The sequence below is a fragment of the Oryx dammah genome, unplaced genomic scaffold (assembly GCF_014754425.2).
Source record: "Oryx dammah isolate SB20612 unplaced genomic scaffold, SCBI_Odam_1.1 HiC_scaffold_2, whole genome shotgun sequence".
In the NCBI taxonomy this organism is placed as follows: Eukaryota; Metazoa; Chordata; class Mammalia; order Artiodactyla; family Bovidae; genus Oryx; species Oryx dammah.
Genome location: NW_024070186.1, coordinates 183,169,305 through 183,229,070, shown reverse-complemented (window position 1 = coordinate 183,229,070; position 59,766 = coordinate 183,169,305). Strand labels below are relative to the sequence as shown.

The following is a 59,766-nucleotide window of genomic DNA, read 5'->3' as shown; positions in this document are numbered from 1 at the left end:
AAGTATTCTATGCTATGCTAAGTCACTTTAGTCAAGGAAGTCCCAAAGATGAGTGTTTCTTGAAGAGATGAATGCGATTGCTGTTGCTGCTAAGTTGCTTCAGTCGTGTCCGACTGTGCGACCCTGTAGATGGCAGCCCACCAGGCTCCCCCATCCCTGGGATTCTCCAGGCAAGAACTCTGGAGTGGGTTGCCATTTCCTTCTCCAATGCATGAAAGTGAAAAGTGGAAGGGAAGTCACTCAGTCGTATCTGACTCTTAGTGACCCCATGGACTGTAGCCTACCAGGCTCCTCGGTCCATGGGATTTTCCAGACGAGTACTGGAGTGGGGTGCCATTGCCTTCTCCGAAGTATTCTATAGGAGTATGCTATTATTACCAATTCGTCCTTAGGACATCTTGCTGGGAAATTTATTGATTGAAACAAGATTATGAATGAATATCTTAATACTGTTGAGCTCATCAGTCTTCCCATCTTTAAAAGGAGAAGGGCTGACTTCTGAGCTGTGGAACCCCTTGAAGAACCTGGGATCCTAACACCCACATTAACAACACAGACACACAAATGTGTACCAACAGAACTGTGGCGCTGTTCCAGGTTAAGAATTGAAGCTCTGTGGCTTCTGCATTCAATGCAGCCAGAATGAGGGTCCTGCACTTACCCTATGTCATGCCTGGACCCCTTCCCCATTCACCCAGGCTGTGGGGTATACTAACGACACCAGATCTTTTCAGGTATTAAAGATTCTAGTCATAGCCAGGGACTGCATTAGTCCTGCACTGCCCAAATTTCTTGATGTAAACTCTTTCCTGTCTGAGCGCCACTCTAGAGGAAGAAAAAAAATTTTTCATCTTTCTGATCTCTGCACCTTCTGAAGTCCTACAGTCACCTGCATAGAAACCTAGCACCTCCTGGGAGTTGTTTGTCCTTTCCCTTTCTCTGCACATTTGCATCTGTTGCCTACATCCAAAACCGAACTGTATCTAGTGTCCCTTCAAATCAGCCAGCCTCACTACTGTACCTAGCCTCACTCAGCTCTCTGTGAAACAGTCTGAAGTAAAGCAGATAAAAATTGAGGGTCCATAGAAGATAGCAAAATGGACATTCCAAAAGGCCTCTGGCACCAAGAAATTTGTTTAAAGACCAGTCACTTCCTCTGCCTGCAGCAAGAAACTAGGGAAGCAGAGGACTTCAAATGCCAGTTTAGGGTGTTTTTATAAAGTTTATAACAACAACGTGAACACCAGAAAGAGTAAGTGGCAGAAGGAGAAGAAATTAGAACTCAGGACACAGCTTCCTGGGTTCAAAATCAACTTTGATTCAAATCCAAAGTTTTTAGCTATGCAACTGTGAACAAGTTACTTAACCTCTTTTAGCCAGTTTCCCTCTCAGAAAACCAACACAACTGTAGACAATAAGCAGCTGAGTTCCAGGGACCATTCTGGAATCAGGGAGGTCATGTTGATTGAGGTATACGCTTGGTGTGGGGAAGGTGGAGTCCTTTTGGCTTCTAATTTCAGAGGTCCCCAGGGCAGATTCCTCTGGGGCCCTGGAAAGAGACTAGAATTCCTTCACCCACTGAACAAACACTTCTGTATGCCAACTGGGTCCATCCTTGTTCAAAGTAAGCACTGGGCTGCCAAGTGTGAACAGGACCAAGTTCCATCTCTCACGGATTGTAATGGGGGAAAGTGAAAGTGTTAGTAGCTCAGTCGTGTCCAACTCTGCGACCCCATGCACTATAGCCCACCAGGCTCCTCCATAAGATTTCCCAGGCAAGAATACTGCAGTGGGGTTGCCATTCCCTTCCCCAGGGGCTCTTGCCAACCCAGGGATCCAACCAAGGTCTCCTGCATTGCAAGCAGATTCTTTATCACTTAGTCACTAGGGATCAGTACTGGGGGAGGTCCATTAAAACAGGTAAACAAAAACTTGTAACCTAAAGCTACAAGGCGGTGCCCCGGCTTACTGAGTTTGAGGTCCCTATCAGCCTTCCCGGTGCCAATCAGCTTAGCCTACCACCACTTCCGCCCGCTCGTTGCCGACATCCGGTTCCTCGGGCTTATTGCCCTTCTTAGGCTTGAGGGGGTGGGGTAAGGGCGCGGCGCGGGAGTGGGAGTGCGTGTATGACGCCACATCCGGCTCGGGGCGGAACTGGTCTCCCGTTGCTTCCGCGGCGGGGCCGGAAGTAGAAGCGGTGGTGGCGGCGGCCCAAAGCGAAGGGAAGGAGGAAGAGAGGGAGCCCGAGAGCCAGAGCCGGAGTCGCCGCGGCGGTAATCGTCGGAGAACCCTCTAGGCCACCGTCCCCAGCGCGGGCCCGCGGAGTTCGACGGGAGTTAGCGGGGGGCGGCCCGGGCTGCGGGACGCTGGGGGCCCCGGGGCCGATGTGAGGGGAGGCGGGAGTTGGGGGGGGTGCCGGGCCAGCTCCAGAATCGAGTTGCCCCCGCTGACCCGGCGCCCCCTAGGGACACTCTGATCCGCGGGTTCATCTTCGCCTTTACCAGGAGACCCCTGTGCGGTGCGGAGGGGGCGGCGGCCCCGGCTCTGACCCGCGCCGGGGGGTGGGCCATGGCGGAGATCAGCGACCTGGACCGGCAGATCGAGCAGCTACGGCGCTGCGAGCTCATCAAGGAGAGTGAAGTCAAAGCCCTGTGCGCTAAAGCCAGGTGAGCCCGGTGGCTCCGGGGAAGAAAGGTTTGGGGTTTCGGCCTGGGGTAAACCCAGCTGAAAACTTCGGGCCTGGCTCATCCTGGAAGCTTTCCAAAGAGGAGCAGAATAAGGCCTCTTCCCTCGAGGAGCTACCAGCCTGTTGGGTGAAGACAGGCCTGGATAAAGATAACTTGAAGTATTAAATGATGTACTTTCAGTGGAGTTAAGTATAGAAAATACTTAGGAACAACCCTGTCTACGGGGCAATAGAGAATGTCTCTTGGAGGAACTCAACTTTGGGATAGACCTCGAAGAATAAGATGATAAAAGGAGGTGTCAGCAAGAACAGGAGTTCAAGGCAGGAAAGCTAAAGCCTCTGTGGTTTATAGTATTCTTTTAATTCCAGTAACAGCCTTAAAAGGTGGGTGGAATTGATCCCATCTTACCAGTGAGGACTCTCATATTCAACAGTTGAAGGATGGGTCCTAAAACCAGTTTTCCCCGTCCTGTCCCTTTTCGGGCCATAATGCAAGAAAGTGGAATTGGATTACTCACATTGATTGTGGGAGCCTAAGAAATAGTAGTAAATAAGCCAGAGGAGAAATAAGCAAGGTGTGAAGGGAGGCCCAGCTAAGGGTTCTGTGGGAAGTAGGATGAGGTAGTGGTTAAGAGCCAGGCTTTGGAATGTGACGGCACTGGGATGGAATCAGCTTTACCACCTCCTAGCCATGTTGGTGATCTTGAGGTCTCTGAGACTCTTTCTTCTTCTGGAGATAATAAAGCAAGATAATAGTACTTACTAAGATGATTGTGAAGAGTAAGTTGGTGCTTGGAATGTGCTTAGGCTTTGGTTAAATGTCTGTGTTAGACAAACATTAGGTGTTATTGTTCCTACTTTGTGGGAAGAGGGCAGTGCTGATAAGGACAGAACTTACTAGAAAAGGTGTCCTTGAAAGCTGAAAATAATTTGGAGGGCTGATGGGGGCCGGCCCACTGAGGAAGGGCATTCACAGCAGGAGAAGAACAGGGATAGAAGTCTAAAGGATGTGGGCAGCTGTGTGGAGACCAGTTACCTGCCTCCTGAGGAACTGTCTGTGGCTTCTACACACTAGAGAACTGTGGGGAAAGGGTCAGCAGAATTACCTCACGTTTTTTTTTGAACAACAGACCCGCTGTTCACCTCGCCTTATACTGGCAAAGACCTTATGTCCGTCTCTTTCCCATAGCAGTCCTACAAAGTTGGAATAATTTTCCCCATTTACAGAATAGGAAGCTGTGATTCCTTGAAGCCTAGTGACTTGACCGAGGCCACCGATAAAGTGGCCATTGGGCTCTTTGTTTGGTTTTGCCTCACAAAGACCTGTCATGGCCAGGCAGGGCCTGTGTGGGTTTTGGTGAACACACAGAGCCCCCTTTTAAATGCCCTCTGTGATCCTTCATGTTTTGCCAGCTCAAGATTTCCCTAACCAGAGTAGCCCCAAGATGTTTTCAGATATCCCTGCTCCCTCAGTCTTCATTGGCATTCTTTTAGGAACTTAAACCCATTGCTGCCTGGCACTATTCTTCTTCCTGTAAGTTTCATGCCCCTCACAAGGCCTGGATCAGTGTGACAATGATGATAGCTAATGCTTGGATAGTGTGGGATTTTCAGAACAACAGAAGTTATGTATTCAGTTTTCATTGTTCTTTGCAGCCCTGTGCAGTGGGCAGGGCAGAGGTGAGTATTTCACAAAAGAGGAAACTGAGCCTCTTACCCCTGGTCTCACAGCCGATTGGAGGAGAAGGTGGTTTTGGATCCAGGTCTTTGACTATCCTCCACGCTCACTGACAGCCCGGCAGACATTTAGGCTCTGTGAATGGCAGCAGGGTGCTACTGAGGAGTGGGAGGGCCCTGTCCAGCTCATGAGATGGAGCTGGGAGGAACTCGGCTTGGGCCTGCAGTGGCCACTGTTATCCCAGGCCCAGTCTGGAAGAGGCCCATCTCAAGCATCTGGCCGTGGCCTCCTGGGGACCCACTAGGGCCCCAGGCTGAGACTGGTGGTGTCAAGAACTTTCCACTCGAGATCTTGAAACTGCAAAGGCCTGGGAGCTGCATTTGCTCCTGTGAAAAACATCAGCAGTTGAGAACAGCAGAGGGTTTTGAATGAGGTGGTCTTCAGGATGAAGTATAGCTTTGTCACCTGTAAATGGTATGACCCTGGTCCAGTCACTCTTATGTCTCCAAGTCTTTGAAATTCTTGCAGAGCTCAGATGAGATTCTGCATATCCAGAGATAGCATCTCATTCTTTGGTCAGTGGTCAGCAGTGAAAGTGAGCAAGTGTGAGCCCTGAGAGGGCTGATGCCGGGGCCTGGTTCCCACATTGCGCTGAGGCCTTGCTGGCACGGAGGCAGGTTTTGACCGAGGGAAAGGGCTGGTGTAAAGTCTCAGGAGATCTGTTCTCTGAGTTCCAGCCACCCTCCAGCTTTGTGACTTGGATCCTGCCCCTTTTCTCTCTTAACCTCAGTTTCTTTGTCTCATGAGGATGGAAAGAACCTCCCAAGTCAGTTGGAAAAGTATTGTAAGCAGTGGTGTGAGGATGTTTGGTACAAGATGAAGGACAGGCGGGAGAGCCTGGTTGTTCTCTGGCCCCTTGTATCACCACCAGTGGCTCTTCCCATTCCTGGAAACCAGGGCACACCTCCCTGGAGCTGCCTTAGTTACGCAGTGCACCCTGAGCCCAGGGAGCTCTTGGTCTGGTGGGAAGGGACTGGCTGAGAGAGTGATGGCTGAGCAGGTGCCTCCCACATCAGACTCGCTTAATAAGAGCCAGACCCCAGAGTAGGCCGCCTTGGTTCAGTTCCTGTCTGTGTGGCCACAGCCGCTTTCTTCATCTGAGCCGTGGGAATCATCATAGCACCTACCTTTGAGGGTGGTGGTTTGAGTGCGTGCATCATCCATGCAGAACTCTTTAACGACTGACCTGGCACGTGGTGCGAACTGCTGCTCCTCTGATCATCAAGGACAAAATCTGGAAGCACAGCGCTACTTAACGTTGTGTGTCCGTAATGGACAGTGATTTCCATGTCAAGCTCGTTCAGGTAGAAGTAGATCACACTGCAAGGAAAGAGGGAGCATAGAGTCCTCGCTTCCTCTGAATGATAGAAGAGTGGCAACAGCATATCGCCTTGAAGGTGGATCTGGTGGCTGGCCTGCCCAGGGCACCACCCTTGTGCCCAAGAACACTCCAGGGGAAGAAGGCCCCTGGGGTGGGGAGAGAGGGGGTGTAAGAGCCCAGCCAAGGCACTGTGTGGACAGGAGGAGGAGCTCTGTCTTCTGGGAGTCGTTGCCAGATGTGTGAAATGGAGCAGCCAGGAGGGTCAAGGCCAGGAAAGTCCCAGACTCCTTGGGAAGGCCTTGGATGCTGAATAAGAGCTGGGGCTTTGGCCTGTCGACTGAGGGGAACCACATAAGGGTCTCGAACTTGGGGGCTGTGATTAGCCTTGCCTGGGGGAATTGTACACCTCCAACCTGCCCCATGGAGGTTCATGCCTCATCCTCTCTTCCCCTGCAGAAAAGGTCAGAAATTGGGTTGGGCTGGCCCGGCCCTGGTAACTTTGGTCTTCTGTCTCCAGAGAGATCTTGGTGGAGGAGAGCAACGTGCAGAGGGTGGACTCTCCAGTCACAGTGAGTTCCCGCCGTCCCCCCACAGCCTAGCTCGGTCTGTTAGGCCTGTGGGCATCCTCCTTAGTCTTGTGGGCTCCAGGGTCTACCCCTCATCCCTGGGAGCCCCATCTTCAAGAGAGCCTTGCTAGAAGAAATGGTGGTTGTGGGCATGGTCTTTGGAGTCACTGGAGGGATGCTCTTGGCCTGGGCAGAAGGACTCTCAATTTGGTGAGTGAGTGAACTCCACGTGTTCCTGTGTGTTACTAGTGACTTTATTCTGGGTGTCTGGAGGGGAGTAGGGAGAGGAGGAGGCCAGGTTCTCTGGGAGCTGCAAGTCTAGCTGGAAAGAATTTGCTCTAGCTCTTGCCCACAGAATAGTTGGCACTCAGAGTGGGATGGGGGGATGGGGGTGGGAGAGTAGATTTTCGACTCTGGGAAGTAGAGGCTTTCAATCCAGGGAAGATCCCCTGGAAGAGGAAATGGCAACCAGCTCCATATTCTTACCTGGAAAATTCCACAGACAGAGGAGCCTGGTGGGCTACAGTCCATGGGGTTGCAAAGAGTTGGGCATGCCTGAGCACGTGTGCACACATGCACGCACGTACACACACACCCTCTTGACTTAGCCGAGACTGATAAGGATCTTCTAAAGCAGGGACTTCCAGGCGGCTCTTGCCCTCTGAGATGGCCCACATTCTGTCTGTGGAGTGTGTTTCTCTAAATAAATCCATTTCTTACCCATAAATAAATGAAGCCAGGACTTGCCTGGTGGTCCAGCAGTTAAGACTCTGTGCTTCCACTGCAGGAGTTGTGGGCTTGTGGGTTTAATCCCTGGTGGGAACTAAGATCCCATGTGCCGTGCAATGAGGCCAAAATGTTTAAAAAAGTAAAGCAGTAGGGTGTTTTTGAAGGACAGCTCCTGGCAGCAAGGCTTTAAGACTCTGAGTTCTGACCTGCCTCCTCACTTCCAGGTATGTGGTGACATCCATGGACAATTCTATGACCTCAAGGAGCTGTTCAGAGTGAGTGTGGGGAATGCCAGGAAAGGTGACCCAGGGGATGACTGCAAAACCCCTTTAGTTGAGAGTGGAGACTTTGGTGATGGGGTTGGGGGTCAGAGGCCTCTAGTTAGGTAGGCCCGTTGTGGAAGAAAGGCCTCTACTTGACTGGAAATGGGCCGCTGCAGTGGGTTGGGGCGAGTTTAGGACCAAGCTGAACCTTCTTCCTCCCTCCCCAGGTGGGTGGCGACGTCCCTGAGACTAACTACCTCTTCATGGGGGACTTTGTGGATCGTGGTTTCTACAGTGTCGAAACCTTTCTCCTGCTGCTGGCACTTAAGGTGGGAACCCCCTGGCTTCTGGAGCCAAGACCTGGGTCACCTCTGATCTGACCTGCCTGCATCCTTTCTGCCCTCATTTCCTGCCTCATCTGCCCCCAACTCTTGAGCTGTGCTGCTGGTGATGGACCGTTGCTGCTTGGGTGGTCAGGCAGCTTTCCTTGACTTGGGGGCATCTGATGAGGTCGAGGTGGGGACAGCATCATAGCGGGAGGGAAGAGAGGCTCACCCTGTTCAGAAAGTGGCCCAGAGTGGAGTTCAGCTAGATATAGTATCCATTGGTAGGAGAGATTGTAAGAGGCCAGATAACAAAGTGCTCTAAATGTCTTGCTAAGGGCTTGGTCCGTACCTGGTGGATGAAGGAGGGACGGTTAGGTTTGTAGTTGAAGTCGGGGGTGGGAGGGAGTGTGAGAGGATTCGGCTTTGCATCCTCTGGAGGCGGGTCGGGGTGCCTGTAAGGTCAGTGTGGCACGATCCGGGCAGAGATGACCGGAATCTGGACCGGGGTGGTGGTGGCGAGGGTGGAGCGGGGCTGGCAGACATGAGGACGTCGAGGAGGGAGGGACAGGCCCTGCATGGTGACTGCCTGCAGGTTCGCTATCCTGACCGCATCACCCTGATCCGGGGCAACCACGAGAGCCGTCAGATCACCCAGGTCTACGGCTTCTACGACGAGTGTCTGCGCAAGTACGGCTCGGTGACCGTGTGGCGCTACTGCACTGAGATCTTTGACTACCTCAGCCTGTCGGCCATCATCGATGGCAAGGTAGGTCCACCACGCAGCTCCCTGGGGACGGGAGGGGCCAGCAGGGCTGCAAGAGACGCCGGGCCTCAGCCGGTCTTGCTATCCCTGTAGATCTTTTGTGTGCACGGGGGGCTCTCCCCCTCCATCCAGACGCTGGACCAGATCCGGACAATTGACCGAAAGCAAGAGGTGCCCCATGATGGGCCCATGTGTGACCTGCTCTGGTCCGACCCTGAAGGTGAGGGCAAGAGCTCTGCTCTTAGTTTGGTGAGTGACCGAGGGGGTCCTGTGGTTAGAGCAGGTGCCTGGAAGGGGTGGCCTCGGGCAGGTGAGTTTGGGGCAGAGTGGGGCTGGTCTTCACTGGCATTGGTGCTTGATGGCCAATGGGCTGGCATCCTCTATGAGGAGCAGGGATGAGGGTAGCTGGGTGCTTTGAGCTAGGGGGTGGGGGGGCATGTATGTCATACCTCAGGGGCTTGTTGAATGTGAATCATCAGCTTCCTGAATGTGAAGGGGCTGCTGCAAGGATCAGCCTCCCAGAATGATTGCCCCCAGAACTCGCCTGCCAGTGCAGGAGACGTAAGAGATGCGGGTTCAATCCCTGGGTTGGGAAGATCCCGGGGAGGAGGGCATGGCAACCCTTGCCTGGAGAATCCCAAGGACAGGAGTCTGGTGGGCTACAGTCCATAGGGTCACAAAGTCAGACATAACTGAAGTCACTTAACACGTACACACAAGGCGTCCTCATGTTGTGGGCGTTAGCTAGTATGGAGCATCGCCGAGATGAGAATTAAACCTCCCAGTACCAGTCTGGGCCTCTTGTGCTATGACACCAACCTCCGCTCCCTCTCTGCCCTGTCCCTCCCTCCCTGCCAGCTGGGCTGCCCTGAGTCACGGGTGCTGTCCCAGGTGCTTACTGTCAGCACCTCCTTTCACTCTTGCTCACTCTTGCGTGTACCTGTTTGGACAGTAAATTAGATGGTCGCTCTGATAATCAGGCGGCTCCAACCATCAGGAAATTCTTTCTTCTTTGGAGCGTGTCCGCTTCAGCATTTGCTGTCCTGTCCCGAGGCTCCCTCAGGATACCTCTGGGCCCTGTGCTCTTGCCGCACAGGCCTCACTGGGGAGGGAGGCAGGCTATTCTGCGAAGGGCAGCGGGCAGCCCTGAGGACGTGCTCTCACCATCCTGTCCCTCGCTTGCCTCAGACACAACAGGCTGGGGTGTGAGCCCCCGTGGGGCTGGCTACCTGTTTGGCAGCGACGTGGTGGCCCAATTCAATGCAGCCAACGACATTGACATGATCTGCCGTGCCCACCAACTGGTGATGGAAGGTTACAAGTGGCACTTCAACGAGACTGTACTCACTGTGTGGTCGGCACCCAACTACTGCTACCGGTGAGCTGCCTGGGCTGGGGAGGTTGAGGTAGGGATCCAGGCTGAGCCACGCTGTTAACACTGCTGCCCCCGACTTCCAGCTGTGGGAATGTGGCAGCCATCTTGGAGCTGGATGAGCATCTCCAGAAAGATTTCATCATCTTCGAGGCCGCTCCCCAAGAGACACGGGGCATCCCCTCCAAAAAGCCTGTGGCCGACTACTTCCTGTGACCCCTTCGGCCCTGCCCCCCTCCGGCCCCCGGACCACTGTGACTCTGCCCTCTTCAGACGGAGGCTGGGCATGGGGGTGCTGTCCCCGGCTTTCCCCTCCCTGCAAAAGAGGGCACTTCGAGGGTGAGGACTTTTCTGGAGAGGCTGGGAGCCTCAGTTCCATGCTCCTCCTCCCATCTCCCCACTTGAACCATGAAGTTTCCAATAACTTTGGTTTTCTTTTTTTCCTTCTTTTTTTTTTTTTTGGTTTGTTTTTAGACAAAAATTTTGAGAAAAACAAAAAAAAAGAAAAAAATTCTAATAAAAGAAGAAAAATGGTCTTTCGGTGGTGTTGACTGGGTATGAGCAATGGTACTGGCCTGGGACCTGGGATTCATGTCAGGACTTTGATGCCCCAGAACCCTAATCCTGCCAGCAAGGTGAGACTCAGGCCAGTCAGCTTGCCCAGAGCCTCCTGGTCCCCATCCAGTGACAGTGATCACTGCTGGGGGTTTCCTGAGTGCCAGGGAGAGGGCTGGGTCTTCGGGCAGCCCCGTTTAATTCTCAGAATGTCATGTCAAGACAGATTCCTCCATCTTCCTGAAGAGGAAGCAGACCCCGAGCATTGACTTAGATTCACAAGGACAAGCAGCTGGAAATGACAAGTCTTGATTGGGGCCTGCGTCTCCTCACAAAACCTCTGCTCAATCAGCCTCACTCAGGGCCAAAGACCATTAGCCCAGTGTTTCCAGAGCACTGATGTCTTTCGAGTTTTATTAACAAAAATACTCTGGACCTGAGAACAGACCCGTGTGGCTCGCCCTGGGGAGCTGGGGTAGGACTTGTAGAGCCCAAGGGTGAGGCTGGGGGTGGGAGTGCTGGTCCCAGGCCCCATTTGGCCAGGCAGAGCCCCCTCCATTCACACCGAGGTGAGAGCCTGGAAGGGGAAGCTGGCCCCAGCTGGACTCCCAGCGGCTTAGCCAGAGCTTTGAAGCCAGAGGGGGTGGGAGTGAAATCAAAGTGTGAAGTGGGGTGGGGGAGGCCCAAGGCAGCCATTTGGTGTGGGGGAGGGGGTAGTGGAAGTGAGGGGGCAACAGGCCTGGGGGAAGGGAACTGGAAGATGGGGAGGGAGGCAGGGGGCTTAGCAAAGGCTCAGTACATTGGTTTGGAGCCCACATCCAGGTAAGCCCCAGGCCCAGGGTAGGGCAGTGGGAAGGGGCCCCCTTGGAGGAAGTGCGAGGCAAAGGATGCTGAGGGTGCTGCTGCTGGGTATCCTGAGCCTGCTGGCCCAGGCTGCAGCTCCAGGAAGGCGGCTGAGTAGGGGGCTGGGCGCCCAGAGTCTGGAGCCTCCGGGAAGCTGGGATTCCTGAAGAGCGGAGAGGTATCAGGACAGGAGAGAGGGGACCACACCCCCGTCTCAGCCCGGAACAGCCCAGCCCTGTGCCCACGACCCACTCACCTGGTTGGAAGGTGACTGGGGGCCCCGTGGAAAGCGGCAGGGTGCAGCAGGTAGGCCTCAGCACTGGGGCCACTGCAAGGAGGAGCTGGGGCAGAGGCAGCTTCCCCAGGCACTGGGGCCTGCTCTGGATCTGACTCCCGAACATCCCCACCCAGTGTGGAATCACAGGGACCACCTGGAGCATCTGGGGAGACAGAAGGGCCAGAGTGGGTTAAGGAGGATCGGCCTCTCAGGCCTGGTCCCATCACCTCTGGAATGACACTCACCTCCACTCCCATAGCCTGCTGTGGCTGCCGGCTCTGGGCCCCGCAGTTTCCTCTTCACACGGGCGTCTCGCTCCCTGGGGGACAGTGATGATGATGGTGATGATGATAATGGTGATGATGATGGTAATAATGGCACTTACCAGGTGCCAGGCACTTCACCCAGGGGCCCTATCAGGTAGGTGCCGTTATTATACCCATTTTACAGAAGAAGGAATAGAAGGACAGAGAATTAAATGACTGGAAAACAGTAGTTGTTTAGTTGCTAAGTCGTGTCGGACTCTTTTGTGACCCCATGGATTGTAGCCTGCCAGGCTCCTCTGTCCATGGGCTTGCCCAGGCAAGAATACTGAAGTGTGTTGCCATGTCCTTCTCCAGGGGATCTTCCTGATCCACGGATCAAATTCACATCTGCATTGGCAGGCAGGTGCTTTCCACTGGGCTACCCTGATAACTTGTCAAGAGCGATACTGTTATATTCATCAGGGTGATCCTTGAATTAATATCTCTCTCGTCTGCCTGATTCTAAGTGTCTTGAGGGCAAGGGCCAGCTCTGAGGGGTTAGGGTTAGTTAGAAGAAGCTAATGTCCTAACCAAAACTTTACAGCCCACCATAATCTGGCTCCCTATTACCTCTCTCACTCCACACCAGCCATATTGTAGCATGCTCCTACCCCAGGCCCCTGGCATGTTCCCAGATACTCACATGGTTCCTTTCCATACTTCCTCTGAGTCTTCTCAAACATCCTCTTAGTGAGGCCTTTCCAGGACTCATCTCTCCAGTCCTGATCTTTGCTTTCTTTTCTCTATAGAACTTATCCCACATATCCCTAACATATTTACTTCTCTTGTTTATTTGTGTGCTCTGCCCACTAGAGTATCAGTTCCACGAGGGCAGGGCTTTGGTCTGTTCTGCATCTTCACTGCCTAGAACTGTGCCCGGCACATAAGCAGGTGCTAAATAAGTATTTGTCACATCAATGAGTGACAACACGTGTTTACTTACATTGGGTTCCAGGAGTCTGGCACAGTGCCTGGCACACAGTCAGTAAACATTTGACGACAACGACTGAATGAGTGAATGATGCCCACCTCTTACAGTTTCGGCCGTTCTCCCGGAAGCCCTTGGCAAAGGGGTTGGCTGCAATCTTCAGTTGCGTGATCTGGGGGCAGGGTGGGGGGGACGCCGCACACCCAGAGTCAAGACTCCTGCAGCCAGGGCAGGGTGATGCCACCCGCTCCAGCAGGGTCACTCACCCGTGGGTTCTGGTAGGCTGTCACGGAGATGAACGTGGTCTCCGGGAAGCGGAAGGAGGCAACACCCCCCCAGTGTTGGCTGCAGAGTTGGGCAGCCCGCACCAAGTGTATGCGGGGCTGATACTTATGCATGGAGTGCAAGATCAGCTGAGAGGGAAGAAAGAGGAGTGACTCCCTACCCTGGTCCCACCCCAACCCTCATCGGGGGGTCCCAGCCTGGGCCTCACGTGGCCATGGGGGTCCAGTGTGCTGTTGGTGAGCTTGACACGGTGGAAAGACACAGGCTGCCGCATCCAGTGGGCTCCAGTGGCAGGGGAGTCCGGGTGAATGTAAACACGGTCAGGCAGGCGGGGCTCTGCCTTGCCGCTGGGCTCCCAGCGCCGGCCCTGCCAGCGGTAGCGAGCCCCATCCACCGGGACCACGTCCAGAAGAAACAGGTAGCGGGCCTCGGGGTCCAGGCCAGTGACTGATACTCGGCAAGCAGGGAACATGCGCCTGGGATGGGGGAAGGGACCAGAGAGTCCTGGAGCTACCCACGAGTCGGGGCTGAGCACAGCACCAGCAAGGTGGCATAGTCACTGGCTCATCCAGGTCTGTCACGGAGACTCGAGGAACGTGGAATCAGAACTCAGAAGGCAGGATCTTAGAGCTGTAAGCCTGTCTCATCCCATTTTACCGATGAGAAACAGGACAGACAGGTCAGGTGATGTGACCAGAGTCACATAGCAGGATAGGAGCAGAGTCTGGACCCCTAACCCCTCAAACTCCACTTGGAGAAGCAGAAGTGCCACACTTTTCCCCCAGAAATCTTGCCAGGAGCCTTCTGCTCCCCACCCTGGTCTCCTTGCTTCATCTTCAGCACCAGAATCCACAGCTGCTGGACAAACTTGCTTCAGAGAAAATAAAAAAGAGGACTCACGTGCTAATGCCTGAGCCCCTGGGCTAGAGAAAGATCCACTGACCATACTGACCATATCCCTGCCTCCAAGGTGACCCCAGAACTAGTCACATACTGACCCCTGATCCTGGCCAGATTTCCCTGATGCTGGTCAGTGGCTGGTCTTTGACCCCTGTTATAGTTTGAATCCTGAATCTAGGTGCAGACTGACCCCTCATCTAGGCCACATACTAACTTCAAGCCCAGCTGGACTTCCTGTCCCTAGCCCAGAAAGATCTAGGACCCTTGCCATAGGTTAGTCCTTAAACTAGCCAGACCACAGACTGACCCTTGACCCTTGCCACAGAATGACCCCTGACCCAGGCCACAGTCACACTCTTAACTCAGGCAGAGCTCTAGCCCCCTTAGAAATCCCCACACCAGCCCCATCACCAGGAACTCTGCCCTTCCCGCAACAGGGACACACTGGGTTCTCTGACCCTGGCCCAGCCCCTCACCTCCCAGCTTTGGTGATGATCATCTCTGTTCCCACGGAGTTGAACTCTCTCCACAGCTCCCGGTTCTCCAGGCTCAGGCTGACTCCAGGGAGTGAATGAAGGCCCTCTGGGGCTGAAGGGGGTGGCGGCTCAGTGCCCAGGGCTGGGGGCAGTGGGGGTAGAGGTGGGGGAGCAGCCAGAGTTCGGGGAGCAGCCTCAATCCCAGAGAGGAAGCAGTCCAGTTTGGGAGTGTCCAGATCTGGAGATGGGAGGAGAATGAGGGGACAGCTGAGGGCCACAGCCCCCACCCCAATTCCTACACCGAGCTCAATTCTCTCTGCTCACCAGGGTAGCGGTAGCCCTCTGCCAGGGCAGGCGGGAAGCTGGAATCTGCCCCAGGCTGGGGGGGCCCAAGGCGGTAGCCAGTCCCCAGGGAGGGGTACAACTCTCGTGGGTGGTACATGGAGTAGTCCTGTCTGGCCTCGGGACACGCTGCCTACAGTGCCCCAGTGCTGAGAGATGCCCCCTTTATAGCTCACAGCTCAGCCTCTTCCAGATCCAGGATCACAGCCCCTCCCCTCCCTGGGGCCCTGGAGTTAGGCTGGGGTGGAGACCCCTGGGGCCTGGAAGGGGTCCAAGAGGGGGCCGGATACCTGGGTACCCTCCCCTCCTCCCCTTCCCCCCAGGCTTCATTAGCCCCGACCCCCTGCCCCCTCATTACATAATTAACTCCTCGGCCTGATTGATCCCCGGGGCTCGACAGGGACGCAGTTTGGCGCTTCCGGCCAGCTGGTCCCCGTTCCCACGGGGGGAGCCCCGGCTAGGGATAATCTACTGAGGGGCGGGGCCTGGACCCTGGGATGGAGCCTGGAATCCTGGGGCAGACCTTGGCGCCCCAGACTTTTCTGGCAGGTGACCCCCCTCCACCCCCTTCACTTGGAGGACGAGACTTGGAGGGAGGAAGCATGACTGGAGGGAAGGAGCAGGGCTGGAGGGACGCGGCCTAAGCTTATTGATACGCGGGGCACTGGGGACCCCGAGGAGTCAGCAGCCGAGGCCTGAACGCTGGAGTCCTTCCCAGCTCCCATTCTCTAAAACCTCCAGCCTCGGCCAAGTCTCAACAGTTCAGAGACGTTCACAGCTCGACGGTCTCTGACCGCTGACGCCCGGGTTTCCCAGAAGGTCCCGCGTTGGGGAACCCTCGGAACTACACTTCCCAGCAGGCCTAGCGCCGACGTTCGGCGCGGAGGGGACAGGCGGATGCCCCTGGGGCCGCTGGAAGCTGTAGTTGAGTCGAGGTGGGCGGTGAAACCCGCGGCGCGGTTGCCTCCCAGGAGAGCTGCCCCTAGGCGGCGTCAAAACGCTTAGGCTGAGAAGATGCCGATCAGCTGAGGTCAAGGCCTAACGAGCTAGAAAGGGCTCCGGGATCTCTGCCGGCAGTGAGATCCGCCGCGGGTGCTAAAGACAGCTGAGTCTCAGGAGCGAAAGCTCCCAGCTTTGACCGCCGTGCCTACCCCATGCCTCGGGGACTCAAAGGGGAACAGGTCTATAGAGGCAGGAATTCGCATCTGAGTACCCCCTTCCCGGATTCCACATGAGCCTGGGGCTGTCTCCACTCCATTGTTTTATTATGTACAAACGCTACAGAACAAGGGGAGCAGACACGCGTAGGGTAAGAGGGGCCCGGTGGGAGGAGAACGTCACGGGGCAGATGGTGCACTGGGGCCAAGAGAGCGGCACACAGGCCATATCTAGAGGGCAGGCGGGGTAGGAAGGGGTTTAAAAACGAGATCCAAGCCAGCCAGATCGCAGGGAGGTGCGGGGGTGTCGTCCACTTTGTCCACCTTCCGATCTCCCCCCAAGGTCACAGTGCATGCAATAAAATATATGTACAGGAGCTGGATCCTTCCTCTGTAGGGGGCCTGAGGGTCCAGAGCTCCGTTTGGGTGAAGGGAAGCCAGTGGCGCCCCCTGGCGGCCAGGCCGGGCTGGCGCCACATGCGTCAGGAGCAGGGGTCAGTCCCAGCCGTTGTCTTTGATCATGTGGTTGAGTTCAATGATGTACTTCCCCTCTTTGTACTTCTGGCTGCTCTCGAAGGCCTGTTCCTGAAAGGAGGGAAGAGGCTGTTATGCTTGGAGGTAGGGCAGGGCCTAACCAAAAGGGTAGGGGTTGGGGAGTGGATATGATGAGCCCCATTTTACATATGAGGAAACTATCACCCAAGAAACCAAGCCACCTGCCCACAGACACAGAGCTGGTAAATGGCAGGGCCAGGTATCTCACTAATAGGGGATAGACAGAACTCTCTGAGTGACAGGTACTTTTCAAGTATTAATACTAATGTTGGCTCCAATAGAGAGGATATGGAAGCTTCTCAAAAGTTCCAGGGAATACAAACTGGTAGCCTCAGGACCAATTTTGGCCTATGCATATGTTTTGTTCAACCAACAGAGTTTAATAAAAATAACTTTCAAATACTAAAACATGGGGAAGGCCATGCTCATTCCATTTGACCAGAATGTCCCCCTCTGGAGATCTACATTGCCCCTTTTGCAGATCCACAGAATCTGCTTGGCCCTGCAAGCACTCGAATTTTTGACGTCTGGATTAGGCCATTTCTTTATTTTACAGAGGTCCAGAGGGGGCAAACCACCTGTCCAGGAACACAGAGCAAATCTGTGGCAGGGCCAGGGACTAACTCAGGGCAGGGTTCTGTCTCCGCCTAGGGCATTCACCTCCCAGAGGCACTACAGCTCCAAGAGATGCCCGAGGATTCCTGTCCCTTGCAATTTCCCAAGAGCATCTCCTTTTGCTGCATCTAATCTGATTCCCATAACAACCCTGGGTGTCAGGGGGGTCCCTTTATCTTTCACTACCGATAAGGAAATGAGAGGATAGTGAAATCAGACACTGAACAACCTCAGTGGCAATGAGGGCAGTGGAAAAGAAGGCTCATGGACCCAAACTCTATGTTGCTGTTGGGTTTTGGGCAACTTCTCTGATCCTCTGAATGGCCATAGGAAGCTGGGGGTCAAGGGTTTGAAGTTTAAAAAAGAGAGAGAGAAAATGAGGATTCTGATCCCTGTTCTGTTACTTACCAGCTGTGTGACCTTGGGGAAGTTACCTAACATCTCTGGGCCTTCCTTTTTTCTTCTATAAAGTGGAGATAACAACAGACTACCTACAGGATTGCTGTAATGAGTGAATGAGATAAGATATGCCAAGCACATAACAGTGTCTGGCACATAAGTATTCAATAAACAGTCATTCTGATTATATCCTCATCTCAAAAATGGGAATGCTCGTGGCTGCGAGGAGAAGGATGAGTTAAGAGAAAAACCTTAGAAGCCCTTGTAGGATGTGAGAGGAGAGAACATTGTCAAGGGGTGAAAAGATAAGTTTGACTTGGGTGATTTGGACCTGTACACCCTGAAAGATTACCAGATGACTGCCTGTGAGGAGGAGGTGATGTGAGGTCAGGTCAAAGGCTAGCCTGAGGTCAGAGGTCACTGACTCACATATTTCCAGCCCAAAGTGGTCTTGCAGTTTTCACAATGGATGTCAGCGACGGCATGGAGGCCTGTCAGCAGCACCCGCTCCTCGGCTGGCCCGCAGCCCACGTTCACCCTGTGGGGACACAGGAGCAGTCCCAGGGAGGGTCCCTCCATCACAAAGCCCCCCTCTAGCTTGGATCCAACTGTATCTGTCCTTAGCACTCAAGAGAAGGGGGAGCACAGCTTCCTACCCAAACCAGGAGGCTGTTGAGAGTGTCAGTATGATGGCAGGGGTCACAACTCACAACAGAGGTCAGAGAAAAGAAGATGGGAGAGTGGATACTCACACAGAGTTGAAGAGGTAGGCTCGCCCCTGGCTGCCCTGGAAGGACTAAAGAGTGGGAGAGAGAGAGGAAGGGGTGTCAGGGCTACTGGTGGGGAGCTGCCAGGCAGCCCCTCTAGTCTCCCATTCCAGCCCCAGCTGTGACCTGGTTACCTTGGAGATGAGGTCGTCGTGGTTGGCCAGGTGAGCACGGCAGTGGGCACAGCTATACCTCCGGTGACAATCATCCAGGTAGGCCTGAAACGTCTTGGGCTTTGAAACCCGCACCATGGCGGGGGCCGGGGGCAGTGGCCCCACGCGGGGAGCGGCCCACGGTGAGCAGAGGGAGCCCAGTGCCTGCAGGGGACGGAGTGGGCTGTCAAGACCCCGGCTGCACACGTGCAGGCACGCCCTGGGCCACCGGGACTCTCTCTGTCACACTTGGCTGCTGTCTTCTCTCCCCAGAGCCAGCAGCCTCTCCAGGGGCCAGAGCTCTCAGTTTTGACTCACGGAGGAGGCTTCAAGTTGCATCAACGGGGAAACTGAGGCTAGGAGGAGCCCCAAATGAGTCACCCACCTGCTTTCGGCCTCACCCCTGCTGACCTAGCAACTGAAACTGGAGGAAGGGGCTCCAGAATAGATGACTGTCAGTTCTCCGTTTAGGGGGAGCTTGCAAGGGGTTGGGGATTGTATGGTCCTTACGACCTCATCTGAACTGCAGGGGTTGGGGGCGACTTCCCTTGAGGTCCAGAGAGTTCACCTGGGGAGAGGATCCCTCACCTGGAGAAGGCAGGAGGCCTCACTGAGGGTGGAGGGTCATTTAGGAGGGGAGGGGCTCTTACCCGGGGGCGGTGAGGCCTTGCCTATGCCAAGGGGATCTTACCTTTGTCGCGGAGCCTTACCTGAGACCCCGGGGCTCACCTGGGGAGCAGGGGTGGGGGGCGGGCGCCGAGGGAAGGGGCAGTCCTTGCCGCCGGGGCGGGGGCGCGGGGCGACGCGCAGCCCTGACGATGCGGTCCTCACCTCGCTTGGGCGCGCGGGGGTCCGGTCCGCCGGGGTGGTCTGGCCTGGGAGAGGGGGGCGCTCCTGGTGGGCGCCGTCCCCCCCGGCCCGGGTTCGCAGCCGCCGCGACTTGTTTACACCGAGACCAGCTGCTGCCGCCGCTGCGGCGGGAGGGGGAGGGGGCCGGCCTCTGGTCCCGGCGGCCGCCGTGACCAATCGGTGTGCAGTATGCAAATGAGGGGGCGCGTCACACAGTGGCCAGCGCAGGCCTGGGCTGCCCTTCCCCCTGCTCCCTGCCCAGGCCGGCCCGGAAATGCGGCTGCGGCCCGAAACCCAGCCGGCCTGCCCCACGGCCAGGGCCTGGTCGCCCACTTGGCCTCCCGCGGTCCTCGAAGGGGTGAGGATCTGAGATACCTGACCTGGCCTAGGATTAGGAGGAAAATGGTGTCTGGAGTGGACGCACGGCCCCGGGAAACAATAGTCATAATTATCTGCAAACGTTTACCCACTGCTCGTGCATACTCCCTTAAACCCCACAGCAATCGGAGGAGGTAGCTTCTGCTATTGTTTCCATTTTCCCCGGGAGCTGAGGTCCACAGACGTCCAACAGCTCTCCAAAGCTTATCTAGTTGATAAAGAGGTGAAGTTGAGATTCTCAATTTGGTCCATGGTTCTTGCTATAGCACTAGGGACAGACTCTCGGATGGGAAAAGCTAAAGGTATCCATCCGTGTTAGAACCCCAGAGTGGGGTTCAGAGCCTCAGAACAAGCCCATTCCTACTGTTGTGCATCCCCTCTTCCAGGCAGCCTCCTTGGATGCCCTGCAGGGTTATCAGGCTGGGTTAGCTGTCTTCCCCTTTCTCACCTCCGAACTGGGTTTAAAATGAAAATGTTTAAACATGTCTGCCATATTAGACTTGTCTTGTTCCTTGCATTGGTCCCAGTACCCAGCCTGGCTTATAGTTGATAATCTTTGTGAAATATGTGATTCATTAAATGAATAGGGTAGTAGGGCTCCAGGGGGTGGAGGAATTGGAGAAGCTTCTGGAGTGGGAGACCTGGGAATGGAACACTGGAATGGCTAAGGTAGCAGATGGGCAGCCATGCCCATCCTCTGAAACCAGGTGAGGTAGGCTCGTTAGGGCAAGTCAGGGCCTTTGCTGTGTGCTTGGGGCTCTTAATGTCCTCAGGAGAATGGACCCATTGTCTGTGGCTCTGAAGGTGCAGGGGGCCTTGCAAGGGACATTCCTGAGTACAGTGGAGGCCAGGTTGGCATAGGGTGTGGCATTACTCTCAAACTGGAATGTTGTGGAACCAGTGGCTCAAGATGGTTGAGGGCCTCAGATTGTGGCCCTCAGCTGGCCTCTTCCGTCACAAGGTGCCATCTTTGTAGTCTTCTAGAATCTACCCACCCCCACCCCCGTCCCCTCAAGCACAAAAATGTGACTGAGAAGAATATATTTATTGGGGAAGAGAAACAGAGGAGAGGGTGAGGAACCTCTAGGTTAGGAGGCTAGGGCAGGTGGTCCACGGCTGTCCAGGTAGCACCTCAGGGCTGTTGGGTAATCAGTTATGACGCCAGTGGCCCCCAGGTTGAAGGCTGCTTCGAAGTCTGACTCTTCATTAAGGCACCAAAATACCACCTGGGGGGAGGGAGGAGCTTGAAGTTTCCCAACAACTACCGGGCACTCCCCCTTGTATCCAGACGCTGGAACTGATCCTTACATTTTCAGGAATTTTGCAAACTGGTTATTAAACACAGCCTCCTTTTTTTGGCAGGGGGTGGGGGCATCTCCAGTTCCTCAACCAGGGACTGAACCCATACCCCTGCAGTGGAAGTACCGAGTCTCAACCACTGGACCACCAGGGAAGTCTAAACTCAGTCATTATTAAGTATTATATAAACTTACAATTCAATAAATTCAAAACAAAGGTGATAAACACTCAAAACTCATCACTTCCTGCTTACTACATTTGATTCCATGTTCTGGAAGTCACCTACCTCTATCGAATATGTAAGATGGAAATGCTATATAATGTATCATGCTACCACATGATATATCTCTTCCCAACTCCATTCAGTGAATTCATGTTGGTAGCCTGAAATCCGCCAAGGTGGGAGTGTATACAGCAAGGAAATTACCTAATGTTCAAATCAAGGCTTCCCTCCCCCCACATCCCCAAGTTAGTAGTGGAACATTTACCAGCCTGCCCATATCTCCCAACCTGCCCCTATCTGCTGCTGCTCAGATTGTATCTTCCCTGCCTCCTGAGTCCTCTCCTGTGGGCCCTGAAGCAGCTGGAGACGGTATCTGTAACCTGGGCTAAGTCACTGGCTGGACCTCTCAGTTTCTTATTTTGACAAATCAGAGTGACAGTCCAACTGTCCGGAGTTAGGGTGAAGATGGCAGAGCAGGCGGCCTAATCTGAAAGAGCTATGTCATCCCTAGGCCTCACTCACCCCCACATCCAATCAGTGGCCGAGTCTGGGCCTGTCTGTGACTTAACCCTTCCATCCATCCTCGCTGCTGCCACCTAAGCCCCAGTCCCGTCAGTGGCAGTATCAGCTACCCAGTGACTGCCTCCAAACTGGCCCTCACAATCCCTCCTCCACGTGGTGGCTGGCTGGAGTGACCCTCACTTGACAAGGCTCCATTGAATCAGGTCTCTCCCCTGCTTACGGCCCTCAAAAACATCCCTTCCCTTTGGGTTGAAGTCTGAGTTCCTCGCTGAGGTTCCCGGGCTACCTCCTCCAGGTCCCTGGTGCCACTTTCTCCAGACTGCAGGCTGGTGGGACCCCTCAGTTCCTCTGCGGGCCTCTTGCTTCTCCTGACCTTCCCACACACTGAGCCTCCTGCCAAGACACTCTCCCTTTCCCCTCCCTGCGAGCCGGCTCCTCGTTTCTTCTAGAAGCTCTTCTCTGGCCCCACAGATGACAGCACTCTGTACCCTTTCTGCCCACCGGCTGCCCCTGTAATGCCTGCTTTTCCTCCCCTGCCCCTGATGGTACGCTCTCTGCTGCTTCCCCAGGACCACAGTGCCTGTGGTCTGAACACAGTCAGTTCTCAACCAAGGTTTGCTACTTAAATGACCTGGTCAGAGCTGATGCTCAGGGACAGGAGCAGGTGGGCTGATCTGATCTTTCCCTGAACCCCCTGGTCTCTTCCCAACCCCCTTCATCAGGGATCAGGACAGTTCCATACACCATCACCATCACAATGACTAGCCTTTACCAAGCGCTTACTAGGTAGCGCCTACATATAGCCACAGGAGTTTAAAACATCATTATCCCCATTTTACAGCTGAAGAAACCGAGACTCAGTGACCTGCCAAGTGACCCAGCCAGTCAGAAGCAGAGCCAGCAGGCCCACGCTGTGAACAACCACTCGCTCACCTGCACCCCTCGCTGCTGCAGGTGTTGGATCAGACTCTTCCTCATGATGAGCCTGGAGGGGAGCAGGGTCACAAAGGTCATGATGAGAGGGGACTAAGTGGAAGGGCGATGACGAGTCTCTGTGGGGACACCCCACCCAGCCTTCTCGCCCACCTCACCATTTGGCAACCACGGCCGCCAGTTGATTCAGCCCTGAGCGGGAAAACGGGAAGTAGGTCCTGTGGAGAAGTGGTGGTGTGGTCAGCCCCCGGGGTCTCTCTCTGTCACAGGGGTGGGGTGGGGTGGGGTGGTAGTGACCCTTCGAGCAGTCTCACCCCACTCCTTCTGGAAGAACCTCTGTGGTTGCACAGAGGAATAAGTCACCCACTGCTCAGTGGCTTTGAGGGTATGCCTCTGCCCTCACTGTTTTACAGAACAGAGACTTAAGAGAACGAAAGTGACCTGCCTGATGTCACACAGCCCATCCATGGTGGGGCTGGGGCCACGACCCAGCAAGATTCCCAAACTGGATAGGCGGTCTGGAGTTCCTCATGGTTAGGCCTGACCAATTTCAAGCACTTCACAGGTCAGCTATTGGTCCCTGATTGCCCCACTCTGACTTTAGAGGCTGTTACAGTGCTCCGGAGCAGGGTCTGTGTGCTGTGTGACCTTGGGCAAATTACAGAAACTCTCTGAGCCTCAGATCCTCCATGGGTCCTGTGGGGTCATGATTCCTGTATCTCCTCGGGGTGGTACGAAGTAAGGCTCAAATAAACTAAAGGATGTGAAAACACCTTGCAAACCCTGGATAAAACGTGATATACACCAAGTTCTGCAGTAAAATGATCTCTTTGTGGGATAGGGGGTGGGGGTGGGGGGGTTGGCTGGGAGCTTCCCTGAAGACAACAGAGGAAAGCAGAAAGCACTGGGACAGCTACAGAGAGGGCTCAGAAGGCAAAGGAAGGGTCCCAGAGGGAGAGCTGGCAAAGTATCCAAATTCCTGCTACTTTGTTCAGCTGTTACTTTGTTAATCCTTGTCTCCAGGCAGGAAAATGCCTTTCTGTTTGAGAATCAGAGAGTGATGCTATAATTAATAACTATCTCCCCAAGCAGACTGTAAGCTCCTGGAGGGCCCTACCCCACTCACATTGGTCTTATTTACTAGTGCAAGTGCATGTGAAACAGAGTAGGCATTCAAGATATTTGTTGGATGAATGGATGAATAAATGCACCCTTGTCCTAAAACTCCATCCACATTATCGCACATTTACATAGAAGTTTTTTGGAGGGGTTGGTATACATGAATGCTTGGTGAGAACCATTATCTTCAAAAGCCCCTGTGGGTGATCCTTGAGGGTAGTCAGGGAGCTGGGGACATTGGGATCTCCTGCTCTACATGGGACCCTGCACAATCGGGTTTGAGGTGGGGGATATTTCTCTTTTTTTGAAACTTAATTTTATATCGCAGTAGAGTTGATTGGCAATGTGTTAATTTCAGGTTTCTGGGGCCAGAAGCCTGGGGGAGGATTTGGAAGATAGATGGGGACCTAGTAGGTACCTGTTGATGATGGTCGGCAGGAAGCAGATGAGGAACTTCTCGGGGATGGAGATGAAGGGCAGCAGCCCCAGGTAATAAAACAGCAGCACCCAGAACCCTCGGCTCAGTGTGAAGGAGGTGGGCATCTCAGGGTTCTAGGAGACAAGAGGAAGTAAGAAGGGGGATCAATCTGCTCCAGGGGGAGCAGAGAGGAGGCTTGGGCTGCGGGGGAAACAATTTTTGACATTTAGGAAACCCTACCACCTGCAGGAGCAAAGCCACATCTGGGCCCAGCGTTCCAAGCCCTGTCCCTTTGGAATGACTCGGCTCACACACTTCCCCTGCCTCCCCCAGCCCTATCCCTGGAGACCCTGCTCAGGGCTCCTCTAGCACCCCCAAACCCCCCTGGCCTAGGCTGCCTGGGGAGGCACAGAGGTGCAGAGAGGGATGGGGACTCACAGCAGCCTTGCATTTCTTCATGATGGAGCTCTTCTCCGAGGCCCAGATGGTGATTTCGCTGCGGTCATAGTGCCTCACCAGGCCTGCTATCTGGGAGGAGGAGGGGGAGGGGAGGGGAGTCAGGCCTCCATCCAGCCCTGGGCCTGCGCCCACCCCTGCCTGCAGCACCACCTTGTGAATGAGCTCTTCATTTCGCTCTTTGACTTCCACACTCATGGGCATCCGCGGGAACCTCCGGAACAAGTCCTCCAGACGCACCATGTGCCGGTCGGCCCCGTGTGCAAAGTGGCCTGGGGGTGGTGGGGAGAAGGATGGGAGGAGGATTTCTGGGGTGGGGACGAGAGCCCAGGGGCAGGGGGTGGGTCCCAGAGGAGAAGAGGAGGCAGGAGGTTGAGGCGGGGACACGACTCCAGTAGGTGCAGCCCAGCGTTCGCAGCCCACGCTCTTACCTGGTGAGAAGTAGACCTCTAGCTCTTCCTTTAAGAGGGGCAGGTCCTAGGGAGAGCAGGGAGCAAGTCAACAGGAGGGGCGTGGAGTGGGGGTTGGTCCTCTGAGCACAGTGGGGGGCTGTGGCAAAGCCCACCTCAAAGTTCAGGCTGCCCACGTCCCTGTTCACACCTGTCTGGCGGAACAGGTTTTTGTCATGTGACACCACCACCACGCCGTCCCGAGTCAGGTGGCAGTCGAGCTCCAGGAGGTCCGCTCGCTGGGCCATGGAGCTATGAGAGCAAAGGTCAGTAAGTGGCTGGGGGACAGGGATGAGCCAGATGGCAGGGTGGTGGGGAGGCTGAGGGGAACATCAGGTCTGGCCAAATGTGCAGGCAGTGCACTGCGCAACTCCCGGGGACTCCAGTCACCCAGATCAGGAAGTGGATGGCACCCCTTGGCATCATGCCTCACACAGCTGGCACAACCTTACCCAGCAGCATGGCCGGGCAGGTGGACTCACTTCTCCATGGCCTCCATGGTGTTCTCCAGGCGCTCTCCAGACCCTGTGTGGGGCAGCTGGCATGGGTTCCTGGGGCCTGGCCTCCCTCCCCCCACACCCCCTGCCTCATCACTTCCAGTCAGGACAGGTTGAACGGCTCCTTTTTCCCTATTCAATCTCTTGCCCTGCCATCCTTATCTCCGCCTACCTTGAACTCTGCCCTCCCTTTAATATCCTGCCCTTGGGACCTAGCCCTCTCTGCTGCCCACCTGCCTCGCAGTCCTCACTCCATCCTCTGGAGTGGCCACCCCGTGCCTATCCCAGCCCAGCTCACCTCCGCGGTGGGCCCCCAGGCGGGCATGGAAGGCTGGAACCCATGGTGTGTGCAGCAGGCGAGGTCGGCGCAGGAAGAAGAAGGACAGCATGACATAGCTGCCCAGGGCGGGCAGGGCGTAGTAGAGCAGAGGGCTCATGGCCACGCCGCCTCTCCAGGCTCTGGCAGCCGTGGAGCTCAGCTTTTCCCGGTGGACTGTGCTGCTTCACTGACTGCCTGGCTGATGTAGGCTGGCTCCACCGCCAGCCGCCACCACACCCCTAGGGACCTGCTGAGCCTGCTGCTGGCTGGAGGCCAGAGTGCAGGGCTGAGCTGGGGATGGGGTAGAGGCAGGAGAAGAGACCAGGCAGCTCTGGGCCTTGTACACCAGGCCCTTCGCACATCCCAGCCTCCCTGTCTCCGTGGCCACACCAGGGAAATCAAGTCAACCCTCCCCCCGGCAGGTCCACTACCACACTCCGCCTTCCCACTGGTGCCTGTTGCCAGAGTATATATACACCCCTTGCCGTTTCCAGAGAATCTGGGGGTGTGCAGGGTGTCCCTGAGTCACTCTAGAATCACCTCCAGCCAGTTAGACAGGAAACCATCACAGAGGGGACAGGACAATGAATAAGGGGGAAACTGACCCCGACTCAACAGACATGAATTGGAGCAAACTCTGCGAGAGTGGAAGACAGAGGAGCCTGGCAGGCTGCAGTCCATGAGGTCACAAGGGGCTGGACACGAATTAGTGACCAAACAACAAGACCCCACTCTGGCCAGGAGTCTAGATCCCACTCCCATCCTCAACCCTGGCCAGCGGGGGAGCCGAAGGCCACCATGCCAGGTAAAGCATTGGGCTGGAGAGTCAGCGCTCAGGGTAGCAAGGGTGAGGGTCAGGGCGTCGGCGAACACAGAGAGAGCCAGGGCCATCCATAGACACATCTCTATATTTATATATTAGATACAGGCACAGGGGTGGGCGGGGGCCCTGGGCACTCCACAGGCCCCCACCTCCACTTCTGTTCACCCACACACGGAAGCAGCAGGGATGTTAGATGTGGCAGCTTTGTAGGGGAGGGGTTGAGACTTGGGTGCCACTCCTCAGGGATACTAGCCCTTGAGCCTTAGGAATGTTCCTTCAGGGAAAACAGGGTGGGGTTTTAACGAGGCGAGGGGCAGGGCTGACCCTGAGTCCCAACTCATGTCCTCCTCGCCCCTCCCCCACCGCCCCTCAGTCGGTCCGGGGCAACCAGAGCCCTTGGATTCCAGAACTACCAGAGACTGGGAGAGCTGGACAGACAGAGGCAGAGCAGCAGAGGGGAATTTGCTTTGGGGCCACCTGAGCCCCTCAGGTCCTGGGCGGGGGGCGGGGGGGATGGGCAGGAGGAGGAAAGGAAGGGCGTGTTGGCCTGCCTGAGGCAGGACGCCTGAGCGAAGCGAAGGGAGGTGGCCAGGCCCGCCCTCCACCCTGACCTGGGCTGTCGGGGGTGGGGTCTGGGCTGGGCACACGGTCCATTTTCTAACAGTCCAGCAGGGGAGGGGCAGGCAGGAGGCAGGGCCTAGACAAAAAGGCAGGCAGGAGAGGGACCATTAGCACCGGTGGCTGACCTGCCAGGGCCCCACCCTCACTTCCCTCCTATCACCTTATGGCTGGGTGGCAGGCAGCTGGCTTTCCTTATCTGTCAGTGCGGGTGATATTAATACCCATTTCAAGGTACTGCTATCGGGACTAAGTGAACTGATACAAGCAAACGTCTTGCAAGAATTTCCTCTCATTATCAGGCTGTCTCCAGGAGACTGAAGCACAGCAAGGTGAGGTGTCTTGCACAATATCACACAGCCCTTATTAAGTAGCAGAGCCGGGCTTTGAACCCGGGTGTGTCTGCCTTGCTGTTATCAGGCTACAGCTGGCCAAAGACAGACAGGAAATGAGAGGAGGGCCGCACAGCAGTGTGGGTGTAGCCCCAGCCAGGTTCCCGCAGGTGTGTGAACTGCTGACCTGGACACCAGGTGAGAAAAAGCCTGGCATGTGGGTCAGGCTGGGTGCTGCTGGCTCCTCCCAAAACAATTACTGCTCCCCCTGCCTCTCTGCCTGCCCTGGGGAAGCCAAACCCTGGCTCCATTTCCTCAGGTGGGTGAGGGGGGCCCTTCGTGACCTGGGGCTGGAGTCTGCAAGATGTTGACATGGGGGAGACATACGGGGCTGGGGACCACAGGTCTGTGGCCGAGGCAGGCTCTAGCCCTTCTGTTGCCACCCTGGCTCGTGGCTCGTGGATGTGAGCAGGCTTGTGACCGCATGGAGGTGTGTTGGGCATTCTTGTCGCAGGGTGAATCTGTGCAGGGGTGGGGGAGGCACTCACCAGGCCCCAGGAGCAGAGGCAGCTGGCCAGGTTAGGAGGCCTCCAGCACCCCAGGCTGGAAGCGGGCTGTCTCCTGGAAGATGAGCTCCTTCAGTCGTTCCTTGGGTAGATCATCCAGCTCCATGTCGAAGGTGAAAGGTTCCTCGGCCACTGGCTGGGGTGGCAAAGAAGGAGGGTGGCTCAGGGCAGGGACCGAGGGAAGACCCTCTTCCACCTGTCAGCCCTGCCACTAGTAGCTGGCCCACCTCATCCGTTGGGTCATAGTACTGCTCCAGGTAGGGGTGAGCCAGCGCTTCTTCCACTGTGATCCGTTTGTTGGGGTTAAAGGTCAACATCCGGTCCAGCAGGTCAAGAGCTAGGAAGTGCAGGGGTCAGAGGTCAAAGGGAAGGTCAGAGAAGCTCTCGGAAGCACTACTTGGCCTCTCTGTGTTCAGAGGCCTGTTGGTCCAGAGGCCTCTGTGTCCCAGACAGCCACTGGGCTCTTGTACCTTTCTCTACACCCAGTTTTTATTATACAAGTTCCCAAATCTCTCTCACCTTTGGGGTCCGACTTAGGAAAAAGCTTGGCCCAGGCCACCTTGGTCTTGGAGGGCAGAGACTGCAGGTAGTTTCGGGCTTTCATGTTGATGATACAGTTCAGGTCCTCCTGGGATGGGGAGCCCAGAATACCTGTGGGTAGGGCAGGTGACTTGGTGAGCAATCTCTCCCTTCTGGGAACAGGAGCCAAGAATAAGAGCCCTCCGCCAACCTGCTCCAGGCCAACCATTATCTCCCAGCCAATACTATGGGGGTGAAGAGCAGGGGGTCTGGATCAGGCAGCCCCAGGTTCAAATCCTGGCCCGAGCACTTCCTAAGTGTGGGGTGTATGGAGCCTTGCTTTTCCCATCTATCAAATGGGGACAGTATCTGTAACTCAGTGAAACACTGTGAATGCTGTTAGGGGCTCCTGGACCACACATGGTGGTCCCCCTGACCTGACTCCTGCAGACTCACTGACTCTGAAATGAAGTGAAGTCACTCAGTTGTGTCCAACTCTTTGCAATCCCATAGACTATATATAGCCTGCCAGGCTCCTCCATCCATGGGATTTTCCAGGCAGGAATACCATTTGGGTTGCCATTTCCTTCTCCAGAGGATCTTCCTGACCCAGGGATGGATCCCGGGTCTCCTGCACTGCAGGCAGACTCTTTACCTTCTGAGCCACCTGGGAACTTTGACCCTAAAGAAATCTCACCTCCAGTAAGCAAGTTTCCCTCCCACTTAGCTGGCCAATACCCCCTACCCAGAATGTGGTTGAGCTGGTCCAGGTAGTGCTTGCCGGGGAAGATGGGCCGGTTGGAGAGCATCTCAGCCAGAATGCAGCCCACAGACCAGATGTCGATGGACTTGGTGTAGCCCTGGGGAGGAGGAGAAAAGTGGTGGACTCCTGGGCCAAGCCAGTACCCCTGACCGTAGGATCAACACCAGCCAGGGAGGCAGAGGGCAGAGGCCTGGGGAGTGAATCCTCAGTTTCTTTCCATAGCCCAAGGACCAGAATAATGTGACAAGGCCCAGAAGGGAGACTTCCTGCATCATGAGGGTCAGTGCTGGACTCAGAGGTGGCTCCAGGGATTTCTGGGATCCGGTCTCTTCCCTTCACGGGTGGGTGGGCCCCCTACCTTGGAGTTAAGCATGATCTCTGGGGCCCGGTACCAGCGTGTGGCCACGTATTCCGTCAAGAAGCCAGTGTGGTCATGCTCGGGATCAGCAATCCGGGCAAGACCGAAATCACAGATCTAGAATGCAAACCAGGCTGCTGAGCTCAGTGCTCAAGGCCTCTTGGGCCCAACCAATCATATTGCCATGTCTCTCCTACCCATGGCGGGAAGGGGACTACTGGTCACCCTGAAGCCTGAGACCCCAGGGGCAGAAGGAGACAGGCACGCAACCCTCAGACCTTAAGGTCGCAGGTGGTGTTGATGAGCAGGTTGGAGGGCTTTAAATCCCGGTGGAGCACGTTGGCGGAGTGGATATACTTCAGGCCCCGCAGGATCTGGTACAGGAAGTAGCATACGTGGTCGTTGCTCAGCTGCTGGCTTTTGAGCAATTTGTACAGGTCTGTCTCCATCAGGTCCTGCACGATGTAGCTGCGGTGGGTGCCAGAGGACCCCCAGGTGGGGGCAGTGGGAGGCAATTGGTTAAGAAGAACAGACTCTGCTGACCAGGTTTCACATCCCTCCAGCTGATGCCCCTGGGACTCAACAGATCTGCCAGCTCATATCATGAGCTGGGCAAGGCCCATGCTTAGCAGGAGAGCTCAAGGCCTCTGCTGGATCTCAGCTGGTGACCCCGAGCAAAGCGCCTCCGTTCTGTGGCCTCAGTCTCCCTATTGAGAAAATGGGGACAGTAAACTACGGGAAGCAGGAGAACATCCCAGCTAAGAGCAGTAACTCTGGAGTTCCCTGCCAGTGTCAATCATTCGTGCACTGTTCATTCACTTTAGGAACTCAAGCCCTGTCTGCGCCTCTTCCTCATCTGTCAAGTAAGGGGAAAAAAACCTTTTTAGAGAGTGGTGGTAATTGAGAGATGACCTAAGCAGTGCAGCCAGCTTGGTGCCTGGCACGTTGTAAATGTTCGGCAAATGTGAACTAGTATTGCTGTTATAAAAGCCTGAGCCACATGGCTGTTGAGAAGGTTAAATGAGATTATGTATGAACACCATCTGGCAGGCAATAAATGTTTGCTTAAAAATAAATGCCTGCCTTATGGGGATGGCTTGTGCAAGACAACTGAGGAGAAACTTCCCAGTGTCACGCTCCTACTCCGGGGGCTTGGCCCTACACCCGAAGACAGAGGAGTAAATGTCCTTTTATACTTTAAGATAAAAAAAGAATTAAACATAAACAAACAAATAAACGTCATGTGGGTTGTTTCTGGAAGACTCAGTTATGGCTGTCTTTCAGAGTCAGCCTCAAAAGGGCCTTCCGAGAACACCTGGACCAACTCTGCTATTTTAAAGATGAAGAGGCCCGGCATGCTGCAGTGACTTGGTTAAGGTCACACGACAAGCTGAGGGTGAGTGTGGAAGTTTCCTGCCCACAGTTTGTGGTGGGGGCTGCAAACAGTGCAGTACAGATCACCACTCTTGGGGGAAGGACTGGGATGGTGGGGGTGGGTGGGGCAGGGGAGAGGTGATGGGTGTAATAAGCTCCTAACAGAGCCAGGCAGGAAGTGGACCACAAACTAGGAAAGCAATGTGTGTGGATGGGTGGGGGGGGCCACAAAGGCAGGTCTGTTCCTCCCTGGGCAAGGTACGAGTCCATAGGTGACTGGGGTGGGACTCTGAGCAGGAAGTCCCAGAGAGGGGACAGGTTCTAGTCTGGGGGAGGGGAAGAGGCAGCCACAGAAGCACTTGATTTTATTTCAGTTTTCTGAGCCTCAGTTTCCTCATCTTTGAAATGGAGCTGCTGAGACCCATCTCCTAGGGCAGTTGGGAGTTAGAATAGGAAAAGTCAAAGCACTCAGCTTGAGCTATACCAGATTCACAGTAGGCCCTCAAAACAGGGCAGTGTTCTTCCCGCCTGCCTTCCTGCCAGTCTGAGGACCCAGAGAAACAAGAACTGCCATCAGTTAAACAAAAGAGCTGACTGTGGGCAGAGGCTGGATCTCCTCACAGAATTGCCGATGTCAGAGGACAAAGCTTCCACAGAGCCCATCTTGCCCAGCCCCCTACCAAGCCAAGATCGAGAGAACAGACTTGCCCAAGGCCACACTGCCTGGCCGCAGCAGGCCAGGATTCATCTGAGGCCTCTCTGCCTTCTTATACTGTGGCCTCTTGACCGCTGGAAAGTTTCCTTTACTGGGTTTGTTTGGAGGGAGGTTGGGAAGAAGGGAAGAGAAAACAAGCCCCCATTCTCCCAGCCCGGCTCTGAGGCTGGGCCTGGCCAGCCATCTGGCCCAGGTGAAGGATACACATCCCTCATGGCTTCCAGGGTGGGTGCTCGCAGAATGTCTCGGATGCCAATGACGTTCTCATGGCGGAAGCGCAGCAGAATCTGAATCTCTCGCAACGTGCGCTGGCAGTAGGTCTGATGCTCAAAGGGGCTGATCTTCTTGATGGCCACTCGAGTCTTGCGCACGTGGTCATAAGCTGAGCTGAGAGGGCCAGAGAGATGTTGGTGTCCAGGCCCGGTGGCCCCACCCAGGCCTTGGCAGGGCGGGGAGGGAGCAGGAGAGGGCTCTGGCCAGTCATAAACAATGCTGGTTCCTTCCTGCTGTGAAGGCCTGGGATCTCCAGGGAGAAAGCTGGGGACCAGCCAGGCAGCCCTTCGGTGACTTCACAAACAGAGGAAGAGACTGACCGCTCACTGACTTCCCCTCTCCTCAACCCTTTCCATTCGAGCTGCCCTGACCCCTCATCCTCCCCTTCCCACGATGGGCTCCCTCAAGCCAAGACGGGTCCAGGGGGTGGGAGATGTGGAGGACTGGACAATGAGGCAAATACAGTGAGAAGGAGGGAGTCGGAGGAGGGACTGGCGAGAAGAGAGAGGCAGGGCCGGGGCGGGTGTCAGGGGGAGGTTCCTGGGCAGCAGAGCTATGTCCAGATGAACAAAGGCCCAGAGCACCCAGTGCGGATAGGAGAACTCACAGACCCCTCCTAAAAGTTGCAGGAAGGTGTTCCTGGACCCCTCATGGCTCACTGGGTCCCTGGCCCCAGGCCCAAAGCCCCACCCCACCCCACCCAGCCCTGAGCTTTGCTCTTTTTTCCCAAACTCCTTGGCAAGCCTCACTGAGGGGTGATCCAGGGCATCCTCTCCCCAGTGAGGGGACCCTCTCTCCTTCTTCACTAAGGATATCACCTCCCCAAGAAGACTAATTCTCTTCTCCTCACCCCGTGATTATGGGGTCCCCAAGGTCCCCAGAGCTCCCCCACATACACTCAGATGCCCTACCCTTCATTATTGAATAGTCAGCTCAAAGCTCACAAACCTCCTCTCCTGAGACCTTACGCAGTGACCCCCTCCCCCAGAAAGCACTCAGAAGGCCCTCTGCCTGGGACGCTCCCCAGCCTCCTGAAGCCCCAGCTTCTTCAGGATGCTCAGAGTCCGCAAGGCCCAGAGAGCTCTCAGCACCCCTTCCCGCCCCCTCCCCAGAGACGCCCCCTCCCCCAGAACGCCCCTCACCTGACCATGCCGTACGCGCCCTCGCCGATGTACTGCAGCTGCGTGTAGCGCGGGCCCACGTCGAACGGCTGCCCCTTTACTATCTCCACCTCCCCCGGGACCCCCGGGCCGACCCCATCAGTTCCCCGGGGCTCCCCGCCCCCGCCCCCCTGAGCCGCCGCCGCCGCCGCCATCTCCACTCCTCCCCTCCCGCCCGCCCGCCTCCCCCTCGGCGGCCCCGCCCGAGGCCCCGCCCCTTCCCGCCCGCCCTCTCACCCGCGGAGCCGCGCGCGCCAGGCCCCGCCCCCGCCCGCCCCCGCGGCGTCACGTGACTCTCCCAGCCGCGCGCGCGCCGCTTTCCCGTCGCTGGGGCTGTGGTCCCTGGCACCTGTCGGCCTCGTCTGCTCCAGTCAACGTAGAAGCTCCCCAGGGCAGTCTCGAGACTGTCCAGACCCTCCTCCCCTGCCCCCACCGAATGCTGACCGGTAGGGCGGCCCGGTGACCTCACCCAGAGCCACCTAGCAAATGAGTGCTGGAGCTGGGACCCAGACCGGGCCACGTGGCCCCGCTGTCCCCACTCAGCCCGAGGAGTGGCCCGGGGCTCGAGGTGGAACCTCCTGGAGCCAGGCCCGATGCTGAGTGATATGATGCTTATTTCATAGTAGCCGTGGCAGGTGGCTTCCTCACCCATGTGGCCTCTTTCACAGATGTGGAAACTGAAGGTGACTGGGCAAGGTAACTTGATTGCTGGAAAACCCAGGCATCTTGACTCCCTGCCTAATGGTTTTCGGATGGAGACCTGTAAAAGTGGGCTAGGGACCGGACCTCAGCAACCGGGCAGTGCCTGTATCCTGAGGACAGATAATCCCAGCCTACCTTTACATGGAGGCATCCAGAAGAGGTGAGGGCTGCGTGAACTGGGTTTGGTGAAAAATACACTCTCAGGCATTTCTCAGAAACAGCAGGGTAGCTAACATTTTTGTTGTCCTTGGGTTTGACAAAAATTGGAACCGAGATCATCATCTTTTGCTCCTGTGCTAGACTTTATAGTTTACACAGCATTTGGTCCACTTCAGTTTCTTCATTAGAACCACCCCACAGTGTAGGTGTCATCTGGTTTTCTGAGCTGGATGAGCAGAGGGCCATGTCTGTCTCGTTCATTGCTGTAGCCCCCACCCACCCCTATCCCTACAGTCAAACGTAGACACTCAAAAATTTTGGAATAGGTGAATCAAAGTTTTACAGAATGGGAAATCTGAGAGTTGAGGAGCTGAGACTAACATGTATCTTCTGACACACAGGCAGAGGTTCTTTTTAATTGCATTCTGTCTCCCAGACTGTTAAAACTGAAGAGACCATCCAGTCCATCTCCATCACTTCACAGTGAAGATGTGAGCTGGGAGCTTCACAAAACACATCTCCTAGGCTTCAGTAAGTAATCACGTTGTTTTTGTCTTCCTTGGAAGCTGGGAGTAGGTCCTTGTATGCATTAAAGATCAAGAGACAAAATGGAACAGTAATTATGATTGTGAAACTGCTCATAATTAGATCTATGGTCAGGCATTCTAATTCAGATTAATAACACTGAGAGTTGCTAGTTCCCAGTAACCCACAAATCAGTGAAGGTTCAAGATGTGCTAATTAGATCAATGTGTTTTTTTTTGTTGGTGGTGTTATTCATTTGATAAGCTATTGACTGGCACTGTGTGCAAAGCTCTGAGCTAGGAACTAGGGCTGATAAAAGATTACTGGATAGTGTGAATTAGTAGTTAAGAGCAAGAGCTCTCTGGAATCAGGTTGCCTGGATTAGAATCCCATTTAGGCCACTTGTCATGTTATCCTGGGCACATTACCCCACTGGCCTTTCTACTTATGGAGTTTCTCTTCCACTGAAGATGCACAAACAGAAATCACTGTAATCCAGAATGGATGGATGTAATATGTAGGGTACGCTCAGGGGTGGGCAAGATAACTCTAGGGATCTCCCACAACTGTTAGGAATCAGGTTGCGCAGTAGGAGTGAGTGGCAGGCCAGCAAGGAGCAAAGCTTCTCCCCATTGCTCACGTTACTGCCTGAGTTCCACCTCCTGTCACACCAAGGGTAACATTAGATTCTCATGGGAGCATGAACCCTACTATGACCTACGCATGTAAGGGATCTAGGTTCCACATTCCTTATGAGAATTATCATGAAACCATTCCCTACCCTTGGTCCATGGAAGAACTGTCTTCCATGGAACTGGTCCCTGGTCCCAAAGAGGTTGGGGACTGCTGCTCTACAGAAGTGAGGAGGGGATAATCGAGCAGGTAGCATTGCATCGCTAAAAAGAAGCAGAGTTTCAGAAGGTCAGGATAGAGCAAAGCCTTCAAGAAGAAGGAGCAGGGTGAACCATGGCATGGAGGCAGGAGCACGAATTGTCCAGTATGTCTGCACTATGAAGGGTTAAGGGGAGTTTAGGCTGGAGAGGTAGGTTGGGGCCACATTGAGGAAGGCCTCTAATTCTGGCAAGGAGTTTGGATGTTACTCAGTAAGCAGCAAAAAGCCTTTCAGGGACTTTTGCCAGATCATTTTGCAACTACAAGAGAATATAGTGACTCAGAGAAAACACCATGGAGTTCAGCGTGGAGCCAGGTTTCCTGAGTAGGAGTGAGTTTCCCGGCATGGGAAAGGCTGGTGTATCCGGAGGGGTGCCTGCCACCTCTGGTATCTGAGTCTCCTTTCCAGCCGTGCGACTGAGATTGCCCTCTAGTGGCCGAGGTTGGTACTTTCTTGGAGATTGTATTGGGATTTCTTAGTCTATTCCATAGATTCGTACTCAACTAATAGAGACTGAACCACTATTCTGTGCTAGACACTTTTTAATAGTTGGAGACGTCAGTATTGTACTTTTCCCCATTTTGGGGGCTGTTCTCGGCAGCTTGCAAGATGTTAGTTCCCTGACTAGGGATCAAACCTGGGCTCCTGCAGTGAAAGCACTGAGTCCTACCCATTGAACCATCAGGAAGTTCCGGGTGCCAGGCACTTGTTTTTTTAATTAATTTTTTTTTTGGCTGCGCTGGATCTCTGCTGCTACATGAGGGCTTTTCTCTACTTGGGGTACAGGGGCTTCTCATTGCGGTGGCTTGTCCTGTTGCAGAGCACAGGCTCTGGAGCACATGAGCCCAGTACTTGTGGCACACAAGCTTAGTTGCTCCACAGCATGTAGGATCTTCCGGGACCAGGGATCGAACTCCTGTCCCCTGCATTGCAAGGGGATTCTTAACCATTGGACCACCAGGGAAGCCTGGGCCAGGCACTATTATGTACTTTATCTCTGACTGTCCTTCTAAAGGTAGATACTATAAACATTTAACAGGAAAAAAAAAGGCAGCAGCTCACTGAACTGTGGAGTTGGAAGGAACTTTAGAATCATTTCCTCCAGCTCACTGCATTGTTAAAGTTTTTCTATTGGCTGCTCTAGCTCTGGATCTACCCAGACCAAGTCTTATTTTATTTTTTGGTAGTGCGGCACGTGGGATCTTAGTTCTCCAACCAGGGATCAAACCTGTGCCACCTGCATTGGAAGCACAGAGTGTTAACCACTGGACCGCCAGGAAAGTCCCTAGACTAAATCTTAAACCAGCTCTCGTCTCTTTGTGATGTGAAGGTCACAGGAGAGGTCAGTTGGTAATTTGCCCAGAGTAACAAGAACACAAATGAACAGTCCCATTTCAACTAACTCAGCTCTGCAGCACAAACTGAGAAGGGAAGAAATGTTTAGAAATAGGCATCACAACACAGTGAATAATTTATTAAGATTTAAGTACTAATCTCTTTTTTTAAATCCAAGAAACCTCATACTAATTTTCTTGTGGCACTTCTTCATGTATTAGAAATTGCGTGTGTTCATGAAGTCACTTCAGTTGTGTCCGACTCTTTGAGATCCTGTGGATGGTAATCTAGCCAAAAAAAAAAAAGAGGACTCCTTTCCATTTCCAGGATTAGTTCAAACACCACCCTTTTATGAAGTGTTTCTGGTATGCTTCTGCTATACATGCTACATCTGCAGCTCTTATGTCTTAGAGCAAATGTGTATAATATTTATTTATGGGCTCATCTTGCTCTTCCTACTAGATGGTAAAATTTCTTGAAATCTGTGAATGTTAGTGTCTTTACTTTTCAACCCTCTCCAGTACCAAGAGGTGTTTTGCATTCAATAAATATTTGTTAAAAGAGAGAATTGAGTATTTCTGGAATGGCCTCCACACCCTTCGTCAGCTGGGATGCGCTTTTCTGTATGAGCTCAGGGTTGACTGTGTTCCTGTTAAAAAGGCAGCACCTAAAATAGAATACCATTTTCTATATGTAGCCTGACCAGTGGGAGTACAAAGGAGTATTGGTTCCTTTGTATTGGTCCAATATTTTGTTCTCTTCCACACAGAGCCTCTCCCTGAACCTCTAATCTAAAATATACACGGTTCATATGCCTCCCTCATGGTGTCCTTTTTCTTTCATGAGACTTATCACAGTTTGTCAGAGATTCATTTGTGAAGTGATAGAACACTGTAATTAGAAGTGTGGGGGCTGCAAGTTCCCTTCTCTTTCTGCTTCTGTGAATTCACTTTCCAGAACTGTGGAGAGATGAGGTATACTCCTATTAACTGCAGAAGTTTCAGTTATATTATTTCAACACATGCTGAGTACCTTAGGGCCAGGCTGCTTGTTGTTGTTCAGTCGCTAAGTCGTGTCCAACTCTTTGCATGCCAGGCTTCTCTGTCCTCCACTGTCTCCCAGAGTTTGCTCAGATGCATTTCCATTGAGTTGGTGATGCTGTCTAACCGTCTCATCTTCCGTCGCCCCCTTCTCCTCCTGTCTTCAATCTTGCCCAGCATCAGGGTCTCTTCCAATGGGTCAGTTCTTTGCATCAGGTGGCCAAAGTATTGGAGTTTCAGCTTCAGCATCAGTCCTTCCAATGAATATTCAGGACTGATTTCCTTTGGATTGACTGGTTTGATCGACTTGCTGTCCAAGAGACTCTCAAGAGTATTCTCCAGCACCACAGTTCAAAAGCATCAGTTTTTCGGTTCTCAGCCTTCTTTATAGTCTAACTCTCACATCCATATGTGACTACTGGAAAAACTATCAGTTCCGTTCAGCTCAGTCGCTCAGTCATGTCTGACTCTTTGCGACCCCATGGACTACAGCATGCCAGGCTTCCCTGTCTATCACCAACTCCCGGAGTTTACTCAAACTCATGTCCATTGAGTCAGTGATGCCATCCAACCATCTCATCCTCTGTCATCCCCTTTTCCTCCCGCCTTCAATCTTTCCCAGCATCAGGGTCTTTTCCAATGAGTCAGCTCATCAGGTGGCAGAGTATTGGAGTTTCAGCTTCAGCATCAGTCCTTCCAATGAATATTCAGGACTGATTTCCTTTAGGATGGACTGGTTGGATCTTGCGGTCCAAGGGACTCTCAAGGGTTTTCTCCTACACCACAGTTCAAAAGCATCAATTCTTTGGTGCTCAGCTTTCTTTATAGTCCAACTCTCATATCCATACATGAGTACTGGAAAAACCATAGCTTTGACTAGATGGACCTTTGTCAGCAAAGTGATGTCTCTGCTTTTTAATACACTGTCTAGGTAGGCAAGGGCTAAATTGAAGGGGAAAACTGAGTGCCTCCCAAGTGCTAGATTTTGGAGGCTGGGGGATCTTTTCTGATTTTGACACAAGCTTTGTGAAACCAGTGTCACCAATATTGTCTTTTCACACCTGAGAAGCTGGGGCGGAAAGTGTGGGTGAAACCCTTGTGATCACACATGTGATAAGTGTCAGGCCTAGGACACCCTTGTCTATCTGATTCTTCACTGGAAGCTGAAAACAGGTGGTCCAAGGTCATATTCAGCCTGCAGATGTATATTACTAGATCTGTGTCATTTTACTTTCCTTTAATTAAAAAATAAAAGCAGAACAAAAATTTAGGTTCTGGAATCAAACTACTGGAGAGTGAATCCTGTTGTCACTTATCAGTTGCTTAACTTCTTCCTCAGTTTTCTCATCTGCAAAAGAAGGTATACTGCTTACTATGTAGGCATGTTGAGATTTAAATGTTTTTATATGTGAACTTGGGTGGGTGGCATAACTTTTCTAAACTTTAGTTTCATGAAATGCAAATTTGGGATCATAAATGGATTCTGTTTACTTCACAAAGTGAGATATAGTAAAGTCTGGGAGATTTTTTAATCTGCAGGCTTTAAACTGAAAAAAAGTATATAGTTGTTGCATCCGTGCGAAGTTGCTTCAGTTGTGCCTGAATCTTTGTGACCCTAGGAACCATAGCCCACCAGGCTCCTCTGTCCACAGGCTTCTCCAGGCAGTAATACTGGAGTGGGTTGCCGTTCGCTCCTCTAATACAGATGTTAGATGTCTTTTATTATAAGAGGTAACTCCCTAATCTGACATCAAATTTTTGTTGTTTTAAAATTAATATTACAATTAATATATATTAATACATTATAATTATAAAATTAATTATAATTACATTCAATAAAATCCACCCGTTTTAAGTATACAGAGACTTCCCTGGTGGTCTAGTGGCTAAGATTCCGAGTTCCCAATACAGGGGGCCCAGGTTCAATTCCTGTTCAGGGAACTAGATCCCACAGGCTACAACTAAGACCTGGGGGCAACCAAATAAATAAATAAATAAACTAAATATTTTAAAAACTTAAAATATATGGCCTTGATGGAGTCTAGTAATTGAATACAATTACGTAACAGTCACCTCGTCAGGATATATAACAATTTCTTCAACCTAAAAAGCCCCCTTCTAGTGATTCTTTCCTCCAGGCAATGTTCTATCTACTTTATGTCACTATAGTTTGGCTTTTTCTAGGATTTCACATAAATGGAATCACAAAGTAGTGTTTATGTTTGACTTCTTAAGCCTAGTATGTTTTTGGATTAAATTACATTCTTATGCATATTAACACTCAACTTTTTAATTGAAATATAACATATACCATAAAATTCATCATTTTAAAGTGTATGATGCAGTGATTTTCAGTATGTTTACAAGGTTGTGTCACTGCCTGTCCCCCCATCCCTACAGCCCCTGGCAACAACTGATCTCATCTGTTTCTATGGATTTGCCTCTTCTAACATTTCATACGCACAGAACCATATACTATGTGGCCTTTATGCAGCTGGCTTCTTTTCCTTAGCATGTTCTCAAGAGTCACCCAGGCTTTAGCCTATGTCAGACTTCATTCTTATTTTATGACTTAATGATATTTCATTGCATGGGGATGCCACATTTATATAACTGTAACGGATAGTTATATAACTGGTTATATATTCATCAGTTGGTGGACATTCGAGTTGTTCCCGCTTTAATTTTAAAAATATCTGTATATTTATTTATGACTGTGCCGGGTCTTGGTTGCTTCGCGTGGGCTTTCTCTAGTTGTGGCGAACAGGGGCTACTCTTTGTTGTAGCGCATGGGCTTCCCATTGCAGTGGCTTCTCTTGTGGAGCGCAGGCTCAGTAGTTGTGACACGTGGGCTTAGTTGCTTCATGGCATGTGGAATCCTCCTGGACCAGGAATTGAACTTGTGTCCCTGGCATGGCAGATGAACTCCTATCCACTGCGCCACCAGGAAAGTCCTGTTCCCACTTTAAATTATTATACATAATGCTGCTGTGAACTTTTGTATGCAAGTTTTTATGTGAATGTCTGTCTTCAAGTCTCTTGGGTATATACTGGCACAACTGAGTGACTTCACTTTCACTTTTCACTCTCATGCATTGGAGAAGGAAATGGCAACCCACTCCAGTATTCTTGCCTGGAGAATCCCAGGGACAGAGGAGCCTAGTGGGCTGCCGTCTATGGGGTCGCACAGACTGAAGCGACTTAGCAGCAGCAGCAGCAACCCTCTTACGTGTGATAAATCATTTTTTTTCTTCCTTGCTGTTTCCAAGATTTTCTCTTTATCTTTCAGCACTTTAGCTGTGGTATGTCTGGGTATTGATCTCTTTGTGTTTATCCTACTTAGGATTTGTTGAGTTTCATGGAGATGTAGATTTACATTTTCCAGCAAATTGGGTAAGTCTTTAAGTTTTCTTCAGATGTTTTTTTCTTTCTCCTCTCTCTTTTTCCTCCCTTCTGGTACCCCTATTACATATATGTTGGTGTGTTTAAAAGTGTCCCTATTTCTCCGAGGCTGTGTTTACTTTTCTTCATTTCATTGTCTCTCTGTTCTTTCGATTCCATAAGCTCTATACATTTATCTTCAAGTTTGCTGATTTTATTTTTCTACCGGTTCAAATCAACATTTGAGCCCTTATAATGAATTTTTCCTTTCGGTTAATGTACATTTCAACTCCAGAATTTCAACTGGTTATTTAAAAAAATTTTCCATCCCTTTTTGATAGTCTCCATTTAATGATACATCATCATACCTTCTTGATTTAAGCATACTTTGTTTACTTCTTTGAACATATTTATAATAGCTACCTTGAAGCCTGTTAAATCTGACATTTAGTCCCTCTCATGGGCAGGTTCTGTTGCCTGCTTTTTTTTTTTTTTTCTTTTTTTCCTATGTGTAGGTCACACTTTTTCTTTACATGTCTCACAATTTTTGTTGAAAACTGGACATTTTAGGTACTATAGCAATTCTGAATACTGATTCCTTCTCCCCGCCCCCCCCCCCCCCCCGGGGGTGGGGTTGTTGTTCTTCTCTGTTTGTTTTGTGACTTGACTTGGCTATTTTCGTTAGTTTTCCCTCAGCATGAAAGCTTTGATCCTGCTCCTTGGAGGGCATAACCTCGGACTCTGCCTTTCTGTTTCAGCTCTTGTCATCTTGGGATGACAAGGGTTATAGCAAGTTCTCTTTGTCACTTTCTTTATTTCTCTGGTAAGCTGTCTGATTCATTTGATAATACACACTGCCAGTTAGCCTCCACTGATTACTGGCTGATTGCTCTATTGTTTTTGACAATGCCCAGGGCATATATTACACGACTGAGCTACTGAACTGAAACTGAGGGCTTATATTGGGCTTCCCTTGTGGCTCAGCTGGTAAAGAATCTGCCTGCAATGCTAGAGACCTGGGTTCGATCCCTGGGTTGGGAAGATCCCCGGGAGAAGGGAAGAACCACCCACTCCAGTATTCTGGCCTGGAGAATTCCATGGGCTGTATAGTCCATGCGGTCGCAAAAAGTCAGACACGACTGAGCAACTTTCACTTCACTTCAAGGCATATATTGCTTAGCAGTCTGATTCTGTTAAATTTGGGCAGAGATAGGTTTTAAGACTGGCCTTTGTGGTCTGTTCTGACCCCAGGAGGGCTCTTTTTAGCTGTCTCTTTCCCTGGTTCTCTCTTGTGAATTAAGTGGCCTTGTGGTTCTTAAGAAGCTTTTTTTGTTTGTTTGTTTGATGGTGTTCTTACAGTTGAGTTTTCCTGTACTAAGTTTCAAATAAAGTCAGTTCCTTTCAGGAGAATCTCAAGTCTCTTTTTTTCTATGGGCTGTCGCTCCCTGGGCAAAGTCTTTCAGCTACTACCTTGGGTACTAGCTGCTGTAGCTTCTGGTCTTCTTGGTTTGTTTCTCCCAGCACTGGATCTCTGTTCTACAGGCAAGTTGGGTAAGGGCAATTGGGGCCCCAGCATCCTTGGACCATCACACCAGGGACAGAGCCTCCATCCTATGAGTAGGGGTTGCATGGGGGAAGGGAATACCCTACTTCTCTGCCACACTCACCAGAAACTTAGCCTCTTCAGCTTGGAGCTAGAGGGGTTAAAAAATGCTGGCACCCTGGTGAGATACTGTAAGGTTTGATAGGGAGCTGAGGGGAAAGGGAGCCCTGTCTTTTTGGCCACACCAACCTGGTTCAGAATTTCCTTAAGGTGAGCTGGGGGAAGGTGGGAGGGAGGGAATTCAGTTCAGTTCATTTCAGTCGCTCAGTTGTGTCCGACTCTTTGTGACCCCATGGACTGCAGCATGCCAGGCTTCCCTGTCCATCACCAACTCCCGGAGTTTACTCATACTCAAGTCCATTGAGTCCGTGATGCCATCCAACCATCTCATCCTCTGTTGTCCCCTGCTCCTCCCACCTTCAGTCTTCCCCAGCATCAGGGTCTTTTCCGGTGAGTCATCTCTTTGCATCAGGGGGCCAAAGTATTGGAGTTTCAGCTTCAGCATCAGTCCTTCCAATGAATATTCAGGACTGATTTCCTTTAGGGTGGACTGGTTGGATCTCCTTGCTGTCCAAGGGACTCTCAAGAGTCTTCTGCAATACCACAGTTCAGAAGCATCAATTCTTTGGTGCTCAGCTTTCTTCACAGTCCAACTCTCATATCCATACATGACTACTGGAAAAACCATAGCTTTGACTAGATGGACCTTCGTTGGCAAAGTAATGTCTCTGCTTTTTAATATGCTGTCTAGGTTGGTCATAACTTTTCTTCCAAGGAGCAGGCATCTTTTAATATAATGGCTGCAGTCACCATCTGCAGTGATTTTGGAGCCCCCCTCCTAGAATAGTCTGTCACTGTTTCCATTGTTTCCTCATCTATTTGCCATGAAGGGATGGGACCAGATGCCATGAGCTTAGTTTTCTGAATGTTGAGTTTTAAGACAACTTTTTCACTCTCCTCTTTCACTTTCATCAAGAGGCTCTTTAGTTCTCTACTTTCTGCCATAAGGGTGGTGTCATCTGCATATCTGAGGTTACTGATATATCTCCTGGCAATCTTGATTCCAGCTTGTGCTTCATCCAGGCCAGTGTTTCTCATGGTGTACTCTGCATATAAGTTAAATAAGCAGGGTGACAATATACAGCCTCGACATACTCCTTTCCTGATCTGGAACCTTTCATTTCATGTCCAGTTCTAACTGTTGCTTCTTGACCTGCATACAGATTTCTCAGGAGACAGGTCAGGTGGTCTGGTATTCCATCTCTTTAAGAATTTTCCACAGTTTGTAGTGATCCGCACAGTCAAAGGCTTTAACATAGTCAATAAACAGAAGCAGATGTTTTTCTGGAACCCTCCCGCTTTTTTGATAATCCAGTAAATATTGGCAATTTGATCTGTGGTTCCTCTGCATTTTCTAAATCTACCTTGAACATCTGGAAGTTCATGGTTCACATACTGTTGAAGCCTGACTTGGATAATTTTGAGCATTGCTTTGCTAGCGTGTGAGATGAGTGCAATTGTGTGGTAGTTTGAGGGAATTAGTTAGGCCCAAATGCCGCAGACTCTTCCTAGTTTTACCAACTTTTAGTAGATTTTCTTGAATAAATGTTACTTCATTGGCTATGTGCCATTAGGACAATTTCCAGAAACTACATTTTAAAAAAGATAATTTTCATCCATTTTGCTTGTTATTCTGGGGAATGGGCATATAAGAACTCCTCATACCATCATCTCAGAGGGTTTGATCTCCCCTAGCATTTCCTCTAAAGCTTTTTGGTTAGTCTGTTGTTTGCCCTAATAGCTACCTACTACCTTAGGTGGCTGCAAAGTTAAAACACTTGCCTTTAAGTGTTTTTGACAAATGTCCCCTGAGAAGAGGATTTTTCACACTGAGCAAGCTCCTGCTGCTGCTGCTGCTGCTGCTAAGTCGCTTCAGTCATGTCCAACTCTGTGCAACCCCGTAGACGGCAGCCCATCAGGCTCCCCCGTCCCTGGGATTCTCCAGGCAAGAACACTGGCATGGGTTGCCGTTTCCTTCTCCAGTGCATGAAAGTGAAAAGTGAAAGTGAAGTCGCTCAGTCGTGTCTGAGTCTTCGCGACCCCATGGACTGCAGCCTACCAGGCTCTTCTGTCCATGGGATTTTCCAGGCAAGAGTACTGGAGTAGGGTGCCATTGCCTTCTCCGGAGCAAGCTCCAAGTGAGGTCAAATACAGATAACCTTGTAAGTTGGGTCTCCCAAGGAACCACAAGACAATGCTAGTGATGACAATTCTTTGGAAATAAGACTTGGAAAGAACTTTGATAAATAATAATGGAAAAGAATATTAAAAAGAATATATATATAATGGAGTCACTCTGCTGTATAGCAGTAAACAATATTGTAATTCAACTGTTCTTCAATTAAAATAAATTAAAAACTTGGCAAGACCTCCAGCTCCTTTCTATTCCCTCCAGTGTCTGCCAGGTTGCACTGGAAATGTGAGTTACTTTACAAGATAGCTGGAGGATAGGGGACAGGACTCGAGCAAATTAAAATGTCACAGAGCTCACTGTTTCCACCAAGATTCTGCCGTATTTTCTTAACTCAGCATTCTTCAAGTTGCTGTTAACCTTTGATTCATGTACAGAGTTTTTAAAAAGTTGATTCTGACAATTTTTGCTGGGTTCTTTATTGCTTTTATGTAGGAGTGAATTTTCATAGGTCCTTTTTCTGACATCACCAAAGTAAACATTTAATTAGATTAACATTCAAACTACTACAGACTCACCAGATTTCTGAACTTGTGCCCAGGTTCCTTTCTGTGATCTTCAGGGGTGTCCTGAAACACTGTGCTTCTTCCTTGAAATCAAGGTAGAGAGCAATTCAATTGCTAAAGGGTCCCCCTGTCTCACAGTGTGGAAACCCTATCATAACCCTATGAAAAAGGGAAATGAGCTTTGTTTAACGTGAGAAGTTCTCACTGTCCCCACTACTCGGTGCTTACAAATTGTCTGAAGAATACAGAATCTAGAACCTGGTCCAGGAGATTAGTACCAAAGTCATTGGTGAATAATTTTAAAAATCACTTTTTAAAACTTCTTGAAAGTGTTTGCCTATCTCCAGTACTTTTCTTATTTCCTAAAATTTCTCAAGGTTTGTCTACAATGGTTCCAAAACCGTATCTCCAGTATCTTTAAGCACCCTGAGGATGCCTGCATGCAGATCTGGAGTCTTGGACGTTTTAATCTAGTTAGTGTTCTCTTATCATTATCCTGTACCTTGGGGGCTTCAGTTTCCTCTGAACCACAACCTTAAACCATTTAAAAATCTTAAGCATCATTTTCTTTATAGAAGGCATACCAAATGAAAGTCGAGAGGTTCTGCTTTCTCTTGGTCATCTGTTAATATTACACCATCTACCCTAGGCAATGGGCCTATCTCTTCCTTCTTCTTATTCCAGATAAAGCTTTCAAAGCCCTTTTTGTTGTCTGTAGCATGCTTCACAATCTCAACCATTCTGACAATATTCTTAAAAGTTTATACCAGTCTTGCATATTTATCCCTGAGTAGGTAGCTCTTCTATCTTCTCTGGTAGAATTTCCTTTACAATTTAATTCCTTTCAATGTTCTCCCATTGCATCATCATCAGAATCCAAAGGGGATGAAGGAATGACTTTTTTTTGTTTTTGGTCGGATGTTCTTGATAGTTAAAATTATACATATCAGTTTTGTGTTGGAACATAAAGAGAAAATTATTTAGTACATGCAATGAAATAAGTATTCATTAATTTAGCACTCAGTGATTAATTTATGCATTGTAATGGTTGTAGGCATTGTCTTCTTCATGTTGAGCATATTAATACATAATTATATGCTGCTATGGTCACTAGCTTTTATTTCATTTATTAACTACTCTGTGACAAACCAGTCCAATATAGAAGTATAAAACATTTTTTTAAAAAATGCTCATTGATTCTGTGGGTCAGTAATTTGGAAAAGGCATATACTCCGTTTCATGATGGCTGAGTCTCAGCTTGGATGACCTGAACAGCTGGGGATGACTCTAATGACTGGGGTTGGAACGGCTGGGACTGGAGCTGTCAAAAAAATTTTTTGCCTCACTGCAAGACATGTGGGATCTTGATTCCCTGACCAGAGGTGGAACCCATGCTCCTTGAACCGGAAGCTCAGTCTTAACGACTGGACTGCCAGGGAAGTCCCCACGATGGCTTCTTTACTAACATGACTGTGGCCTGGGCTGGGCTGGCTGAAGGACAGGCTCTACCACAGTGCCTATGGGTGTCCTTACCAGCATGATTGAAACAGGGTAACTGGACTTCTTATCTGGAAGCTCCAGACTCCAGAAACAAGTATTCCACTGAGCAAGGTGGAAACTGCATGGCCTTTAATGGCCCATCTTTGGAAGTCACCTAGCATCACGTCCACCACACTATTTGTTGAAGCGGTCACAGCCAGCTCTGATTAAGGGAAGGAAACAAGACCCCCACCTTTTTTTTTTTTCCTCATTGCATGACTTGTGGGATCTCAGTTCCCTGACCAGGGATTGAACACGGGCCATGGCAGTGAAAGCCTAGAATCCTAACAACCAGGCCACAGGGAACCTCTCTTGACCCCGCCTCTTGATGGGAGGAAAGTCAGAGAGTTTATGGCTCGGAAGAACTGTTCCACCACCCACAGAGTTGTAATCTCAAGAGAATATATATTGCTTTAAGTCATTAAAAAAACACTTGCTGCTAAGTTGCTTCAGTCGTGTCCGACTCTGTGCAACCCCATAGATAGCAGCCCACCAGGCTCCCCCGTCCCTGGGATTCTCCAGGCAAGAACCCTAGAGTGGGTTGCCATTTCCTTTTCCAATGCATAAAAGTGAAAAGTGAAAGGGAAGTCGCTCAGTCGTGTCCGACCCTCAGTGACCCCATGGACTGCAGCCTACCAGGCTCTTCTGTCCATGGGATTTTCCAGGCAAGAGTACTGGAGTGGGGTGCCATTGCCTTCTCTGAAAAAAAAAAAAAAAACACTTCGGAGCCATATTTTAAAACTGCCTTAGCTTTGCAGATAATTATTTATAAAGGTGAAATGTATGTCCCTGGATGGAAGCTTACTCAGTCAGTGACCAGAAATATTTTCCAACCAATTTCTTCTTTTGATTACTTAAAACATCTTTTGATAAAAAAAAAATATATATATATACACACATGTACATATATATATGTGTATATGTATATATATGCACACATTTTATACAAATGCAGACATACAAAAAGTGGGAGAATTCTCTTCCATCTCAGTTAGGTTTGTTTGTGTGTTTTCCAAAGTTACATATGCACATGTTTAGGAATTCTGTGAGGCTTATTATGAAAAATGGGTTCCCTTGTCAATCATGTTATGTTCCCCAGAGGCGCTAGATTCAACCTTGTTAGCTGGTTCTTTTCTCTCTGTATCTAAATAGAATAAATCTAAGTGGCCTCTATTACTGATTCTTGAGTTTTTGCTTTTAGGCATTTTCTATTATTATTTTGGAAGGTGGGGTTTTAATTTGTTCATCTTTCATATACTTCCCACCTTCATTCTCGCCATGTTACTGTATCACACACAATTTGGTTACATCAGTATTCAGAGTTCACATCACTGTAACTATGTAAGTGCTAGCCACAGTTGAACCACGTACTTACTATGACTGCTTTTCCTATACTTCTTGCTCCTCCCTCTGCCCCACAACTGAGTTAATAATTGTGCCCTCTTTTTGTTGTTTTGTTTGTGTTATATATGTGCTCTGTCACTTCAGTCGTGTCCGACTCTGTGCCACCCCATGACTGTAGCCCGCCAGGCTCCTCTGTCCATGGGGATTCTCCAGGCAAGAATACTAGAGTGGGTTGCCATGTCCTCCTCTAGAGGATCTTCCCCGCCCAGGGATCAAACCCATGTCTCTTATGTCTCCTGCTTTAACTCTACCTTGAGGTGTAAATATCTCATTACATTCAAACCCATTAGCTTTTCTATTTTTTTTCTTTTCTGTTAGAAATATTTATTTATTATTTCACACTGGGTCTTAGTTGCGGCATGCGGGATCTTTAGCTGCAGCACCTAAACTCTTAGTTGCAGCATGTGGGATCCAGTTCCGTACCCAGTGATCAAACCTGGGGCTCCTGAATTGGGAGCACAGAGTCCTAGCCACTAGACCACCAGGGACGTCTCTGGTTTTGTTTTCTAAGATACCTCTCTGTAGCCTTCTGACCGGTTTCAATCTGGAGTGGTTGGTTCTTCACGTCTCTCTTGTTTTGGATTTCTAGTGTCCTGGATTCCATATCTCCCTCTTTCTTGCTTTATCTGTTATTTTGGTGGGTATGTTCTCTAGTACCTTGATATAGAAGGATACAGTTTTGAGACTTTGTATGTCTAAAAATGTCTCTATTCTACTTTCATACTCAATAGCATGGATAGAGAATTCAAGATTGGAAATGATTTGTTCTTAGTATTTTGAACACAGAACTCTGGCTTCTGGCTTCTATTGTCAGCCTTGAGAAATCCAGTTCCATTCTGGTTCATGATTGTTAGAAAACCTATGAAGAGTTTTCCTGGCTCCAGTGTTCTAAAATTCTTGGTCTAGATCTGTTTCCACTAACTGTGTTGCTGCTGCTGCTGCTAATCACTTCAGTTGTGTCTGACTCTATGCGACCCCATAGACCGCAGCCCCACTAGGCTCCTCTGTCTCTGGGATTCTCCAGGCAGGAACACTGGAGTGGGTTGCCATTTCCTTCTCCAATGCATGAAAGTGAAAAGTGAAAAGTGAAAGTGAAGTCGCTCAGTCCCGCCCGACTCTTAGTGACCCTATGGACTGCAGCCTACCAGGCTCCTCCATCCATGGGATTTTCCAGGCAAGAGTACTGGAGTGGGGTGCCATTGTTGGGCCCCATTAATTCATTCCCTAAGTATTTTTTCTTTTTATTGTATAAATGTACATTAAAAAAATATATATCACCTGAGTCAAGAAGTAAAATATTGACAGTATTCCCAGAAGTCCAATCCCAGGCTGGTCCCTCCTCTGGAATTATAATGACCACTGTGAGTGCTATGAAACCATCTTCTTCCTTGCCTTTATAGTTTTTTCTCCAATGTATAAATCTCTAAGGAATAACGATACCATAGAAAACCTACTAGAACTGATAAGTGAATTCAGCAAGGTAGCAGGATACAAGATTACCATACAGTAATCTGTTGCATTCCTGTACACTAACAATGACATATCTTGGGAATTCCCTTATTGTTCAGTGGTTAGAACTCTGTGCTTCCATTGCAAGGTACCCAGCTTTGATCCTTGGTAAGGAAACTAAGACCCCAGAAGCTGTGCACTACAACCAATAAATAAGTAAATTTTAAATTAAAAAAATGAAATATCAGAAAGGGAAAGTAAAAAACAGTCCCTTTTAAAATGCATCCAAGGGGTTCCCTGGTGGTCCAGTGGTTAAGAATCCACCTTGCAATGCAGGGGACACCAGTTCAATCCCTGGTCTGGGAAGATCCCACATGCCACAGGGCAACTAAGCCCAGGCACCATGACTACTGAAGCCTGAACACCTAGAGCCTGTGCTCCACAACAAGAGAAGCCAACAAAACAAGAAGCCCGTGAACCGCAAGTAGAGAGTAATCCTCACTCTCTGCAACTAGAGAAAGCCTGCTTGTAGCAATGAAGACTTAGCAGAGCCAAAAATAAATATTTTTTAAAAATGCATCCAAAAAATATAAAATACTCAAGAATAAACCCGACCAAGAAGGAGAAAGGCTGAGAACTATAAAACATTGCGGGGCTTCCCTGGCAGCTCAGTGGTAAAGACTCCACCTGCCAATGCAGGGGACACAGGTTCAATCCCTAATCCAGAAAGATCCCACATGATGTGGGACAGCTAAGCCCGGGTGCCATAACTACTGAGCTGGTACTCTAGAATCCAGGAGGTGCAACTACTGAAGCCCATGGACCTAGAGCCTGCACTCCACAACAAGAGAAGCCACTGCAAGGAGAAGCCCGCACAGCGAACTAGAGAGTAGCCCCTACTCTCTGCAACAGGAGAAAGCCTGCAAGCAGCAATGAAGACCCAGCGCAGCCATAAATTATTTAATTAATTAATTTTTAAAAACATGGATAAAGGAAATTGAAGATGAGTCAAAGAAATGGAAAGACATGCCATGCTTTTGGATTAGAAGAATTAACATTATTAAAATGGCCGTGCTACCCAAAGCAGTCTACAGATTTAAGGCAGCCTGTATCAAATCACCCATGACATTTTTCACAGAACTAGAACAAATAATCCTAAAATTTATATGGAACCGTAAAAGATTCAGAATTGCCAAGGCAGTCCTGAGGAAAAGAACAAACCTGCAGGCATAACCCTCCCAGACTTCAGACAATACTACAAACCTACAGTGATCAAAACAGCATTTGGTATTGGCACAAAAACAGACATATGGATCAATGGAACAGAATAGAGAGCCCAGAAATAAACCCATGTATCTGTGATCAATTAATCTTCAACAGATGAGGCAAGAACATACAATGGGAAAAAGACAGTCTCTTTAGCAAGTGGTGTTGGTAAAGCTGGACACCCACAGCCACATGTAAATTAATGAAATTAGGAAACTGTAAACATACCCTCACACCAGACACAAAAATAAACTCAAAATAGCTTATAGACTTATGTATAAGACATGAGATTCTGAGAAGTAAGATAGTAAGATTGGATTTTCTGCCAGAAGAAAGCATTTTATCATGTCACTCAGCTTCAGAGTGTTGTAAGAAAACATTTACACATTCAATGTTGATGAAGACATTTACAAATATAGATAAAATGTGATAATTTGTACTGTTTCCCAGGTTGGTGTTAGTGATGTCATTGGATTGCAGCATGAGTGAAAAAGTAGAGTTTCAGGATGTCAGGATTATACCTGATCTTTGAGCATCCTAAGTGGATTTTAAAGAAAAGGAAGATGTTGTCAAGGGCACACAGTGCTGGAAACATGAATATGAAGCTCATTTACCAACATATGCAGCTACTTTTAGGTTATGTGATAGATTTAAGGCTGAACTCATTTATGAAAGGAGGGGACCAGTGAGAGAAAGTGTCGATAACTCAATACTTGTTAGTCCAGGGGTCACCATTCTCAACAGTCTGTGGAAATGAATCGTGAACATTTTGAGCATTTGCCTCTGAATACGTGCTGCAATATTATAACATAATTTTAATTTCAAGTCAAAGCACATAATTTTCTCTACTTATTCCACTCATAAACCTTTATAGGAAAAGCCAAGCTGTAACCAAGAAAAAGCACGTGCCAACTCCACCTGAACCAACAGATGGAACTAGTGATTATGTACACTCATTTTAGCATTACTCAGCATCAGCATTATCTCTTAATCTTTGGTGTGTTTCCTGGGTTTGTGCTTGGTTTTGAGGTGTTTTACAAACACTGCTAACCCTGCTATGCCTCATCAATGTTAAAGTCTAAGTTAGAAAGTGTGGTTTTCTAAATAGGTCATAAAAAATGGTGAATGGTCTTGCAAATATGGGATGAATTTTTCCCCAAAAGAAATCCGTTCTAAAGAACAAAGATCCAATTATGCAACCTGCAAAAATGTGTCATTGACATTAATCATCAAGAGAAGAGGGGGATTGCCCTGGTGGCACAGTGGATAAGAATCTGCCTGCCAAAGTAGGGGACACAGGTTCGATCCCTGGTCTGGGAAGATTCCACATGCTGCAGAGTAACTAAGCCTGTGCACCATGACTGCTGAGCCCGTCCATGCTCTAGAGCCCTCAAGCCGCAACTTCTGGGCCCATGTGGTGCAACTGCTGAAGCCCATGTGCCTAGAGCCTCTGCTCCACAACAAGAGAAGCCACTGCAGCGAGAAGGCCATGCACTACAGTGAAGAGTAGGCCCTTCACCCATTTGCTGCAACCGGAGAAAGTCTGTGCAAAGCAACAAAGACCCAGAACAGCCCTAAATAAATAAATGCAATTAATTTTTAAAAGCGGCCCAAGACAGAGAGAATTTTTTAAAAGAGAGAGAGAAAAGGAAAAGTGGGCACGTCCCTGGTGGTCCAGTGGCTAAGACTCTGCACTCCCAAGGCAGAGGGCCTGGGTTCGATCCCTGGTCAGGGAACTAGATCCCACATACCACAGCTAAAGAGTGAAGATACCATGTGTTGCAACTAAGACTCAGCACAGCCAAATAATAAAATAGATATTTGTTAAAAAGAGAGGAGGAAAACTGATTGTTAAGTGCCTCTAATACGTATTAGTTTGATATTCACTAGTAAAACTTAGGGACAAAGCTTAGTGAAGGTACTATGTGGAAACTTTAGTCACCTGACTCTGGGCGTTTCATATATCAAGGCCCTTCCTACAGAGCCAGCATCCAAGTGAGTAACTAGGTGGATGTGGGTGGCTGTGAGGTTTTCCCACTGACACCAAGATATTTAGGAAGGAGATTTTCTTCTGCTGAGAATGTCAACAGTAGTGCCAATAAAATGTTACCTGCCTATCTATTCATGATATTACTAGATGAGATCCTCTCACATGGCCAGTTAATAATACCTGCTCTGATGCTGTCCATAGATTTAAGTTTTCCCTTAGGGTCATTCAAACTCAAGCAGAGTGACAAGCTAAGTCTCAATAAAAAAAAAAATCAACCTCTCATCTATTAAAAGGAAAACTCTCACAATTATAGGGTGGATTTACATGGTTAACACCAGGCTATGGTCATTTAAGTTTAAAGGCTCCTCTATGTTAGGAATGGTTGAATCATACTAAAAATGATCAACCTGGTAATTATGAGACAAGGCTGGGTTCTTTATGAACTATGCCTATTATTACTCTTAAAGAGAGTGATTGGTGTGGAATTTAGTGGATTTGTGGCACTAATATATGGCCTGACATCTACAAGGGTGAATACAAAGGTTTAGCCTGGGATTCCCATGAATTTAAGGTCATACGTGTTAACAAATTAGAGGCAACCCCAACCAATCTACCATTGGTATGATCCCAGGGGGTCAAAGATCTGTATTCTACTGGCATGACCATTCAGCAGCTCGTGTGATGTGTGTGTGCTCCTTCAGTGGGGTTGGAGGATGTAATTGACCGTATCGAAGCCTTAACAACTTTCATAAGCTTTAAATGATAGTAACTGGGCTATTGGAGAAGGCAATGGCACCCCACTCCAGTACTCTTGCCTGGAAAATCCCATGGATGGAGGAGCCTGGTAGGCTGCAGTCCATGGGGTGGTTAAGAGTTAGACATGACTGAACGACTTCACTTTGGCTTTTCACTTTCATGCATTGGAGAAGGAAATGGCAACCCACTCCAGTGTTCTTGCCTAGAGAATCCCAGGGATGGGGGAGCCTGGTGGGCTGCCGTCTATGGGGTCGCACAGAGTCGGACACGACTGAAGTGACCTAGCAGCTTAGCAGCAAGGAGGATTGAGGAGCTTGTTCTAAGTTTGAGGACTGATACAGTACTGTTTCATAGAAATAATCTAATCTAGGATACACAGCCTAACTCCCACTTGCTTCCTTACAGATGAATAAACATATGAACAGCCCTCATGATCTAACCTACTTGTTGATTAATAAACTTCTTTATTAGTTACCCAAACTTTTTCTTTCAAATGGGACATGTAAACAATATTTATGGGGCATCCACTGTGTAGAGGGTACTGGGGAAACAAAGATGAATAAGATTTGATCCTTCCTTGAAAGAAGTTATAACCTAAACGGGGATCCATGCACATAAATGGTTCATTGTAATATTTTATAAGTGGAATTATATGCTATATTATTATTATTATGGACTTCCTTGGTGACTCATTGGTAAAGAATCCACTTGCTATGCAGGCGCCACAGGAGACAGGGGTTCAACCCCTGGGTGGGGAAGATCCTCTGGAGGGGGATCATGGCAAGGACATGGCAACCCAGTCCAGTATCCTTGCCTGGAGAATCCCATGGACAGAGCAGCCTGGCAGGCTGCAGTCCATAGGGTCACAAAGAGTCGGACACGACTGAAGAGACTTAGCATGCACACATTATTATTATATTGTATTATAATGAAGAAACCATTCAGCAGGTGCTATGGAGAAGGAAATGGCAACCCACTCCAGTGTTCTTGCCTGGAGAATCCCAGGGACGGGGGAGCCTGGTGGGCTGCCGTCTCTGGGGTCGCGCAGAGTCGGACACCACTGAAGCGACCTGGCAGCGGCAGCAGCGTGGAATGCAGACCAGAGAGCCTTCCTGGAACAGAAATCCGTTAAACTAAATCCTCAGTTTAGTCCACAAGAATGAGAAAGTCATACTAAGGAGACGGAGGGAGGTGAGAAGTATCAGGGTACCTGTAGGTGAGTGAAGAGCCTACAGCTAAAGAGTGAGTCCAGGGTCAAGTCATGAGGGGCACACGAGCTACATTAAGGAGTTTATTTAGTTTTAGGCAGCAAAAAGTCACTGAAAGGTTTGAAGTGGGCTCTGACATCTGCTTTATAATTTTGGTATTATATTCTCTTTCTATTGCTACCCTAACAAATGACTACAAATGTAGAGACTTGAGACAACACATCTCAGTTCTCAGTTGGTCTCAGTTTTGTGGTACACAAGTCCACGTTGGCCCGAGTGGTTTTTCCATTCTGGAATTTTCTGAGCACAAGTCAGGGTGTTGACTGGCTGAACTCTGGCAGGGAGGCACAGTGAGGAATCCACTCATTCAGTTTTTACATGGGACTAATTTCCTGGCTACTCTACCTGGGGGATGTCCTGCGCTCCTAGAGGCCTCATTCCTGTGCTTGCGCACGGCGGGGTCATTCCAAAGCTAGTACGGGCTGGGAGTTTCTGTGTTCTGCCATACCTCTCTTGCTTCCAGCTGGAGAAAGTTCTTTGCTTTTAAAGAATCAAGTGTTTCGATTGGGCTCACCTGAATAGTCCAGGCTAATCTCCGTGTTTTAAGGTCTGTAAACTTAATTATGGGTTTCCCCAGTGACTCAGTGGGTAAACAATCCACCTGCAACACAGCAGACACAGGAGATGCAAGTTCCTTCCTTGGGTGGGAAGATCCCCTAGAGGAAGAAATGGCAACGCGCTCCAGTATTCTTGCCTGGAAAATCCCAAGGACAGAGGAGTCTGGCGGCTACTATCCAAAAGGGTCTCAAAGGGTCAGAGGTGACTAAGCACAGCACAAACTTAATTACACTAATAAGCTCCTTTTATCTATGTCAGGGAGCATAGATTCCAGGAATTAGGTGTGGACATCCGCAAAGGGCCGTTTTTCTGCCTGCCTGGTTGTCTGCTGCTAAGTTGCTTCAGTCGTGTCCGACTCTGCGACCCCATAGACGGCAGCCCACCAGGCTCCCCCGTCCCTGGGATTCTCCAGGCAAGAGCACTGGAGTGGGTTGCCATTTCCTTCTTCAGTGCCTGGTTCTCTAGGCAGCCGCTAAGGGCACAGAGCTCTGCTCATATCCATGCTGTGTCCCCATCTGGTGATTTTCCTCCCATCTTCCTGGCTGCTTAAAAAACAAAACAACAACAAAACGAAAGCACACAAATCACCGCAACTTTATTGAGGTATAATTTGCATTCACCCATTTTATGTGCACCATTTAATGACTTCAGTAAATTTCTGGAGTTGTGCAGCCATTACCACAATCTGGTTTTAGAATCACCCCCGAAAGATTTCTCAGGTCCATTTGCCACCCATTGGCTGTTTCATCTTATTCTCTTTTCTAGACTCATTTTCCTTTGAATACTTATGTGGCCCAGGACTTTCTTTGGCTCTCTGGGAAATGTCCACATTTAAGATATTCTTTACCAGGTGTGAAAATTATGTTTCCCATTCAACATTTCTCTTTTGAAAACACATCAAATTGTTGACCTTGTTTACCTCAGGGCAATGGGAATGGAGGGTTAGTGGTGAAATGACTTTTTTTTAAATGTATCTTTTGGAATTTAATATACGATTAGTGTGTATTACTCTTGAAATTAAAATTCTGGTGGCCCAGATGGTAAAGAATCTGCAATACAGGAGACCCAGGTTCAATCCAGGGAATGGCAACCCACTCTAGTATTCTTGCCTGGAGAATTTCATGGTCAAAGGAGCCTGGCGGGCTCTTGTAGTCCATGGGGTCTGAAAGAGTCAGACACAACTGAGTGACTAACATACTCTTGAGATTAAAATTCTTAATGGTGAAAACATTAAAAATGTAATTATTTACTATTCTGTGGCTGAAGTTTAAAAGAGATGCTTCAAATGCCAAGGAGCAGGAGTACCATCTGGATATTTTGTGAAAGACACTTCAGACTCAGATAGATGCCAAGGCCCTGCTTCTCACACTCTTTCAGTCATCATCCTGACCCTGAAAGGGAGTTGAACTGATATTAGCCCACATCCAAATCGTCAGAGGGTTGAGTCCAGACTCAGGGAACATACTCTGTTTTCTTAGTTGAGTCTTTGAAATAGACACTTCAAGAGAAAACCAGTTTGAGGAATGTTGACAAGGCCAATACAAAATAATGCTATCTAGTATTAATAGTTGTATTAACAAAGTTCCAAGATACGTTTAGGCCTAGAAACTGTCATATGTACTGTCTTTGTTGTTTTAATTTAAGCTGGTGTTTTTTACTTCTGCAGAGGAAGATAGAAAATTGTAGTGACGATCTCAAAAAAAAAAAAAAGTTCTCTTCTTGGTGGCTCAGAGGGTAAAGCGTCTGCCTGCAATGCAGGAGCCCTGGGTTCAATCTCTGGGTCAGGAAGATCCCCTGGAGAAGGAAATGGCAACCCACTCCAGTATTCTTGCCTGGAGAATCCCATGGACAGAGGAGCCTGGTAGGCTATAGTCCACAGGATCGCAAAGAGTTGGACACGACTGAGTGACTTCACTTTCTTTCACTTTTCTCAAAAATTAAAAGCTGTACCAGCTTTTTACGGTTTGAAGGAGCAAAAGAGAAACTTTGAGAAATCTCACAATTTTCATTGTAAATCAGGTTCACCTGGAGTGATGAAGGAGTTAAAATTAATGAAATATTAAACTCCTACACTGATGGATAATTTCTCATAATTATTAAACTATATTTAATAATTCTGGTTTAGAAACGTTTATGTTATTTATTTATTGGCCATGCTGTGGGGCTTGTGGAATCTTAGTTCCCCAACCAGGGATCAAACCCAGGCCCTTGGCTGTGAAAGTGCAGAGTCCTAACCACTGAACTGCCAGGAATTCCTAAAAAAAGATTTCTATTTTAGATGGGTGATAGATAAGTTGATAGCAAGAAAGCCCTTATCTCTTTTCATTGAATGTAAAAAAATATGGCATTTAATACCTTAAAATTAGGGAAATTAGAGTCTGGTCACATATAATCTTTTTTTTAAAAAAAACAGCATATTAAAATATATATTATATAAAGTTTACCTAAGTATACAGTTCAGTGGTTTTCGTCCTTAGAATAGTCACAAATTTGTGCATCCATCATCACTTATCTAATACCAGAATGTTTTCATCTAAAAGAAAAAACCCCAAACTCATTAGCAGTCAGTCCCTATCCTCTGCTGAGACTCCCTATTCCTTGCAACCACTAATCCAATTTTTGTCTCTGGATTTGCCTTTTCTGGACAGGCCACAGGTTAAATTTTTGCTTAACCTGATTAGTTAACTTCTGGATTCCCTTTTTTTTTTTTTTAAAGATAGCTTTTCTTATCAGCAAAATGAAAGAGATTTAAAACATAGTACCTGGCATTCCAAAAGTTATTTTCGTTGATTTATGTCAGCTTCCATTTAATTAAGAGATGTCCAATTTCTTATGAGATGCCTTGGGGACATGACTACTAACTACATAAATAAAAAGGATTATAAAGGAAAACTTTGAACAATTATATGCCAATAAATTAGATAATGTAGATGGAATGGACAAAGTCCTAGAAAGATAAAAACTACCATCAAGAAAGTGAAAACTCACAGAATAAAATATTTGCAGATCATATATCTTACATAGAAATCATATCCAAAATATATAAAGAACTCCTACAATTCAGTATTAAAAATACAACTCAACTGAAAGTAGATAAAAGACCTGAATAGACATTCCTCCAAGGAAAATATATAAATGGCCAATGAGCATGTGGAAAGATAAATCATTCATCATCCAGGAAATCCAAATAAAAAGAACAATGAGATTTTATTTGCATCCGGTAGGGTGGCTATAATAAAACAGATAATCATCAGAAGTTTCGGAAGGAAGTGATCACCAGTGTATCTTTTTCTTTTTTTTTTTATGAGCAAGGACGTCTTTACACGACACACTCACTAATGACTTCTTCTGGTCTCATTGGCCAGTTTATGGCAAATCTCCATCTTTGAGCCACTTCCCTGGTGGCTCAGAGGGTAAGGAGTCTGCCTGCAGTGCAGGAGACCTGGGTTCGATCCCTGGGTGGGGAAGATCCCCTGGAGAGAAAATGGCAACCCACTCCAGCATTCTTGCTTGGAGAATTCCATGGACAGAGGATCCTGGCAGGCTACAGTCCTGGGGTCACAAAGAGTCGGACACGACTGAGTGACTTCACTTCACTTCACTTCACTTCCATCTTTGAACCAGTTACTGGCACGGGAATAGCATTTCCCTGATTGAGTTAGGCTACTCATTTGGAGTGAAATGGAGGTTGGTAGGCAACAATCATACCATCACTAGAGTTTCTAAGGAAATCACTAAGGAAATTCTAGTTCCTATTATTGAGCAGAGAGGATAGACAACAATCAGGAAGAAACAATAGGTATCTCCTGTACCATCAGAAACAGCTGGAATATAGTGAGAAAAATCACCAGCCTGGATA

General features: G+C 49.8%; 5 protein-coding genes and 1 non-coding gene across 11 annotated transcripts; 2 read left to right on the top strand and 4 right to left on the bottom strand.

Annotated features, from left to right (window-relative positions):
• The first annotated feature begins 2,163 nt into the window (after nt 1–2,163).
• Nucleotides 2,164–10,249, top strand: PPP4C (protein phosphatase 4 catalytic subunit). The gene is made up of 9 exons (XM_040259379.1): nt 2,164–2,273; nt 2,505–2,666; nt 6,263–6,314; nt 7,265–7,315; nt 7,531–7,632; nt 8,222–8,395; nt 8,486–8,612; nt 9,581–9,770; nt 9,851–10,249. The coding sequence occupies exons 2-9, from the start codon at nt 2,569–2,571 to the stop codon at nt 9,978–9,980; spliced, it is 924 nt and encodes a 307-aa protein (XP_040115313.1). The 5' UTR covers nt 2,164–2,273; nt 2,505–2,568; the 3' UTR covers nt 9,981–10,249.
• A 467-nt stretch (nt 10,250–10,716) lies between these two features.
• On the bottom strand, nt 10,717–15,571 carry TBX6 (T-box transcription factor 6). The gene is made up of 8 exons (XM_040259091.1): nt 14,658–15,571; nt 14,334–14,571; nt 13,166–13,433; nt 12,939–13,085; nt 12,774–12,844; nt 11,685–11,758; nt 11,419–11,602; nt 10,717–11,325 (listed from the first exon to the last, which is right to left on the bottom strand). The coding sequence occupies exons 1-8, from the start codon at nt 14,773–14,775 to the stop codon at nt 11,112–11,114; spliced, it is 1,314 nt and encodes a 437-aa protein (XP_040115025.1). The 5' UTR covers nt 14,776–15,571; the 3' UTR covers nt 10,717–11,111.
• A 347-nt stretch (nt 15,572–15,918) lies between these two features.
• YPEL3 (yippee like 3) lies at nt 15,919–19,316 on the bottom strand. The gene is made up of 5 exons (XM_040259734.1): nt 19,152–19,316; nt 18,303–18,485; nt 18,154–18,197; nt 17,831–17,939; nt 15,919–16,417 (listed from the first exon to the last, which is right to left on the bottom strand). The coding sequence occupies exons 2-5, from the start codon at nt 18,417–18,419 to the stop codon at nt 16,328–16,330; spliced, it is 360 nt and encodes a 119-aa protein (XP_040115668.1). The 5' UTR covers nt 18,420–18,485; nt 19,152–19,316; the 3' UTR covers nt 15,919–16,327.
• A 1,245-nt stretch (nt 19,317–20,561) lies between these two features.
• Nucleotides 20,562–26,565, bottom strand: GDPD3 (glycerophosphodiester phosphodiesterase domain containing 3). Of its 6 annotated transcripts, XR_005724256.1 has the most exons (12): nt 25,762–26,565; nt 25,449–25,491; nt 25,083–25,218; nt 24,949–24,994; nt 24,671–24,789; nt 24,500–24,589; nt 24,062–24,195; nt 22,970–23,172; nt 22,683–22,742; nt 22,525–22,576; nt 21,335–21,420; nt 20,562–20,773 (listed from the first exon to the last, which is right to left on the bottom strand). XR_005724256.1 is itself a non-coding variant. In XM_040259247.1 (11 exons), exons 1-11 carry the CDS (start codon nt 25,898–25,900, stop codon nt 20,701–20,703), a joined length of 978 nt encoding a protein of 325 aa, XP_040115181.1. In that variant the 5' UTR covers nt 25,901–26,565; the 3' UTR covers nt 20,563–20,700. The 6 variants fall into 6 exon arrangements, 4 of the variants coding, with proteins under 4 accessions (XP_040115181.1, XP_040115203.1, XP_040115192.1 ...); XR_005724258.1 differs by lacking the exon at nt 21,335–21,420 and having other exon boundaries at nt 20,563–20,773; nt 22,970–23,246; XM_040259247.1 differs by lacking the exon at nt 22,970–23,172 and having other exon boundaries at nt 20,563–20,773.
• Nucleotides 26,566–26,671: 106 nt separating this feature from the next.
• Nucleotides 26,672–33,451, bottom strand: MAPK3 (mitogen-activated protein kinase 3). The gene is made up of 9 exons (XM_040259151.1): nt 33,266–33,451; nt 32,055–32,237; nt 30,040–30,229; nt 29,762–29,878; nt 29,386–29,500; nt 28,641–28,772; nt 28,349–28,458; nt 28,104–28,257; nt 26,672–27,302 (listed from the first exon to the last, which is right to left on the bottom strand). The coding sequence occupies exons 1-8, from the start codon at nt 33,436–33,438 to the stop codon at nt 28,135–28,137; spliced, it is 1,143 nt and encodes a 380-aa protein (XP_040115085.1). The 5' UTR covers nt 33,439–33,451; the 3' UTR covers nt 26,672–27,302; nt 28,104–28,134.
• Nucleotides 33,452–52,998: 19,547 nt separating this feature from the next.
• TRNAG-CCC lies at nt 52,999–53,071 on the top strand. Its single transcript has one exon. It is a non-coding gene; the product is annotated as a tRNA-Gly (tRNA).
• Nucleotides 53,072–59,766: the final 6,695 nt, after the last annotated feature.

What these genes read in the sequence shown, in the direction of transcription:
- YPEL3 (XM_040259734.1), bottom strand. Translation starts at nt 18,419, where the DNA reads ATGGTGCGGGTTTCAAAGCCCAAGACGTTTCAGGCCTACCTGGATGAT. An exon ending in ACGACGACCTCATCTCCAAG is followed by an intron (nt 18,198 to 18,302) that starts GTAACCAGGTCA and finishes CCCACTCTTTAG; the next exon opens with TCCTTCCAGGGCAGCCAGGG. An exon ending in CCACTTTGGGCTGGAAATAT is followed by an intron (nt 16,418 to 17,830) that starts GTGAGTCAGTGA and finishes CCCTCCTTTCAG; the next exon opens with GAACAGGCCTTCGAGAGCAG.
- GDPD3 (XM_040259237.1), bottom strand. Translation starts at nt 25,900, where the DNA reads ATGAGCCCTCTGCTCTACTACGCCCTGCCCGCCCTGGGCAGCTATGTC. An exon ending in ACCATGGAGGCCATGGAGAA is followed by an intron (nt 25,219 to 25,448) that starts GTGAGTCCACCT and finishes TTGCTCTCATAG; the next exon opens with CTCCATGGCCCAGCGAGCGG. An exon ending in TGCAGCAGCGAGGGGTGCAG is followed by an intron (nt 20,774 to 22,524) that starts GTGAGCGAGTGG and finishes CCCTCCCCCCAG; the next exon opens with GTGGTATTTTGGTGCCTTAA.
- TBX6 (XM_040259091.1), bottom strand. Translation starts at nt 14,775, where the DNA reads ATGTACCACCCACGAGAGTTGTACCCCTCCCTGGGGACTGGCTACCGC. An exon ending in ATCATCACCAAAGCTGGGAG is followed by an intron (nt 13,434 to 14,333) that starts GTGAGGGGCTGG and finishes CCCCCATCCCAG; the next exon opens with GCGCATGTTCCCTGCTTGCC. An exon ending in CAGCCTACCAGAACCCACGG is followed by an intron (nt 12,845 to 12,938) that starts GTGAGTGACCCT and finishes CCCTGCCCCCAG; the next exon opens with ATCACGCAACTGAAGATTGC.
- PPP4C (XM_040259379.1), top strand. Translation starts at nt 2,569, where the DNA reads ATGGCGGAGATCAGCGACCTGGACCGGCAGATCGAGCAGCTACGGCGC. An exon ending in GCCCTGTGCGCTAAAGCCAG is followed by an intron (nt 2,667 to 6,262) that starts GTGAGCCCGGTG and finishes TTCTGTCTCCAG; the next exon opens with AGAGATCTTGGTGGAGGAGA. An exon ending in GGGTGGACTCTCCAGTCACA is followed by an intron (nt 6,315 to 7,264) that starts GTGAGTTCCCGC and finishes CCTCACTTCCAG; the next exon opens with GTATGTGGTGACATCCATGG.
- MAPK3 (XM_040259151.1), bottom strand. Translation starts at nt 33,438, where the DNA reads ATGGCGGCGGCGGCGGCGGCTCAGGGGGGCGGGGGCGGGGAGCCCCGG. An exon ending in CTGGAAGCCATGAGGGATGT is followed by an intron (nt 30,230 to 32,054) that starts GTATCCTTCACC and finishes CACCCACCGCAG; the next exon opens with CTACATCGTGCAGGACCTGA. An exon ending in TCCTAAGTCGGACCCCAAAG is followed by an intron (nt 28,459 to 28,640) that starts GTGAGAGAGATT and finishes TGCACTTCCTAG; the next exon opens with CTCTTGACCTGCTGGACCGG.